Here is a 70,283-nt window from a genome sequence, read left to right on the forward strand (position 1 = left end):
AATTTCCTTTTACATCTTCTAGGCACTTCCCTTTCTCTGGAGGCGATAAGCACTATCAGGACAGGATTGTATTCCTAACAGCCCAATAGCACCTTCTTTCAATGTGACTAGTTTGGAATGTGAGGATGTGACCAGTCGCTTCCCAGCTTATGGCTGCCTCTGTCGCTTAGCCAAAGGCCTTAGCCTAAGAACAGGGCCTCAGACTGTCACAGTAAGAGAAGGACCTTACACTGGCAGACAGTGATTTTGATTCTTTCTTTTATACCTCTAACTAGCCAAGAATACACCTAAATTCTTAAAGTACAGGCCTTTACAGACAGGCCTGAATATCTATATCCTAACAGCATAGAAAAGGGAGCTGTTTGTCATGGCACTAGAGCCATAGAAGTAGTAGGGTAGTGGTTATTTCTGTTGATGCTATGTCACCCTCAGGAATTTGTGTGTTTCTGGATTTCATTTAATAAAAGTCATATTTAAATAAATAAAGTGAAGGGGCTTCCAGACATGGCTTTCCGTGCCAAACTCCCTGCCACCCTCAGCAAGATAGACTAGAAAATTTGTAATGCTAATTAAAGGGAAGGAATATTCTTTTCCCCTTGGGTTAATTATTCTGGGGAAACAGGGTCAATTGCTCTGAGTAAACTTGTTGTTTACCAGTGGGAGTCAGATTGAGATATTTTTTCCTTTCTCCACCTTCCCCTACTGGAGAGTTTTGTATATTTAGATATGTTCTGGGGCTCTTGCATCTTTCTTTGCGTAAGGCATTGGCCACAGATGGAGACAGGATCCTGACTAGAAGAATGATTGGTTTGTTCTGCTTTGTCAGCTCCTATGTGGCCTGAGGGTGAAGCAAGACTTTACAAAGGTACTTTTGGTTTTGGTCTAAACTGAAGTGCACTGGGGATGAATTTTAAGCATCCAGCAGTGGGAGTTCCACCTTCCAGAGAAAAACCTATGTGTAACAAGAAGGTGAAAGTGGCTATTTTCTCGTTTATTTTCAAAGGAAGATTTAGCACCAAGGGAGCTAAATATACTGGCAATTCCTGTGCTCGTCATAGCCAACAAGTGAATATATAAAAATGGCCCCATTTTGCTTCTCAGATCTGCTTCCCATAAATACCTTTGAGTAAGGTCTGCTGCTTGTATCATCACAAGAAATGTTTCCTCCTGTTAGCCCTGCAAGCCCAATACAGATGTAGTAGAGTGAACTGGAGTCTGTTCTGCATTCTAAGTCAGCAACAGAGTTATCTGGTCAGCTTCTAGTCTCTCCATTATCCATGATGATGTGTAAGGCAAAAAGACCCAGATAGTTTCTCACATCCTAGATGAAGGTTGTGTGCTGGCAGCCAGAAAAAGCACATTCTTTTGAGAACTGAGCCAGCTGGATTTGGAAGTCACACAAGAATGGGCATACTGTGTCAGACCAGTGGTCCATCTAGCCCAGTCTGTTGTCTTCTGACAGTGGCTGGTGCCAGGTGCTTCAGAGGGAATGAACAGAACAGGGCAATGTATCAAGTGATCCATCCCCTGTTGTCATGGAGAGGGGATAAATATGATGTTTTTTACAGCTCCACTTTTCTGCCTATATCTGCACTTTAAGGTGCAAATACCATCTGTGCTGGACGCTTGTGACATGAAGTTTAGGCGGTGATTCTGTCTGATAGTGAGTAGGAAAGAAAGCAAACTGAGTTGAAGCTCTGGCTCTGCAGCAACAGATACTAGCATCTGTGCCAGTTTGGAATGATGCGCCCCTTTCTGGTTGGTTAGCATGCCACATTCCTGTTAGCTTCTTTGTAAGTGATTGTGGAAGTATAACATTGTATAAGTATAACGTTGTATAAGGGGACATGCTGGATACATTGTATATGAGAGGGCATGCCAAAACATGTTACAAAGTATCTGAGGGAGCACACGTAGGGACATTTAGCTTTTGAATGGAGAAGCAATTAAGATAGAGCCAGCATGTCTAAGAAGCAGGCATCAGAATGGAAGGTGTGAAGGGCAATTAGTTAAGTTAACTGGAAGTTGTTAAAGGAGATTGTTAAGGGTGGCAGGTAATTGAAGATACGTGACTGGTCTCAGGGATCTCGAAGGGTGGTGACTAAAATCTTTTTCTTCTTTTGTCTGTAACTTCTCTGTAACTTGTTCTCCAAAAAACTGTATAAATTAAAAGACACAAGCCCCACTCGGGGGGCTCACTTCTAAATGTATTAGCAAGCAGCTTTGCTAATAAAACAGAGTGGTCTGATAAATTGTGAGTCTGAGTCAAACTTTGACATGATACACCCATTGATGTCTGTTACAAGTCAAAGGTTGTTCATAAACTCAAAGGCACCTAACTCCTTCCCACCACCCCATCCCACAAAATGCAAAAGATATAGGTAATTTCCGAGGTTGCATGTGTGCATGTTCATAACTGTTTTTAATGTAATATTAGCCTGAAGGGAAGCTGGGCAGCTTTAGAAGTTTCTCTTGTACACTGTAAATTCCACTCTGAGTGGGGAATCGGAACTGGTTCCCGTTAGTGGAGGGCAGGGAAGGATTTATGTCATCCTCTGCTTGCGTATTGCCATTAAACGCAGCTAATCAAATCTAGTACAGTAGTTCAGAGCAACCCCACTCCTAAACCTTCTCCTTCTCCACAATCTTCTTTTCAAGCTCTTCATAAAAGTTGGATTAGCATATAAAGAGGCTCTTGTCCATTAAGTCTTCACTATCATGTGTTATCTTTCCTTCAGTTGTACAAGGCTAGAGCATTAGTGCTCATTAGATCAGCATTGATGGGGTAAGCTGGCAAGTCTTGAATGATCAGTGAACTCCTTTCTTGCTGGATCATCCCCCTCAGGCTGATATGTTTGCCTTGAATTAAGGCAGCATCTACCAGAAGTACATATTATAAAGAAGCTCTGAAAATCAAACTTCTGTCCTTGAGTTCTGCTGCTCCATCGCGGCTAGTGGGAAAAAAAGGGATTCTAAGTTGCTTTGTGCTGTCAAATGGCTGCAGTGCTCCATTTCGGAGGTGATGCACTTCAGTGGTGCTTGTAGTAATCTCTGTATAGGTGTCCTAGATGTAAAATTCAAGGGGGACAAACTCTAAAAGAGCATAAATGGGCATAGCTCCATAAATCTTGTCCAAGGTATTGATTTAGATCTATAAAAGCCAATATTAGCCTGGGAGCATAACGCAGTAAAATCTCATTCCATGGGCAAGTTAGTGATAGAACGGTAAGGGAGGTGTCATTTGACTCGTAAAATTCTACAGAAGATAATTTAAATGGTGTCATCCTCTGTAGTGTGGCAGGGGAGATTCAGACCCCCACCTCCCAGCTTCAGGTCCTCCAGTTGGTGGAAATTTTAATAATATGATGTTGTCGGAAATGGGTCAAGTTGGGTATCATTCAAAAACCCTTTCTGCATGAACACAATGGTACCAAACCAGACAAACCTACTACAGTTATGTAGTTATGTATTTGAGAAAATGTATAAAAATCAACTTTTTAAAATTATACTTTAACACAGTGATGCAATGCTTATATAAAAAAGATGTTGATCTTTGGTAATCCAAGAATAGTTAGTCTTGACATGTAGGAGTGAAACCATTTATTTATCAAAGTCATTATACGTGTCCTCTCTGTCTAGGGCACCACTACTAGACCTGTCACACTGATCCTCATCTGCGCCACACTCTCACATCTCTGTACAAGGCAGGCTGCTGGCCAAACATTTGCAGGACAGTGAACATCCTGGTCTTTGCATACGAGCTTTTGATTACCTGAAGGATAGATTTGGGAGCACGTGATATTTCACACATAACTGGTTTGATCAGTGCATCCCGCAAGACTCATCCATGCCTGATAGTAGAGAGTTTCTGGATCCGCTCAATCATCCCGGAGCCATTCCATTGCTTGATAATTTGGCCTCTTGATAGCAGGTATGAATGCATCCCTTGTCAGTGGCAGTTTTTCTCCATTTGTCTATTTCTTGGAAAACATCCACAAGCCTAGCTCTGCAAGTGTCATAATGTTGGTCTTCAAATGGTAAACTCAGTATATGAACGCCTCCAGTGCGGTTATGACCTCATCAGAGAGACTCTCAGCTGTTCTGAGGATCCTGAGAGAGAGGAGAGTCTTTGGAAGCTGAATCAAATGCCTTTCAGTAAGATAATTTGTTCTTCCCTGCCAGCCTTCCAGTAGTGTCACATCCTGAAAGGGTGAAGAAACCTGGCAGTATGGTGGCTTTTAATGGTGTGGATGAAAGGAACACACCTTCTGAGAGAGAGACAACGATTCTATTTCCCAGCAGCAGGCACAAAACCAGAATCTTGCAAAAATCTTGGGTAGTGTCTCACAGAAACACTAGAACATCTGTGTCTTGTGCAAAGATCTGGAGTTTAGTAGCATTGATTTTTCTATGGCACTGATGACATGCAAGATAACTTTAGTGTCAGCTTCCTCATGAGAACTATGAAGAAACTCTACTGAACAGTGCAAGGCAGCAGCTTCATTATGCCATCCAGTGTCAAAATTCTTAGAGCAATTCTTCACATGCTGGAGTATTTTTCCTGTAAGGTATGTGGTTAACTCATCCTTTGTGTGAGTATGAGACAGTAACTTCTTCACTGTGACGTTGGAGATGTTCATGAAGTCAGTGATTTTTGTATTGGACAGGTGCAATATCATGGAGTCTCTTCTTTCTGGTAATATTTTTAATTAATTCCTCTGCATATGTATCAAACACCAGGTGGACTTCGCCATAGGGCCAATATTTTCTCTGTAGCCTCATAATGAAGTGTTCAGCCAAATCTCAGCAGGTATTAACAGTTTTTGGTTTGTCAAGAGCTTGTACCTCAACCATACCAACTATGATTCTATGCTGAAAGGCCTCTGGTTCATAAGATACTGGTCATGTTGTCAGTAGATGCTGGCTTAGGAAGCCATGCAGGATACGTATTAGTTTGCTTTTTGCCCGGCACATATAAATTGTTCTGTCGTACTGAAATGTCCATTGTGGTACCACGGAAAACTCATACTTCAAGTCTCACATAGATCAAGCTCATACTGAGATTTGGACACAACCAGGAAATGAGCAAACAACGACCTGTCTGTGGTTAGCCCTGTAATAGTCCTGCCACACCTTCACTTTGACTTTCTTCTTTGCATTCGAGCACAGCTTTAGTCTGTTTTTGATCAGAGCCCATAGATTGATGGAGCCTTGGATAATTCTTTGAATTTTGAAGGTTTCATACATGTGGTGACCTAAAGTATCCATTTGACTGACATCTTTAGCTATCATATCCCTGAAGACTGCTTTCATCATGATATTAATGAGCTCCTGTCTGTCATACTCGAATAGGTTGCCAGTATGAGTAAACTCATCCTGTAGCTTTAAAATTTCCCCTTCTTGGCATTTAACAATGCCTAATGAGTCTAGATGGTGCTTGCTTACTTCTGGGGACAACATCCCAGCTATACTTAACGTTTTGTTCTAAATTGGATGGACTTCTGCGGTTGACAGGAAACACCAGGAAAGAGTATTTGGATGCTGTGCTACCAACCCCATAATGACTTTCACTGCTCTGTTTTCCTGTTCTAGGTTTTCAGCTGAACCAAGTACGCAGAAGGGAACTGGCGACCTTTTTTAACAAGTCAATTTCCTTTTTGAAATTCCTCCCATGTGTCAGGGTCAGACTTTTCTCCACCTGCTACTTCAGTGAGGTATAGGGCAATCATTGCAGAAGAGTTGGTTAAATCTAAAGCAAAAAACTATTTCACAAACCGCAATGTTCCCTCTAATTTTTTCCATCGATTTGCGGAATGAATTTTGTTATGTGCAGCACCAATACTGAGGTAATGTGTGGATGTGCACTACCAGTAGAAACAAAAAACCTAAATATAATATATATATTTTTTAAAAGCCCGCTCTCCCTGTCGCAGCCCCGGGACTGGGGGAGAGGCCTCTTTCCCCGCCACAGCTCTGCATGCCCCAAGCTCTCCCATCACCGCCCCCCATCTCACCCCACTGCCCACACCTACCCCGATTCCGCACCTGACCCTACACATCCTCCAGGCCCACCTGTGCCTACGCCCCCTGTGCTGGGTGTGTGCTTGCACTAATCAGGTGTGTGCCCCTTGAAACCTCTTGTGTGGCTGCGCAGGCATGCACCTTAGAGTGAACACAGTCACAAAGTCTTCCAGAGCTGTGAGGTGCAAATTCCAATTAGCCGTCCTGACAGATCAAATAAAGAGCAGCAAACACCTGTCAACAGCTGGCATTTGTCCCGTCATCTTCATGTTTCTCCTGATCCTTGATGAATTTCCTCAACCTGCCTTGCCAAAGCCAATTTATGGGCACACTTCTCATAGCATGTAAGATGCCACTGAGTGCTGTGTTTAAGTAGGTCCTCCACTGTGGTATTCTCCAAAGATTCTGCTACTAGTTGGTACTCTTCATCTCCCCATTGATGCCTAAAAATGATTGAGACAAAAGTAAAAACAAGGATTTTGTAATAAGTTACTTTGAGATTGTAATTAGTTACTTAACATACATTACGTAATTTTGTGCATGCTGTTCGATTCTTGTAATTTTTGGCTTGATGCTGATGTCTTAACCAGTGCCTCATTACAACTCATTTGGCATAATAAACAAAGCTGACAATCAATACCGCTGGTCCCCTTTTTTTTGCTGATGATGGCAAATGAACTTGAAGCCCTCCTTCCATTTATATTAATCTGTCACATTAAAAAAATTAATTGGGTATCATGTTCTGAGCATTAATTGATAGCACAATATTGTTAGTGAAGGACCATAATTTAACTTTTTGTGAGGGCTGCATGTTTGACGTATCTGTGCTAAGATATAATTAAACATTCTTTCGAATATATATCTACACAATTGTTCTAGGTTTGTCATGGTTGGTACCATTGTGTTCCTGAGAGAAGGGATTTTTGAATGAAATCCAGCTCAACGCATTGCCAATGACATTGTGTTATCAACATTTACATCTACCAGAAGATGTGGTGCTGGGAGCTGGGGAGGAGGTGACGGAGTATCCCTGCAATGCTGCAGAGGGTGACACCATTGAAATTCTGTAGATGTTTGTGAATCAAATGACTGCTCCCTTACTTTCCTATCATTAACTGGCCCATGGAATAAGACATGCTCCCAGACTTTATTGTGTGTGGTTCTTGGCTACCTCCGAGACTCCCATTCCCCTCTTACTGTATATTTGCTCATAGTGCCTAGGTCTGAATGTCTGGTTGCTGGGCATTCTCAGTGGAGGGTTTGCTATTCTGGAATTCTTGCTAATCTGACAAAGCCCAAGCCAGTTGAGTTTCAGGGCACCCTCTTGGGACCATGTATCGTCTCAGGCTTTTGCATGAGCAGGTGATTGTGGGAAAGACATTCCAGGTAAATTCTTGAGGAGGAGGAAGTCTCCTTCTTTGTTTTGTGATTTTGGTGTTATAATGTTGTGTACATTTTCTTGGAGTGGCTTGATGGGTGCAGTGTAAGCAGATCGAAATAAATATAGGGTCTGATCCCGCAGTCCTCTCAAAGGCACATTATCCAGTGAGGCTTTTAATTGGCAGCCCACTGGAGGGACTATAGGATCTGGTGAATAATTTGTGAAATACTTTGAAATCTACCAGGATGAGATCAGCTAATATGAGATAGCAAGAGAAGCAAGACAGTAAGGTATGGTAACAATTCCATAGTGATGTAGGACTTCACTGTTGCCACTCTGATGCTCTCCATGGCCATTAAAAACTTCACAAAGACAATAGGGAGAAAATTCAGATTCCCGCCACCTTCCAAAAGCGCAAGCCCTTGCTGCTTGGGATAAAGGAGAATATCTGTTATATGTGAACAGCATGGGGGCTATCCTATGGAGTTGAGCAGTTCAGATGCCAACCAGTAGAGGGTAGTGGTAGATGTATAAAACAGCCAGTTTATTATAATATTACGATAATATACAGTTTGGAGATAATTACATGTTTTGGAAACAAGGTCTGAGATTTGACTTTGACATTGTGAGGTATTAGTGATCACCATAAAGGTAATAAAAGGCATGATTCTTTTGTAGGTTTGTTAGAATTAGATCAGTTTTCAAAGATGAAGTCCATAAGTAGAAGACATCCATTTCTAAAAATGTTGTACAGCTACTGAATTACACCTGTTCATCAGAGGGGGAGCTCCATTAATTTTTGTGATTGCTTTTACTCCAAGTTTAAGTTTGTGTGTTACTCCATTTTTTTGGCTACATCCCAGGGATGGGAATGAGGGAGGGTATCACATTCCGACCGGAGAGACATACTTTTCATATTTTGGTACTTGAGATACCAGTGAAGGAAAGGTTTCAGAGTGGTAGCCATGTTAGTCTGTATCAGCAAAAAGAACGAGGAGTCCTTGTGGCATCTTAGAGACTAACAAATTTATTAGAGCATAAGCTTATGTGGGCTAAAACCCACTTCATCGGATGCATGCAGTGGAAAATACAGTAGGAAGATAGATATGTATATACACAGAGAACATGAAAAAATGGGTGTTGCCATACCCACTATAATGAGAGTGATCTGTTAAGTTGAGCTATTATCAGCAGGAGAAAAAAAACCTTTTGTAGTGATAATCAGGATGGCCCATTTCCAACTGTTGACAAGAAGTTGTGAGTAACAGTAGGGGGAAAAATAAGCATGGGGAAATAGTTTTACTTTGTGTAATGACCCATCCACTCCCAGTCTTTATTCAAGCCTAATTTAGTGGTGTCCAGATTGCAAATTAATTCCAATTCAGCAGTTTCTCGTTGGAGTCTGTTTTTGAAGTTTTTTTGTTGTAGTATTGCCACTTTTAGGTCTGTAATCGAGTGACCAGAGAGATTGAAGTGTTCTCCGACTGGTTTTTTAATGTTATAATTCTTGACATCTGATTTGTGTCCATTTATTCTTTTACGTAGAGACTGTCCAGTTTGGCCAATGTACATGGCAGAGAGGCACTGCTGGCACATGATGGCATATATCACATTGGTAGATATGCAGGTGAACGAGCCTCAGGTAGTGTGGCTGATGTGATTAGGTCCTATGATGGTGTCCCCTGAATAGATATGTGGACAGAGTTGGCAACGGGCTTTGTTGCAAGGATCGGTTCCTGGGTTAGTGTTTTTGTTGTGTAGGGTGTGGTTGCTGGTGAGTATTTGCTTCAGGTTGGGGGCTGTCTGTAAGCAAGGAATGGCCTGTCTCCCAAGATCTGTGAGAGTGATGGGTCGTCCTTCAGGATAGGTTGTAGATCCTTGATGATGCGCTGGAGAGGTTTTAGTTGGGGGCTGAAGGTGACGGCTAGTGGCGTTCTGTTACTTTCTTTGTTGGGCCTGTCCTGTAGTAGGTGACTTCTGGGTACCCTTCTGTCAATCTATTTCTTCACTTCAGCAGGTGGGTATTGTAGTTGTAAGAACGCTTGATAGAGATCTTGTAGGTGTTTGTCTCTGTCTAGGGGTTGGAGCTCTGTCTAAGGGTCTAGGAATCTCAGAAAGCCCAGATTTGTGCTGTAACCACTGATCTCTACTTTATTATCAGTAAAGAGATTAAATGGGTTGGTTACTTGTGGCAGTAATTTTTTTTGATTGGGTAAGGAAACATAAGAATGACAAATGATTATGTGACAATGATATCTAAAAGTGTATGTGACACTTAGGAAAAGGTTATTCAGACAAGTTTCTAGGCAACAGTGTCCTGCCTTTGATTACCAATCAGCCAATGAGAGTTTGTTCTGATGTTGTAATCTTTGTACTCTAATCCTTGATAGAGCATGTGTGGGTCGAGTTTTGTGACAACTGGTCACTTTGTTTAGCGAACACCACAGCTCTCATCCTGCTAAATTAATTTTATTTTAAAGACACACTCTTAAGTCAAATTTGACCTCCAATTTAAATTTGGCAACTTAAAAAAGCTTTTATAAAACCTAAGAGCAATAGAAATGTTTCAGTTATTTTAAAATACCGTAATTCAAAAGTAAATTTTTATAAATACATAACCATTCCTTTCTGCAGTGTTTGCAATCCAAACATTTCAATGTTATGCTGGTGCCTGAGAGCACAAATGTGAAACAAATATGAAACTGACCGGTCTATTATTATTTTCATTGTTGAGCAGAGAAAAATTTAAAAAGTGAATAATATAAACAGCAAAAAAGTAATAAGAATTTAATAATTGAAGGCACTTAGTAATAATAGCACTTAGGAAAATATGTGTTTGTTTTTAAATGTTGATTTTAACTGGGCTACGTCCTGTGTATGAAAATAGTTGTAGTCAGAATTTTTTTTTTTTTTTACACTTAACTATTACTTGAAACACAGGAAAAGTCAGATTTTGCTCCTGGCAGCAAACTGCCAGGAAAATATTTGAAGACATTATAATTCTTCTGTGATACAGGCATCTCCCCAACATTTGTGACACGCAGGGTGGCAATGAGGCAGTTAAAAAGAAATGTTGTACTCTGAAGTGCTACTATTGTGATTCCCAACTCTTTGCCTCAAGTTTTCACTTGGGCTGCTGTACCTAGTAGCATTTAGGAAAAAGGATAACTCGTGCATAGCACCTACGATTGTTTGCTTTCATCATTTGCATCTAGAAGTTGTTGTCACTGTACAGACTTGGCTTGAAATGTACAGTAGAGCAATTGTTCTCTTTGGTAGGTGGGGAATGTGTGGTAGCAGTATACGGCAGATAACTTGCAGATTCGAATTCAGGGCTTTCATAGGGAAAACTCAGCTGTGAATATGAGCTCATGTTTTGCCTACTAGTCGAAGTTTACAAAAGTTCAGATTCCTGCTGATCGCTATACAAATTTCAAAAGGCATATGAAGAACTTTGGGTGTCTAATACACTGTGACACAGCGCTCTCAACCGTATTTTCATAAGAGACGGGGTTGAGTTTCTGAAAACAGGACTGGGAACCAGGAATTCCTGGTTTCTGTTTCCAGCTTTGTCAGTAACTCACAGAGAAACATTGGGCAAGTCACATAACCTCTCTGTGCCTACATTTCCTATTTGTAAAATGGCACTTAATACTCTATCATGGAATTGTTGTATGGACTGATTAGTTAATTAGTTTTGCAAAGCACTTTGAAGAAAAGTTCAAAGTAATAAATGAACCAAAATACAGAAAAATACGTGGAAGAAATACAGAAACTCCCACTTTCCAGTCAAGAATTGACTCCCCTTTTTTGTTTGGTTACTGCAGATACTCTTATTTGGTGAACAAAACAAGTGGTTAATCCTACAAATGTGCAATCTCCAGCCTTGTTTACATTGGGAACGTTAGTGCCCATATTACAACAACTGCCAGCAATGGCGCATCAGTGCGAGTGGTACAACAGTGTAAGTGCTAGTGATTCATTGGGTTCCTAATAGATGCCTGAGCCTGGCCTACGCTAGTGGATTTTATTTATTTCTGTCTAGGTATCTTGATGACCCCATCACCATTATCAAAAGATGCCTTCACAAGCATTTCACCTTTTAAGCATTGATATTGCAAACATGTCAGCTTCGTTACATATTGAACGCAAAAAAAATAAAATAATTTTGGACCCTTACAGTTGCATTACGTGCTCCAAGTATGAGGCTGAGCATGCATCCTTGTCCGTTCTGCTTTACTCATATGCTTTACGATATACTATTTCTCAAATAATATTTTTCATTCAAATGTAGATACACACATGTGCTTAAGGTAATACAGACTGTATTATAATGCAGCTGCATTATTTTAGTGAAAGGAGGTGTCTCTAGCATCATTGTGCCCCCTCATCCCATGGTAGGCCACTGGTTACAATTGAGTTGTAGGTAAAAGTGCTCCCTACTGAACCCGAAACACCGCTTCCTAGAGCATTGAGTTTTTCCGTGGCAGTGGAGGCTCTCATCTCAGCACTGTCCCAAGATGTCAAATTCCACAAACTTAACAAGGTCAAGATCACTGGTCTAGGTAATAGAACTGCAGGTTTTTTTTATTCCTGGTCTCTCATCCTGAAATATCTAGACCTATCTTTTTTTTTTTCTTCATTCTTAAATGGGGATGGATGGGGTTACAGACACCAAAAATGTCTGTGGAGATCCAAATATATAGAAGAGAGCTGCCTTCTGCTCCCCTCCCACTAACCTAGTTTTCAGAAGATAGACTTCTGACCATGAGTTCTGTCCTTGATTCTAGGGCAGCTCCCAATACCGTTTAAGTAAATAGCAACACTCTTATTGGCTTGAATGGAAGCAGTGACCGTGACAATATGGTGCAAAAATATAAAGAAGAAATTCATGCTATGGCCAAAACTTTCAAAAGTAGCCACTGAATTTGGGTGTCTAAATTGAGACACCTTGGACCTGATTTCAGAAGTGTTGAGCAATGCACAACTGCTGTTTAAGTCAGCTAAAAATCAGGCACAAGGCACCCAAAATAAGTGTCCACTTTTGAAAATGTTGGCCTAAATTTTTCATAAGTTTTGCCCCTGTTTCGTGCTTCAGAACTGGCAGTCAGGAGCTCTAGGCTATTTGTGTGCACAGGAACTGTTTCAACAGTTAAAAGCTATTTCACCTTTAAACGAGAGAGCAAAACTAAGGGAATGAATTGGAGTCATAGCCATTAGTTTAAGTACAGTAGTGCATTTTCCATATGAGAGTGAAAAGTACATTCCCAAACATAGAGGATGGATTTGCGCAGTGAAGGAGTTCTGAATAACTGCAAACCTTTCTGTTCGTATGTTCTTTCTCCTCATTTTTTTACAAAATTAATTATGGACTGATAGATTTGGCTATCTAAAAATGTTCACAATATTCTCATTGTTTTGGGGAGAACAGTTATATGCTTTCTCTGCATCTCAACCATACAAAGTTAAATACAAAACCCTACAGCCAACTGAGACAAGATATGTAAAATTAAATTAACATACAATTAAATTTTTTAAAAGCATTATAAAATATATAACAATATAAACCACAGTTAACCCAGTTACAATAGAAAGGCCTTTTCCATATCTGATCCACTAACACAATCTTACTATAATAGCAATGTTATTCTCAGAAAGAGAAGCCTAATTAGATTTAACTCTATCTAAGTAAATATGAAATGGGTGCCAACTCTGTGTCTCTAATTCCCATGGCACATTGATTTAATTAAATGTTTATACTCTTATTAATTATTGTGTAAATCTTGGTGGGAGGGTTTTTGGAGGGGGAGCTCAGTCATTTAATCTGCATTCATTTTATTGGAATACTTTTTTACATTATTACTGTATAAATTAAAGCTGAAGTTTTTGAAGGAACCTAAGGGGCTTAGGCACACAAATCCCATTCAATTTCAATCCTAAATCGATTAGGCTCCTTTGAAAATCCCAGCCTGTATGTAGTCTGATACGTAGGGCTTGTCTGTACATGTAATTGTTCCTGATTGAACTCCATGTGTGGACAATCTTTTTTCACAATAAGAGTGCCTTGTTCCTGTTTAGCTTAATGCACAAACAAGGCAGTCTTATTCTGGAATAAGTGGGTCCATACGTGGAGTTAATCATGAACATCTCCATGTGTAAACAGGCCCTTAGAAGATCAGGGACCATCCTGTAATGATATGTTTATACTGTGTCTAGCACAATGGGGCTTGGACTGCTAGGCACTACATCCGTACAACTGCTATTACTAGGTAACTTAGGACAACATCATTCTTCACATACTGGCTGTTGTCTCTGTTAGTCACCTTTTGGTTGGGTTTACATTCTTCTGGACAATAAAATAGGGGCAGCAGACAACTGTAGGGAAAACTTTGAGTTAGTATGGGAGAGTTTTGTGCTGATTCTAGCTGATTCTGATTGTTTGTTACTTGGTGTAGGGAGGCAGAATGGCCTCATCTAACCTCGCTCTGCCCCCTCTGGAGGAAGTGCAGGGACAGAGAAGGAAGTATAAGAACAGGGCCCTGCAGTAGGGTTGCCAGGCATCTGATTTTTGACCAGAACACCCAGTTTAAAAAGGACCCTCGCAGCTCCAGTCAGCACCGCTGACTGGACTGTTAAAAGTTCGGTGGTGGCGCAGCGAGGCTAAGGCAGGCTCCCTGCCTGCCTTGGTTCTGTGCAGCTCCTGGACCGGGAGCCTCCTGAGGTAAGGGCCACCAGGCTGGAGCCTGCACCCTGAACATCCTCCTGAACCTCAACCCCCTCCCACACCCTAACTTCCTCCCAGACCCCGCATCCCGACCTGCACTCTAACCCCCTGCCCCAGTCCTGAGCCCCTTCCCGCACCCAACTCCCTCCCAGAGCCTGCACCCTGAATCCCCTTCCGCACCCCTCATTCCCAGCCCCAGCCCTGAGCCTGCTCCCACACTCCAAACCCCTTGGCCCCAGCCTGGAGCCCCCTCCTGCACCTCAAGCCCCTCATCCCCAGCCCCATCTCAGAGCCCACAGGCCCAGCTGGAGCCCCCCCTGCCCCCCCAACGCCTTGCCCTAGCCCAGATCTCCCTCCCCCACGCTGAACACCTCATTTCTGGCCCTACCCCAGAGCTCGCACCCCCAGCTGGAGCCCTCACCCCCTCCCACACTCCAACCCTCTGTCCTAGCTCAGTGAAAGTGAGTGAGAGTGGGGGAAAGCAAGCGACTGAGGGAGGTGGGCTGGAGTGAGTGGGGACGGGGCCTCAGAGAAGGGGCAGGACCTCAGGGCAGGGACGGGGCAAGGGGTGGGGCAAGGATGTTCAGTTTTGTGCAGTTAGAAAGTTGGCAACCCTACCCTGCGGTGCAGCCCAGATAGGGCCGGACAAGGGAAGGAGATGGATGTCCTTCCAAGGGAGCTGATCCCTCAGCCGAGGCCGTGACTGGGAGCAGAAAAGAAAGGCAAACCTCTGCCTCAGGAGACGGAAGGCCCCGGGGGGAGACTAGAGGAAGGACCACCTGATCGTGACACTGAGGGCCAGGTCCCAGTGGTGATGGAGTACTGCCAGCAGGATCCAGTAGAAATTAGCCCAGGGAAAAGAGATTTTGTTCAGGGTGTGCTGCCAGGCAGCGAGGCAGCTATCACATATTTCCCTGCTGATCCCGGCTGGGATTGCCTGCCATGTCTAGGGCCCTGGGCTGGGACCTGGTGAAACAGGGTGGGCCCGGATCCTCCTCCCCCCAGCCTCTTACAGGGTCTGGTTGCACTCTAATCTTTAGGCCAGAAGGCCGGCAATATATCCTGTTTAATTGTTAACCCCTCATTCAGAGGGCCTGAGCCATAGAGTATTGTTGTTCACCCCACACCAGGAGGCCTGAACTACCAGCCAGCTGGTGGTTTGCTTAATCCTCCTTCAGAGGTTTGAACTGCTATTTGGGCAATTGTGCAGCTGCAGTCCAGGCTGCCTGACAAAACTGCTGGTGGTTGTACTGACTCCTCACCATTGCCGGAGGAGGCACCCTGGCCCTGAGAGATAGGAAGGCTACACTTGGGCTACAAGAACATTGAAAGGCTCCAAACAAGATTGGGACCCCTTTGTGCTAGGTGCTGTACAAACAGTTAGTAAGCTTTCCTGGTCCAAGGAGCTTACTGTGAAGGACGTGGGGCTGCTCTGCAATAATTTATGAATTATTGACTTTCTTGGCTGCAGCCAAGTTACACAGATTACTTACCAAGGCTGGGACCCAAAAGATCAAAGGACAATAAAAATTTAAGACTCTCTGCCCAGAGACGAAGTGAGGGAAAAAGGCCTAAGACCTGTGGGCAGCACTCAGAGAGACCAGAGAAGGGGTCTGAGGTGCAGGTGGCTTGGCAACTGTGGCACTTAGAATCTAAATAGATGATATAACAGACAAAGGATTGGAGGGGAAACAGAGGCACAGAGTTGAAGTTACTTGCTTAAGGTCACAGTGCAGGTCAATGGCAGAGCATGGAACAGGATTCAGGTCTCCTGAATTCCAGTCCCATGCCTATCCCACTGGACCATGCTGCCTCTGATTTTCTTTCTTTCCTTTTAGATCACATTGTTCTGGTCACTCATAATTAGTTGCTTAAACAACTGTGATGTTACTGTCTCTTTAATGCAGCATAAACAGGTGCACTCAGGGCCAATAAAAATAAGCACAGAAAACAGCAGCTAGGGACTAAAGGAAAACAGCAGGTAAAGAGTAGAAGATCTTGTGGCTAAAGCACAGGGGTGTGTCAGAAGATCTGGATTCTATTCTTGGCTCAGCAAAAAAGTTGATGTATGATTTCAGGGCCTGACTCACCATTGTGTTACTCCAGTTTGACACTAGTATAAATCCACTGGGCTCAATTCACCATTGCTCTGTGCCTTATGTAGTCATTTATACTAGTTGCAGAGTGGGCGTAAAATGCTACCGAATCAGAATGGTTGACGGACACAGTCGACTTTACGTACTTGATCCAGGCAGCTGTGGTTGGCATTGCAGGGTAAATGTAACAATCCACAGACTCCGCAGTGCTCGCAGAGAGTGCTTGGTGGGGCTGCAGTGTGTTTTGTGCACCTAAAACAGGAGGCTTAGTATGGATGATCTGATCGTTACAGCCTGCAGCAGTTCAAGCACACGGTTATTAGCTGCACCAGTGCAATTCTATAGTGTGGACCAATTTTCATTAATAGCTCCCAGTACTTGCAGTACTTCCTGGTCGTCTTTATCTTACCTTATAACTCTGTTTATAACAAGGCAATCCCCCTAATATCTCGGTGTGGAATATGTGCAACTCACATGGACCCAACTCTCCATTCCTCCTTTGATTTATCCTCTGTCCCAATGGGGCTCATTCTTAGTGGCTCTCTTCAGGAGATCCTTGGCTGTGGCATTCTTCACTTCTACTACTGGGGGAAATCCTGCCCAAAGAGAGACTGTGATATCCCTTAACCTCCCAACCAACCTCTCCCGTACCCCACAGATACTTCTCCTTTAGTTAACAATTGTTGTTTTACATAGCACATCTGAACTACATTGTCCAGCTGAATTTGCAGTTGGGAACCAGGTGATTCTCACGCATCCCCATCAGCTGGGGAGGGAAAGAGATGAGGTTGATTGCAGAAATGCTGACATGGGTAAGCAATATGAGCCTAGGGCTCCAAATGTGATCTTGCTGCCCTTTACTCAGCTGAAAACAGTGCTTCAGTTGGTAGAAAACTGTCATCCACTGAACTGTAAAGTTCAGGTCAGCACTGTGACAAGGTTACAATAAACCAGGTGTCAGCAGGGTTCCTCAGAAAGCTGCTGGTGGACTGAGCTCTTGGAATGAATCCAAGGGTTGTGTCCGTGATGAAGCTGTGAGCATGGTTATTAAAAAAGCTGGTAGGAGTAGCGCAAGTGCTGCTTCTCGCTTGCCCTCAAGAGCCATTAAAGGAAGCACAGACATCTCCCATTACTGTTAAAACAAAAATCAAGCACCCGGGTGGGCATAAAACCCCCCAGAGATGTTGGCAGCTGAACAAGGCTATGAATAATTCATCCCTCAGATGCCTCCTGTGTGTTCCATCCATTTAGGCTGCTCAGAGTTCTAGCCACTGAATATGCAGACAGATCTACTTCCAAAGCTACAGGGACGAAACCCTACAGACTGTGATTGCCGCTTCTGTGAGCTTGTCCTCCAGGAAGCTGTTGCAATGTTGCAGTGACGTTTCCCAGGCCAAGAAAGTGATTCTGTGACCTTTGCTCATCCTGCAAGCCGTGCTGTTTTTTGAAGCAGTGTCACTCAGCAAAATTGGGACTAGCCGTTTTCTGGGTGAGTAAATGAGCTGGGGCTGAGCTGGGAAGTAGTAGTCTGATGTTTTCTACAAGAAGGCGTGTGATGGGCTAGTTGGGCAGTGGCTCTTTGCTTTGGGAATTTGCACCTTGAACACTAGTTTATGTGCCAAGCAGTCTCTTGTGAGTCCATGTTTGAAAACAGTCTAGGTGTCCCCTGCTGAAAGTTCCCGAGACACGAGTAAGGATTTTTCCCAGCCCAAACTGTCTCAATGGAAGAGAAGATGTTAAATGGCTGTGCCACAGCCTATGTGAAGTGAGATAGTTGTTTCAGCTCATTTGCTAGTGAGCGGTTGTAAGCATCATGGTTGGCCACCTTGTTGGCAGCCTAAGCAGGGAGGCTGAAGATTCACTCGACTACAGAGTCTGATTTCCCCTCCCACTCCCACAGAAGTTCCTCTTCGATCAGGAGTGAGTTTTTTTGCCAGGGCAGAATGAGGGAAGGCTGCACTGAAGAGAAAAAAGGGCTTTGCTTTCCAGGGCTGTCAACCTGGTACCTGTTCCTCAGCACAGAATTCACATATTAGGCTGCAGAAACCTTTCTTATAATTTACCCCTTCCCTGCTGCTGGTTTATGTTAAAAACCTCTCCAATCTTTCTATTCATCGTCGTCATCATCATCATCCTGTTCCCATTTATGGCTTTGACATTTAGGGCAGCGACGAAAGCACTCTTTTAGCTCTGGTCAAAGGATGCTGCCAGTTAGGCTCATCAGCATTCCCCCATCTCTCCTCCACATCCCCCGGAATGCCTGTTGACCCAGAAGGCTTTTTCCCAGCTTGCAGACTCTCAGCTGGCTTTCCCTCACTGTAATCACAGCAGCTACAGAGATGACTGTCTGCTTAGGGCAAGAATTTAACCCTTTGCATGTCATGCTTTTTGAGATATCTATCATCTCAAGGACATTTCAACTGACCTGCCTTCCAGAGCTGCTTTCCCCCAAGAAAAGCTTGGGGAGGGGGAAAGGTGGGATGACAAACTGGTAAAGAGAAGACCACCTCTTAGCTGAAAAATATTTCATGATTTCGATTTGAGCCAGCTGATAGGACGTGTATTCTGGACTTGCCTTGCTCCTCAAGCTAATGAAGGTAATATTCTGGCTTTCTGGGTGGAAGGACTGCAAGTGTTTTCTGGTTTTTCTGTGTAGGCAAGGACAGGAGCCTCCAAAATGGGCATCTGATGGCACGGGAAAAGAGGGATTATTGATGGTACAGCGGGAGAGAGGGCTGGAAGGATTCATAAAAAGGGCTGGGGGGGACCGGGCGCCAAATTGAAATGGCAGGTGCTTGTGGGTGTCAGGTAGTCTGGAAAGAGGTGAGAAGGAGTGCCATGGAAGAATACATAAACAACGAGGCGTCCTTGTGGCACCTTAGAGACTAACAAATTTATTTGGGCATAAGTTTTCGTGGGCTAGAACCCACTTCATCAGATGCATGGAGTAAAAAATACAGTAAGCAGGTATAAATATACAGCACATGAAAGGATGGGCGGGTCAGTGCTAACTAGGCCAATTCAGTTAGGGTGGATGTGGCTTATTCCCAAGAGTTGACAAGAACGCCACCAGCCATCACCTACAGCCCTCAACTAAAACCTTTCCAGTGCATCATCAAGGATCTACAGCCTATCCTGAAGGACAATCCCTCACTCTCAGAGACCTTGGGAGGCAGGCCAGTCCTCACTTACAGACAGCGCCCCCCAACCTGAAGCAAATACTCACCAGCAACTACACACCACACAACAGAAACACTAACCCAGGAACCAATCCCTGCAACAAACCCTGCTGCCAACTCTGTCCGCATATCTATTCAAGGGACACCATCATAGGACCTAACCACATCAGGCACACCATCAGGGGCTTGTTCATCTGCATATCTACCAATGTGATGTATACCATCATGTGCCTGCAATGTCCCTCTGCCATATACATTGGCCAAACAGGACAGCCTCAACGCAAAAGAATAAATGGACACAAATCAGACATCAAGAATTGTAACATTCAAAAACCAGTAGGAGAGCACTTCAGTCTCCCTGGACACTGAATAATAGACTTAAAGTGGCCATTCTTCAACAAAAAAACCTTCAAAAACGACTTCAACGAGAAACTGCAGAACTGGAATTAATTTGCAAAGTTGACACCATCAAATTAGGCCTAAATAAAGACTGGGAGTGGATGGGTCACTACAAAAAATAATTTTCCCTCTGTTAATACCCCTTCTTGTTAACTGTTGGGAATGGACCACATCCACCCTGACTGAATTGGCTTCGTTAGCACTGACTACCCACTTGGTAAGACAACTCCCATCTTTTCATGTGTTGTATATTTATATCTACTTACTGTATTTTTCACTCCATGCATCTGATGAAGTGGGTTCTAGCCCATGAAAGCTTATGCCCAGATAAATCTGTTAGTCTCTAAGGTGCCACAAGGACTCCTCATTGTTTTTGCTGATACAGACTAACACAACTACCCCTCTGATACATGGAAGAATACATTACTTATTAGGAGAAGAAATACACAGACAAAGCAAGCCGGGTTTTTCATTTGTGTCTGGGTGGTTTCTATAGCAATGTAGCTGTGGAGCCCTTTGTGCTGCTGGTCTTGAGCCTCACGGCAGTTCCACTTAATGGTTTATAAGTGCTCAACTCTCATACCAAGGGAAATGTATCCAACTCAGAAGTGGGATGGAAATCCCAAGACAGGCAACTGTGGATACTTATGTTTATTGTGTTTGCTGTGTCCCGTGAACAAACTTTAACACCAGAATGTTGGAAACCATCGCTCCGTTGCTTCCAAGTGTGAGGCACTGAAACTTCACATGGATTTTGGGATAATACAGTAGCTTCGGCAGCAGCAATGATATTATAAGCACAAGGTTCTGATGACCCATATCCCTTGCTCTCACACACACTACAAACCATTAGTACTCACACCTAACACATTCAGAACACATACACCAATCTCAAACATACACTAATCACAGGCACATACCTAACGCATTCAATACACATTAATTGATCACAGGCATAACCTTTGGACACACATGCTTCTGTCACACACACACACCTATCACCTCACTTGCATATGTGAGTCGTAAGGGCAAGAGTATGATTATGGCTGCAGGTAGGTCATGAAATTGTGGATTCTAGTATTTTCATGGGGGGGTGGGGTTGTTTTTTAATAGCCGTGACTTCTGACATTTGAGGATTTTTGTACAGAGTAGGGTGGATCTGACTGTTAATAATTGAAGGTGAGAACATTTTAAAAATGGCTTTCAGGAGAGGCTGAGAGAGCATCATCTTTCTTTGTTTCAGCTAGTGGTTTGTCAATTGGTCATAGGGATGGAAGGGCACAGAATGTGTGGTTTCTCTGTTTTTCTTTGGGTGTGGGGAAAGTCCTAGAGCTAACATAGCTGGTTTAAGAGGTGACTGTACAATGCTGCTTTTTTCAAAGGCCGAGTTCAGGACGGGGATAGAATCATAGACTTTAAGGTCAGAAGGGACCATTATGATCATCTAGTCTGACCTCCTGCACAACACAGGCCACAGAATCTCACCCACCAACTCCTGTAACAAACCCCTAACGTATGTCTGAGCTACTGAAGTCCTCAAATCGTGGTTTAAAGACTTCAAGATGCAGAAAATCCTCCAGCAAGCGACCTGTGCCCCATGCTGCAGAGGAAGGCGAAAAACCCCCAGGGCCGCTGCCAATCTGCCCTGGGGGAAGATTCCTTCCCGACCCCAAATATGGTGATCAGCTAAACCCTGAGCATGTGGGCAAGACTCACCAGCTAGACACCAGGAAAGAATTCTCTGTAGTAACTCAGATCCCACCCATCTAACATCCCATCCCATCACAGGCCATTGGGCATATCTATCACTAATAGTTGAAGATCAATTAATTGCCAAAATTAGGCTATCCTATGTTGAAGAGTGACATTCCTCTGCCTTTCTCACCGGTGCACACCCCACCCCCATTATACACCAGTCACAAACATGCATACACCAGTGGCACCCAGTCATGCACTTCCCTGTGACTGCCACATGAACTAACACAAACAGCACACCCACTTATCACACTGACTTGCACACTACCAGAAGTATCAATCTTGTGCACACAAATCACACACAGAGACACCAGTCAGACATGTCCTGACTATACTCCTATGACTAATGCAGCCATGCCACACAGAGCCTTACGTATGCGCTATGCACCTGCCACCTACTTGTACAACACTTACCCGCACACCAACACCTGACATACATCAACTAATCATATGCCCAGATGTTTACAACAACCAATCACACATGTACCACTCCTCCATATCCACCTGCATGCACTGATCTCTCTGAGCCCCAACATCACTGCACAGGTTGCATTCAGTTTGGATGGCAGCCTCCCATCCTGAGGCCTGTCCATTGTTTTCCTAGGTATGAAACATCGGCATTGTTGTTGGACGCTTGTTCTTCCATTTTCCTGAATGGAAGACCCTCTTCTAGGGCCTTTGTTTTGCTTGTTTAGAGCTGATGTAATGAATGTAATGGGTGCGCTGTTCTCTTTGTAGAAACGAATGTTAATTATTTTCAGCAGACGAATTACACTGCTAATGAGAAGCTGTACTGCAGTGATAGTCCCTTTAATTACTTGTTCTTAAGTGCTGTACCGAGCCGCTTTTGATAATGCTATTAAATGCAAATGCCTGTGTGTCAGGGTTCCCTCCCTACTCTGAACTCTGGGGTACAGATGTGGGGACCTGCATGAAAGACACCCCGTAAGCTTATTTCTATCAGCTTAGGTTAAAAACTTCCCCAAGGCACAAATCTTTCCTTGTTCTTGGATGGGTACTGCTGCCACCACCAAGTGAGTTAGACAAAGATTCAGGAAAAGGACCACTTGGAGTTCCTGTTTCCCTAAAACATCCCCCCAAGCCCCTTCACTCCCTTTCCTGGGGAGGCTTGAGAATAATATACCCACCAAATAGCTTAACAAGGTGAGCACAGAACAAATCCCTAGGTTTTTAGGACATTAAAACCAAGCAGATTCTTAAAAAAACCAGAACTTTATTATAAAGAAAAAAAAGTAAAAGAAGCACCTCTGTAAAATCAGGATGGAAGGTAATTTTACAGGGTAATCAGATTCAAAACACAGAGGATTCCCCTCTAGGCAAAACTTTAAAGTTACAAAAAACAGGGATAAACCTCCCTCTAAGTATAGGGAAAATTCACAAGCTAAACCAAAAGATACTCTAACGCATTTCCTTGCTACTACTTACCATTTCTGTAATTTTAGATGTATCATTCAGTAGAAGCTGGATTACTTGCTTGGTCTCTCTCTTTGTCTCCCGAGAGGACAACAACAAAAACCTTCCCCCACAGATTTGAAAGTATCTTCTCCCCTTATTGGTCCTTTTGGTCAGGTGCCAACCAGGTTATCTGAGCTTCTTAACCCTTTACAGGTAAAAAAGGGATTTTATGCTACCCATAGCTGTATGTTTATGACACGCCTCCCAAATCATAAATGGTGCTGGAGAGCCTGCTCAACACTGAATCAGAAAAGATGGCCACATCATCAAGGTAGGCAACTGCAGAGTCTCCCAATCATGCTAGGAGACTATCTACAAGTTTCTGGAAGGTGGCAGGTGCATTTCGCAGCCCGAAAGGGAGCACGTTAAATTCATACAGCCCTACATGGGTGATAAAGGCTGACCTTTCTTTGGCGGATTCATCCAGAGGTACTTGCCAGTGCCCCTTGGTTAAGGTAGAGATGAACTGGGCACACCCAAGTTTCTCCGATAGCTCATCTGTGCGTGGCATTGGATAGTTGTCTGGGTGAGTTAGAGCATTTAGCTTATGGTAGTCCACGCAAAAGCGTATCTCCCCATCTGGTTTGGGGACTAGAACCACTGGAGACGCCCAGGCACTGTTAGAGGGGTGGATTACACTCATCTGTAGCATGTTTTAGCTTGAGGAGACACCCGGTATGGTTGGGCTCTAATTGGGCGAGCATTACCTGTGTCAATGGAGTGGTATGCCCGTTTGGTCCATCCTGGGGTGGCTGAGAATGTCGGCGTGAAGCTAGTGCACAGCTCCTTGATCTGCTGTTGCTGCATACGTCCAAGGGTCATGGAGAGGTTCACCTCTTCCACGCCACCGTCACTTCTTTCTTTGTAGTACACACCTTCAGACCACTCAGCGTCATCTCCTCCCTGGGCTGTAAACTGACAAACCTTTAATTCTCTGGAATAAAAGGGCTTTAGAGAATTAACATGGTACACCTTAGGCTTTAGGTTTGAGGTGTGGGATGCTATGAGATAGTTAACAGCTCCCAGGCGCTCTTGGACTGTGAATGGCCCTTCCCATGACATTTCCATCTTATAGGCCTGGAGCATCTTCAAGACCATGACCTGGTCCCCTACTTTGAAGGAACACTCTCCGGCATGTTTATCATACCAGGCTTTTTGCTCTTCCTGAGCATCTTTTAGGTTTTCTCTAGCAAGAGCTAAAGAGGTTCAGAGGGTGTTTTGTAGGTTGGTTACAAAGTCCAGAATGTTAGTTCCTGGAGAAGGTGTAAATCCCTCCCGTTGCTGTTTCACCAACTGTAGTGGCCCCTTAACCTCATGGCCATACACAAGTTCAAATGGGGAAAACCCTAAACTGGGATGTGGTACAGCTCTGTAGGCAAAGAGCAACTGCTGTAACACTAGGTCCCAATCATTGGAGTGCTCATTTACGAATTTACGTATCATGGTCCCCAAAGTTCCATTAAACTTCTTCACCAGGCCATTTGTTTGATGGTGGTAAGGGGTGGCAACCAAGTGTTTCATCCCATGAGCTTCCCAAAGGCTTTTCGTGGTCCCTGCCAGGAATTTAGTTCCTGAATCCATAAGGATGTTGGAGGGCCAACCTACCCTGGCAAAAATGTGTGTTAATGCCCGGCACACACTTTTAGCCCTGGTGTTGCTTTGAGCTACTGATTCTGGCCATCGGGTGGCAAAATCCATGAAAGTCAGTATGTACTGCTTTTTTCTGGGTGTCTTTTTTGGAAAAAGACCCAGAATATCCACAGCTACTCGCTGAAATGGAACCTCAATTACGGGGAGTGGATGGAGAGGGGTTTTAACCCAGTCTTGGGGTTTTCCCACTCTTTGGCACACCTCACAAGATTGCACATAGGTAGAAATGTCCTTGCCCATTCCCTCCCAGTGGAGTGACCCCCCCCAAATAGTCTTTGGTCCTGTTCACCCCAGCATGGCCACTAGGATAATCGTGGGCTAAGCTCAAAAGCTTTACTCGGTACTTAGTTGGAACTACCAACTGTCTTTGAGGATGCCAGTCCTCCTGGTGCCCACCAGAAAGAGTTTCCTTGTATAAAAGTCCTCTTTCTAGCACAAACTGGGATCGATTAGAAGAGCTGAGAGACGGTGGGTTGCTCCGTGCCACCGTCTAAGCTCCCTGGAGGCTTTCATCTGCTTCCTGCTTGGCCTGGAACCGTTCCCTTGATGCTGGAGACATGGACTCACTGGATTGTGGACTTGGGCTTGGTCCCTCTGGAAGTGATGTAGGTGATGGGGCTGTTTCTGTTTACCGTGAACCGCTCTCCGCTGGTGCACTATGTTGTGTTTCAGGCTCCAGTTGAGCCTCTTGCACAGGTTTAGCTGCTGCTGTTAGTGCGGGCTTGGGGGTGCCCTCTGGTGTTGGAGTTGCCGATGGATTTGCAAGCTCTAGATTCAGTGCTGGCAATGGTTCTGGTGCTGGTTGATCCACCAGTCCCGGTTCTGGGAGTGGCTCTGGCTGGGTCTCTGCGACTGGATTCACTACTGCTGTCGCAGACGTTGGCATGGGGTCTGGTTCCATGCCCTCACTCTGAGTCTCTGGTAACACAGACTGAGCCCTTGTAGCAATCTCAGGAACAGAGCTAGGTGCGACAGCTTGTTTAGCCTGGCTGCGGGTGACGATTCCCACCCTCTTGGCTAGCTTCACATGGTTGGCCAAGTCTTCCCCCAGCAGCATGGGAATGGGATAATCATCATAGATTGCAAAAGTCCACATTCCTGACCAGCCCTTTTACTGGACAGGCAACTTGGCTATAGGCAAGTCAAAAGAGTTTGACTTGAAGGGTTGAATCGTCACTTGGACCTCTGGGTTGATTAAGATAGGGTCCAGTAAGGATTGGTGGTCCACTTGTGCTCCAGTGTCCCTCCTGCTGTAATCTTCTTCTCGTCCACACTCACAGTTTCCCTTCGCTCTGAGGGTATCTGGGAGACATCTGGACCTGAGGACCTTTGGTGTGACCCCAGTACAATGAACTGTAATCTATTGGGGTTCTTGGGAAAGTTGGCCTTTACATGCCTCAGCTCGTTACATTTAAAACATCGCCCAGCTGACTGATCACTGGGGCGAGGTGGGTTGCTGGAGAATGGTATGGTGGGACGATAAGGTGTCTAGGGTTTTCCTTGGGGTGTAGTTGGGGCCTTGGGCTGGTATGGTGTGGTCTCGGGGTGTCCCTTCTGATATCCATCCAAACTGCGACCAGGGTTGTTCCTCTCTGCTACCTCCACCCATTTTGTTCCGATTTTTTCTGCCTCTCTGGCAGTCTGGGACTGCTCGTATTGATCAGCATAAGAAGCAAGACTTTCTGCTGAGTCCATTTTCTTATCCCATAACCACTGTTTTACATCATCATTGGTCATAGTCAGGAACTGCTCCTGTACAACCAAATCACACATTCCTTCAAAGCTAATTACAGCCCTTCCTTTGACCCATTTATCTAAGAGATCCTTCATCTGGTTTACATAAGCCACATTACTTAGTCCAGCCCCTCTCTTAAGGGCTCTAAATTTTACTCTGTAAGTTTCAGGTGTAATTTGAAATAGTTTCAAAACCAAATTCTTAATTTTACCATAGTCAGAAGCATCCTCAATAGGCATCTTGTTGAATATGTCCAGAGCTCTTCCAGTCAATTTTGCTACAAGTGTGGTCATCTTGTGATTGTCAGGAATTGCATGGAGGGTGCACAGTCTCTCAAAGGTGAGGAAATATTCAGCAATATCACTGGATTCATCATACTGTGGACACAGTCGCTCCCATTTGTGGATTTTTGGGGAAGTGGAGCCAGCTGCTGAAGGGTTCCATTGTTTCCACTCCATCACCTCCAGTTCATGCTTCCTCTCTTTTTCCCTCTCCTTCTCAGCATGCTGCCTCTCTCTTTCCCTCTCCCTTTCCCTCTCCTCCCTAGCAGCCTTTCTCTGGCCACTTGTGCATCAATCTCCATCTGTCTGAGTTCTAGCTGTCTTTCATGTTCCTTCTTTCTTTCCTCAGCTTCAAATCTGGCTAATTCCAGTTTTTTCTGGACGTCACTTTCTGTCATCCTAGCTTTTCTGCGCTTATCTTAGCTTAACCCAAGAGCTAGAAAGGGGGGGAAAAACAGCTTGTGAATTCCCTTGCAGGACTTAACTACTCTGCCCTGAGGCAGAGAAAAAAAAACCTCCAGCTGCTCTCAGCTAATAGGAAAAAAAAAGTGTCCTTTTTTTAAAAAAAAAAACAACTCCCTCCTTTCCAAGCAGCCAAAAGGAAGAAAAAAAAAATCCTTTTAATATCCTGAGGTTTGTGCTTCTGGTTCAAAATGATCCCACTGCTACCACCATGTCAGGGTTCCCTCCCCACTCTGAACTCTGGGATACAGATGTGGAGACCCGCATGAAAGACACCCTGTAAGCTTATTTCTACCATCTTAGGTTAAAAACTTCCCCAAGGCACAAATCCTTCCTTGTCCTTGGATGGGTACTGGTGCCACCACCAAGTGAGTTAGACAAAGATTCAGGAAAAGGACCACTTGGAGTTCCTGTTTCCCTAAAACATCCCCCCAAGCCCCTTCACTCCCTTTCCTGGGGAGGCTTGAGAATAATATACCCACCAAATAGCTTAACAAGGTGAGTACAGACCAAATCCCTGGGTTTTTAGGACACTAAAACCAAGCAGATTCTTAAAAAAACCAGAACTTTATTATAAAGAAAAAAAAGTAAAAGAAGCACCTCTGTAAAATCAGGATGGAAGGTAATTTTACAGGGTAATCAGATTCAAAACACAGAGGATTCTCCTTGAGGCAAAACTTTAAAGTTACAAAAAACAGGGATAAACCTCCCTCTAAGTATAGGGAAAATTCACAAGCTAAACCAAAAGATACTCTAACGCATTTCCTTGCTATTACTTACCATTTCTGTAATTTTAGATGTATCATTCAGTAGAAGCTGGATTACTTGCTTGGTCTCTCTCTTTGTCTTCCGAGAGAACAACAACAAAAGCCCAAAACAAAAACCTTCCCCCACAGATTTGAAAGTATCTTCTCCCCTCATTGGTCCTTTTGGTCAGGTGCCAACCAGGTTATCTGAGCTTCTTAACCCTTTACAGGTAAAAAAGGGATTTTATGCTACCTGTAGCTGTATGTTTATGACACTGTTTCTGGCTTGGAGATGTGTCTTTGGACTCCCTGGAAGAAATGCTTTGCTAAGTTTTGAGTCCATGTGATACAGGCAATTGAACAAATGGGCATAGTGCTCGGAGCCACCTAGGCAGGAACCCTCCAGAACAACCATTTGCTTTATTTTCTGTATGAATTCTGTGCTGGTGAAAATGAAGGATTGTTATTTCTATTCCAGTAGTGCCTGGAGGCCTCAACCAAGATCAGGGCTCCACTGTGCTAGGTGCTGTAGTACTATATAACTAGACATGGTCCCTTCACCAAAGAGCTCACAGTCTAATGAAGCAAGACAGGCAAAGGGTGGGTTGGGAAATTGAGGCACAGAGAGAGATGAAATGACTTGCCCACGGTAGTGACAGAGCTGGGAATAGAATCTAGGTCTCATTAGTCTTAGGGTGATCTATCCACTGAACCACATTGCCTCTAACGTTATGCTTATAGCCAGTACGACTAATAGTTTGACTAGAGCCAGCAGACATATTGCACGCTCGTAGTGCAGGTCACCTTCAGCCAACTCCACAAGTACACTTTAGCCCTGATCCCTACGTGTTCCTATGCTTCTCTCCCTGAATCCTGCAGGTCTTCTCCTTATGTCCCCCAAAGTCTTTTCTACCTAAACTGCTGACAAAATGGCATAGTTTATGTCTGTCCTGAGAGAGTCACTGTACTGTAGCTGGTATTCAAGTCCTGGTGCCCTCCCAGCAGCGCTGGTCAGTCTGCATCTGCAGCACCTCCTTTTATCCGAATGCTGGACCACCTCTGCAAAGGTACCTCTTGTTTTTCTGCAGCACCTTCACCTGTTCCAGTCCTGGCCCCTCTCACCATTCTCCCAATGCACCTCAACCCTGACCTATCGATGCCCATAACTTGAATTGTGAGACTCCGAACACACAGTAAGCTCTGCCAATGCACCTTAGTGTGGTTATTCCAGTCACAGGGGAGACGTGGGAGGGGGTGGTACTGTATTACTGTCACTTGCCAGGGAGGAGGAAATGCTTGTACAATGACCATGTTAGGAGCCAGTGAAAGATGGAGTGTTGATAGGATTCCAGAAGTCCAGTGCATCTCAGAGTTACAGCAGGCAACTTCATGTGTAGTTAAAGCAACTAAAAGTCAGGGGATTTTTGGACCTTCAAAAGGAGCAAAGTGGACCCCAGGAGACAGAAAACCCTACCCAGGAGGGCACTTTCAGCATGATGTGCTGAGAGTTGTCCCCAGAACTCTAAATGGCCCAGCGTGTCTTCTGGAATAAATGTGGATACCGGGTATAAAGAGCACCCTCAGAATGGTTGCTCTCCCGAGTGTGGGGCATCCTAGCAAACTGGGCTGATCTCCTTCATGGGGCAGTTCCCACCTTTGTTTGGGTTTTCTGAGAGGCATGTGTCGAAAGCTCAGTTCAGTTTTGTCAGTTTGGCAGGAGAATGCCTTTTCTCTCTCCTGGCAGGCACTGCACCTGCCCCTCATGTTCTCTTTGGAGCAAAGAGGTTGCCGAGCTCTGGGAGGCTGAGTGGGTGGGTAATGAGTTTGAGTCTGCATCGCTGGTATCAGACTTCTGAGGGGACGATAATCCCTGGGGGGGAAATTCTTGAATACAAGTAGGTCATTTGTTTCTGCTTCTTGCACTTCCTTTACTTTTTCTTGTCTTCCCCTCCCCCTCCCCCACTGGCTGTTGCTTGGCTGCTCAAAATGCTCTGAAGCAGTTTCACAGTGTTACTTTAAAGCTTGCTGTTGAGATAAAAATTATGGTCCAGGCCCTCCAATGCAGCGCAGTCACTTTGTACCACACTGCTGGCATAAACTGCCCCGACAGCTGGTGGAACAGGCCCAGGCAGGGTCACCCCAGCGCAAGGGTGATCCTCCAGTGGTGAAGAGATGACACAGGAGTTTATGCATCACTTCCTGCTGCTGTGGTCGGAGGGGAAGGAGGTGTGGCCGGAGGAAATGGGCATGGCTAGGACACCCCGTTGCTGATCCAATCCTTTGTTATGTTTTTGCTCTCTTGATGCTATTTACAAACAGCTGATTAAAGCCGATTGCAAATGGCTCCAATATGTTGAAGGTGGGGAGCTAGGTTGGTCAGAGGTAGTAACAGGATGAGGACAGTGCACAGATGGTCATTTAAGCCACCTTTGGACACAAACCTCTGATGTGGACTCCACAGATCATCTGCTTCCCATATTGAGGTCCACATATATACCATGTAAAGTTCCCTTACCTGCCTGACTAATAACACAATAATATTTTTGATCATTACAGTGGAAAGAATTTTGAAAATCTTTGCCCCACTGAAGCCATTTGTCTATTCTTTGGACTTTACTCATCTCTGACAGTGAAACTAGACAGCTCAGTTTCATCTTGTAGGTTGCAAGCCAGCGCTAGGCTAAGTTTAAAGGGAGTATAAAAACCTACTAAATCTGAATGATAGCCTTTTACATTGACTTTGCACAGGTGTAAATGACTGCACAAGCTCCAATGCAGTGGAGAATCAGGCACTGTGAGGTGTCTGTATGATATGAGGATTGATTGCATATATTTCAAAATTAATGATTTGGGGATCCATAGGTAGCCTGGTACTTGTGGATTTTATCAGCATCACTTCCTTTTAGTGTGGATGGAGCCGAACAGTTGAATTCTTGCTTGCCACTGATAATGCACCTCTTAGAATAGGCGACATAACACAATATATTCATCTAGTGTGTTATACCTACTTGGTTTCATGTAAGCTCCTCCGCACTGTGCACATGCCTACCTGAAGAGAAGAAAGGGCAAAATGCCCAATGCCAGCTACTTCAGGGCTGTCAGGGTGCAGTTTGAGAGCCAGGACCTCCAGGACTCAAGGATTCAGGCACTGAAGCTGCAAATCTTTTGTCCTTTGTAAAGAGTGGGACAACACTGGCTCAGTGGCTGGTTCCATTTGTTCTAGGTTAACAGATGTCATGCTTGCTTAACAAGTTTTAAACATGGGCTAAAACTAATTGAGGCTAATTTAGTTTAAACACAATTTGGTTGGCCAGGCTGGACAGGACCAAACTGTGTTTCACTGATGTTTAGAAACTGTATTCTGGTTTAGATAGCTATCAGGAGCCCATCACCATAGCATGTAGGTGCCAGTGTCCCCATGTTCACTCAGTCCCCTGCCCAGAAAGACATTGTGCAAGTTGGTGTGCACCAGGAAAAGAAGAAAAAAGAACAGTCTCATTGTACAGTGAGTGAGTGTTGAAATAAAAGGTTTGCTTAGACTTCGTAAGTCAGTTATGACCTGTCAGGTGAATAAGTGATCAATCAGAATGGTACCAAGGCGTAATATTGATATGTTAGAGACTGAACCTCAGTAAATCTGTCCCTTGGAGACGCAGTTATCAGCATTCCTAAGAGCTATGTGCCTGCATTAAGGAAGGAGCACGGGTCCTTAGTGTTTAGCTACCAACTAAATGTATCTTTTTTAAAATAATGAAGGAAGTGGTTATTTAGATGTTGAAGGTATTAATTATGTCCATTGCTAAGTAAAACTCAGGGGCTGAAGACTGAAACCAGCAGTTGAGCTCACCATAACTGCTGTAGGCATATGGATGGCAAGATCAAGGACAGGAAATACACCTATCTCTGAGACTCCTACTACAGAACAGTGCAGTAATTAACAATACAGGATACCTGTGCCATAGCTGGCTGAGACTATTCTTTCTCTGTATAACAGCTGTTAGTTATATGCCACCTGGCTAAGATTTATGTTACAGTTCAACAGGTCAGCTGATCTGGTAGTTCAGTTAAAGGGCCAGGTGTCCTTATATGATTCAAGAGCTTCTCGGTGCTGCAAGCTCAGCACTGTGGTGCGTCCCTTCCTTCCAGTGCAGAGTGTGGCACAGCCATAGCTGCTGCCTTCTCAGGCAGTGAAGGTCTGATTCTGGGAAGAGCTGAGTGCCAGGTGAGGAGGAGACCCCCAGCCTCTCTCAGAGGGCGTCTGCTGAAACTAATAGGAGTTAAAGTTGCTCAATGCTTTTTTTCCTTCTCTTAACAAAACTAATTTTTTTGGGAGGGTGGTAAATTTCCTGAGTGGCCAACTAAATAAAAATGACTTCAGCTGCAGGCAGGAAGTGGCCTTCACACCACTTCCTCTTGGGAGTTACTGTGCAGAGTGAGCTGCTATGTAGTACGAGCACTGGCAGAACGGGGTTCTTTCTACCTTCCAGCCAACTGGGAGCAGCCTTTGCAGTGGGATTTAGCCTCCAAGATGCTGTGGGGTGCCTGGAAACTTAGCCTCTCAAGAGAAGTGAGCAAGGTACATTATGTCTCAGTGTGCTGGTGGGTTTTCTGAATGAGAAGATGTTCAGTTTGATACTCTCCCTGAGACGTGACACAGCCTGATACCAAGATGATCAGATTAAAGTAATTGAGCAAACAGTGTAGTTCTCTGGTAGACCTTGGACTTCTTCTCTTTTGCCCCTTATGTCCATGTGTCCAGAGGGCCCCTGGGTGACTATTGTTAATGTTTTTGTAAAGTTACTTCAGTGTTTGTAAATGGTGTTGGTTTGACAGTCCGGAAGATTCATGTGCTCCGTTTATACAAAAGAAAGCAAAGCACCAGCAATGACTGAGTCTGTTTTCCCTATAGCAGTCTGTCGCAAGGCTGCCCTGGAGAGACCTGCCTTTAGGGGCAGGAGGGGGAACTCAGAACTCCAGTCAACTATGGAGACTGGCTTCTCTGCTGAGGATAACAGTGAGAGCCAAATAGTGTTAACTGTGGCGATGTTTTGATTATAGAAATATGGGGGTGTCAGTCATTGGGACTGAAACATATACAAGAAAACCAGAGAGAGGGAGTCAGATGTGCTTTGGGATAGGGAGAGGGGCTGACAAGACAAGACACTCTCTCAACAGCCTCACTCAGAAAGCAAACAGGATTCTAATTTTCAAATTCCCCTTTTCTAAAAGGAATCCAACACTGACTAAGAAACGCTATTAGTACAGAAAGCTCTCTGGGACAGGGACAGTCACTTTATGCCTGCACAGTGCTTAGCACAATGGGGCTCCCAAACTGGTTGAGATGTCCAGATGTACTGCAGTATAAATGCTGTAGTAATAATAAGGAGCTTTATGCTTTGCTCTGGAGTATCTGGCACTAGACACAAGCGGAAAGGATAGAAGACACAAGGGAATATTGTTCATTCCTGTGTTTGTTAGGTTTTAGCACACTTTTATTTTGAAAAGGTTTTCTTTTTGGTTGATCTATAATGTTTGTATTCTATCCATCCATTTTAGGAAACAATGGCAATAGCTGTGTTTTTGTGAGCCTCTGCTGGGTGATGGGGCTAAGACTTAAGATCCCAGTTACACTACAGAAGTCTGAGCTAGAAAATCACTTTTTAAAACTAGCTAGTCTTGAGAGTGGTTTCCAAAAGATGTTTGAATCAAATTATGCCACATCTATTCAGGTAGCAATGCCAGATTACTGGAAACCATTTTAAAATTGATATTTAAGAACAATTTCCTAGCATAGTCAATTTTGTAGGGTAGAATACAATCCTACCTCAGCCATTTTATCTTTTATCTGCACACAGCGGCTGTTGCGCTGTGGACAGAAGGAAGGGTTGCAATAGTCCAGCACAGAAACACTTACCTGAGAAGCTGTAACAAACTTCCTTTCAATAAAGCTGAAACAGTGGCTTGTACCAGGAGAAATTACTGTCTCCTTAACCTCCCTGAGCAGGTCTATTGTCTGTACAGTACTCTTCTCAACCGTGACTTGCCTGAACACCTTTTAAATTGGACTTTTCTGGCTGTCCAATAGTTTATCCAATCAAGGGAAAATGTTCTCCAGTCACAGTGAGATACCCAGTCATCTTCCCACCAGCCTCTGCCTCGCTTCCTGTGTTTTCTTCCTACATCCTACAGAGCAGAGTGGTGCTGGTCTGCCAAGGAGGAGCCTCAATGGGTAGCTGCCCAGTGGTCCAGTTTGGAATTATACTTCCCATGTTAGCTGTGCAATTGAACAAAATACTCAGATTAAGGTAGTCCTAAACAGGCTTCTAAACACAGCTGTATTCTAATTTAAGGGACTAAATTGCTCAAATGTATCACTTTAAAAATATTTCTTTACTCTCTGTGTTCACCTGTTTGGACATGCAGCAGCTTTGTATCTCTCCTGCTCTCTTCCTTTCAATAGATGCCTGGTTGATACTTGAGCGCAGCTTGCTCTCAGTGATCCATCAGCAGCCCAGGAATGAGAGGAAAATGGCCTTTGCTTTCCAGACCAGTTAAGGTTCTCAGGCAGGTTTGTTTGAAGGATCCTGATAAGAAGAGAGTGGAGTCATGAAACAAGTTGAAATATTCTGGTATTCCCATATTTACCTGGGCCATGTAATAGCCACAGAAGAGCAATGCATCTTCACTAGCTCCTTCTCACAGAAGGGATCTCCAAAGGTGACTAACTACCTAAGTATAGCAAGGGTGGGGGAGGATTCACTAGCTTGTCTCCCAGATAGCCCACCCCAGGAAGACCTCTACAATAGTAGAGGTTCCATTTTTAACAGTGAGGGTAGTTACCCACTGGAACAGCTTACTACGGTTTGTAGCGGCACAGATAATTTTTAAATCAAGGCTGGTTGTTTTTCTAAAAGGCATGCTCTAGTTCAAACAGGAACTAATTCAGGGAAGTTCTATGGCCTGTGTTATGCAGGAGGTCAGATTAGATGATCACAATGGTCCTTTCCACTTTATAACCTATGAAACACACCTTCTGTCTCACTCCCTCCAGTGTGTTTCTTCTTGCTCCTCCATTACACAATCACTGCACTTCTCCATCCCACCTCCATTAATCCACTGCCTCAGATCACTCATCTGTTTTGTTCTGCAGCCTTCCCAAAATGGAGGGGGCTTCAGCTCCCCACACTCAGCCTCTCATTTCCTTCTGTGCCTTCTTCTCTGTGGTCATTGAGAAGCTAATAGAATTCTGGGCCTGTAGTTAGCAGGTTGGAGGAATCTAAAGCAGCAGTAAGGAAAGTCTCCCCACCTTCTAGCAAGGATCAGTCCTATGTAACAGGGCTCAAACCCCAGTCTCCATTTCCCACTGCATCCCTGCCTTCATCAGGACTGCGCTAGTCTCCTCCATCGGAGCATGGGTATTGGCTCCTATTTGGAGTGCTAGCTAGTGGGAAGGGAGTGAGAGTTCAGCATGACAGCGTTCCCTGCCCCTCTGGAAAAGAAGGCTTCCATTCAGTGACACCCGTGCTAGCCCACCTTGCAAAAGGCTGAGAGTCGGATTAGAACTAGCAGCCTTGGAAACTTTTGCCCTCTGAGGCACAGTTGTTGTCAGTACTTCAAGGAGAATGTATTGCAGATATTTTGTCATGATTGGTGAAATTGCATCAGCCCTGAAGTTATTTCAGGACTTTCGATGCCCCAGGAAACTGCAGGATAGTGTCACACAAGGCTGGACGTTCCCATCAAAAGATGAATTGCCAGCTAAGCTTCAATTTTAGAATCTTTATTTCTGGAAAGAATATGAAAGGCAGAAAGGCACACCTGGATTCTGCAATACTAGGAGGAGTTCATGGCACCAGAAGCTAGAAAATGATCTTTAGATGCATAGGCAGAGCATGCTGGCTCTAGAAATCACAAAGAGAATCAACATGGGATTCAGTCTAGAGCCAGACTGTTGGCCCAAGCCAAAGTGCAGAGGGTGCAAGTAGGGATGGCAGCATCTGTGCAAAGGTGGCTTAAATCTCACCTTGTGCTCTTCTTCATGCAGGGGCCAGTCCCTTTGCACTTGGAGTAGCATGGAAGGTGCCCTAAGTTACACCAGGCTGCAGTGGCCCCAGTGGATAAAAATGCAGCTAAAGATCAATAGAGGTCAAGTGCAGGGGCATCCCGGGCAGGCCATCTTTCTCCTGCTACACTGGCAGCAGGGAGGAAGGGTGGTGTGAGAGCCCCTGCAGTGGCTCTATGCCACTAGAGCAGGGGTCGGCAACCTTTCAGAAGTGGTGTGCCGAGTCTTCATTTATTCACTCTAATTTAAGGTTTCACATGCCAGTAATACATTTTGACCTTTTTAGAAGGTCTCTTTCTAGAAGTCTTTAATATATAACTAAACTATTGTTGTATGTAAAGTAAATAAGGTTTTTAAAATGTTTAAGAAGCTTCATTTAAAATTTAAATTAAAATGCAGAGCCCCCCCGGACCGGTGGCCAGGACCCGGGCAGTGTGAGAGCCACTGAAAATCAGCTTGCGTGCCACCTTTGGCACATGTGCCATAGGTTGCCTTGCCTACCCCTGCACTAGAGTATCCCCCTTGCACTGGGAGGATCTTCCCCTGGCTAGTTAAGCCAGCTTTAGAGCCACTTTTCACTGACAATGTAGAGCCAAGCAGCTGTCCTTTACTGGGGAATCTGTCCCGTCATTTATACAATGTCTTTTCTGATTTTAGCTGCCCCTTCTGGCCCTGTTCTCCACTGTCCTGGTCCTTGTGTACTTGCTTGCATCACGGCACAGTGAATGTGATGTTGGGTAAAATGCAACTACTCTGATTTGGTAGCATTTTATGCCGTCTTTGCAAATGACAGCACAAGGCAGTGGAGAATCCAACTCACTGTGTGGGACTACTCTCCTGGATCTCAAGTTCCCTGCAAGAAGGTCTTAAGTTCCTTGCCCTCCTTATCCTTTGGACAAATGAGCATTGACTGTGTGGTGGGGCCAGCTGTATCTAAGCCATAATAACTGGGGATTCGCGGGTTGCTCATTGTTCTCTATTTTCAAGTGTCTGCATTGAAGAGTGCCTGGATAATAGAGAATAAAACTCCCCACTAATTCCTCTGACTGTACAATATGTTTCCACTGCTAATGATACACTTTGAAAACCACGGAGGCAGTGAACTAATCCTTGTGGTAAGCTAATTGCTGGAAGCCAGCAGGAGAGTGGTTTATTCCCACAGAAACTGCTTAGGGGACCTACGTTTCCCAGTTGTAAACACAGTGGCTCTTTTCAGAAATGTATCCTTACAGTCATGCCCACCAATGGCAAAACTTCAGAGTCAGTTTTTATGTTGCGCATTTGTTTGTTTTAAAGTAGAGGTCCTGTGCTCAGTGGTTGTGATGTTTTGTTTTGTTTTGTTTTTGTTGTTTTTATTAGGGAGAAGGAACCTTTACTGGAATTGGCCAAGTAGCTCCCAATCAGAAAAGGAAGAAGGAATTGTAAGGTCTTTGGGGACAAATTGCAGTAGCAAGGAAAGGACGTATTTTAATGAATAGTCAATAGGTTTTTGAAGTGTATCCTCTCCTCATCCCCATCCCCATCCAGGAACTATATGATATTTGTATCACCTAGAACCTGTGAACTAGGACCTAAGAACATGGCAGAACTACGTTACTGGAGACTCTCAAGGGACTGTCTGGTCAGAAAGAAACACGCAATACTTCGAGGATTATTATGAGGAATTTCAGGAATCCCAGATTGGTAAATGGCAGCGAATACAAAGGTTCCTGCCCTGGTATTCGGAGGAACTGATTCCGTGGCATCTCAACCTTCATGTGATAGAAGGAAGATGTGCTTTTTGGGGCGTGGGGGAGGGTGGAGGAGCTACCCTTGAAGGGTAATTATACTGTATGAGAGAGCTCTGGAATAAGATAAATATATTTCACAGTGGAAAGGATTTAAAAAAAATTTTTTTTATAATGTCTTTGCCTTGGATGTTCAGAAAGGTTTATAAGAGAGAAAGTTCTGGAGAGAAGAAAATTTGTTTCCCTCAGTTGTACCTTTACTTGGAAAGCGGTTTGGAAGCTGTCATTTTGTTCTCCACTAAATAACAGGTACAATTGTAGAAGCCTAATTTGCCTGAGACAAGCTAATAGAGTTTGTCAGTTCAACATTTCTAAAATCAATCTTTTACTCTCTGCTTCTAGCTCCCCAGAAGCTTAACATCCTACCTATTTTACCCTTTTCTATAGCACTTTCTGTCTGAGAATCTCCAGGCATTGTACAAATGTCAATGAAAGGTTTCAGAGTAGCAGCCGTGTTAGTCTGTATTCTCAAAAAGAAAAGAAGGACTTGTGGCACCTTAGAGACTAACAAATTTATTTGAGCATAAGCTTGCGTGACGCAAGCTTATGCTCAAATAAATTTGTTAGTCTCTAAGGTGCCACAAGTACTCCTTTTCTTTTTGAAATGTCAATGAAGTAAGCCTCACAGGACTCCTGAGAGGGAGGGAAGTTATGTTATCCCCATTCGTCAGCAAACAGGCAGAGACAATTTAAGTGACTTGCATGAGGTCACACTAGCAGAGGTAGCAATTTAGATGCTCCTAATTTTGTGCCTTAGCCATAAGACCCTATTTCCTCTAGAGCACCCTTCCTAAAGCTGGTATGTGTTTTCATTGCCAAATGTGGCTTTCCTCCATTGCACACTGATACTGGTTTTGATTATCACAGTTTGCTCAGAAGAGCTGGGCTGAACATGTTGATTTATTATTGTAGGGTTACTTCTGAGCGCTGGCTTGCTCACGTTGATCAGTTATTGTAGGGTTGCTCATGAAGGGTGGGCTGGTGGAACTGATTTTCTTTTTGGAAAGAAGATTTGTATCTTTTCTGAACAAATTTCCCACATTTAAAAAGAACTTTGTGGATTTCCAAATGGCTTTAGGAAATCACATAAGATAGGTGACAGTGCCCTGAACTTGATGGTGTCCTCCCTTGAGGTCTGCTAGCTGCAGTGACAGTGCAGAAGGTGATGGGGACTGCAGTGCTTCCTAGGTGGCTGGATGCTGTCAGCTCCAGGATTCACGCATCATTTTGCAAAAACAAACCAATGAGCCGTGATGCACGTAGTACTCAGCTGATTGCTACGCTTGCTGCCATCCACTAATACAATATTTAGGCTCAAACTTTCAGAAGTTGCTACTGATTCTGATTGCACCAATATTTGGGTGCCCTTCTTAACAGACTAGGGGCTTGATTTTTCAGAAGTACTGAGCACCCACTTCTCCAATTAGGAGGTCTGAATGCTCGGCTCCAATGACACAAAACAGCCCTAAAGCTGGCTTGGAAAGCTACTGGAGGATTCCCCTGATGTCAGGGGATCCCTGGGTGCTGTTAAGCCACTATAGCAGCTCCTGGGCCCAACCACCTGCGCCTGACCGCTCGAGCAGGAAGAATAGCATCTGATATTAATTAGAACAGCCCTGGCCCTGAGGGACCTTTCTGGCAGCCGGAGACTACTAGGCTTTCTTCGTACTCCTCCAATGCTCCCTTCCGCTGCCAGTCATACTGGTTTATTGTATGATAGGGGTCAGTCCAGAGGCCGCTGAGCCCCAGTATCGGAGGGGGGCAAATGCCTTTGTACACCCCCCTTTCAGCTCTGCGGAGTGCTGCTCAGCTGCAGCTGAGGCTTTGGCCTAGGGAGAGCAGAAGTAGGTCCTCAGCTAACATTATCCTTCTTAGGCTTTTTCTACATTTACAGCAGAGTGCAGCGTATATACGCTGTATGCCCCCCAGCATGAGTATAAGTAGCAGTGTAGGTGGGGAGGCACTGCTCAGGCGAACACACCAGAATCTTAGGGTATGTGCCCTACGCAGCTCTCTACGTGCCCCTGCCCACACTGCTATTTTTAGCAGGGCAGTGTCTCACTGCCAGAGCCTTTCACTGCTGCGTGTAGCTACACACTGCAGTGTGGACACAGCCTGCTTCTCACTGTGGCATGTAGCTTCAGGTACCCTCCACGCCTCCACCAGTGTAGGCCAGGCCTTAGACTCTTTGTTCATTGCTGTGCTGTGAATTTTCTCTCCTGGGAATTACACTGGGCCTGTCCCCTGTGAGCACCTGGAGGTAGCCAAGCAGGCAAGCTTTGAATGGCCAACCAGTGATATAAACAGAATCTGCTTGTTGAGAAATAGACAGGTGCCACAGCATAACCTATTAAACACAAGAAGTTATCTAAAGCAATGAAAACAGTGACATACATACCTTCTGAAATCCAGTTCACAGCAGAGACTACCACAGACTTTGGGGCGAATGCTTCTTCGTAAAGTTACATCTGTTGTTAGGGAGAGCCAGGGATTATATTTTTATGGGTCTGTAATTCCGATTTTGTGTACATTAGGATCCCAAGGTGGATGGGATTTCAGTTTTTTATGGGTCTTTCATGTGAGTCTGGCACTTGCAGGACTATAAGAAGGTCCTGAAATTTGTAGGCATCCTCCTTGCATAGAGCTACACGCTATGGTCTTTAAGTGTCCCCACTCTTCTTACAGAGACCATGCAATAGTATGCAGGAGTGCCGATAAGAGAGTGAACTTTATTTCCTCTCCCCAGTCACCTGACCAGGGTGAGAGATACAAAGGTTAATACACTTGTGACATAACATGGATCAGTATCCACTGACTCCTGTGGGGGGGCTGTCCCCCACCCTACTGCCAGTGAGTGACCGTCATGAACCCTTGAAAATATTCCAACTTGGCCAGGCCATTCATTAGTGATTAAGAAGCCTTTGGGGACCAGAGTGGAGTGCTGGTAGGAGCCAACCCCTCACTCAGCAGCACTTTGCTTTAAGTAGCACAGAGTTTCTCCTGATAACCCCCGCACATGTGGCCAAAGGATTTAAAACCTTCCTGCTAATACTATGCCTGCAATTCGTCTCCAGAGTAGCCTGGCTGGCTGTGAATGAAATGCCAGTCTCAGCCAAGGAGTCAGTCTGTCCCAACAATTCTTCATAAGCTGCTGGATTGCGTGGACAGGCACACATGCATTATTTAATATGATAGTAGCAATCAGGAGATTAGAATCAACCCCCCATTCTATTAGGCTCTGTACAGATACAAAACCTTGGTCTAAGAATGTATGCGGGCTGTGCATGTGTATGACGGATTACATGTGAGCGTGCATAGACCAGGGATGAGCACATGGGTGCAAGTATTCAGAGGTGAAGACATAAAAAATTACATATATTTGTGGTTATATTCATGCCTGTCAGTACATGTTGGTGCACATGTCAATGTGGGTGCATGCCTGCTGGTGCATTTATGAACGTAGGGTGCAGGTGTGAGTGTTCATATATGTACTTGAGTGACTGCAGACATGTGCATGGGATGTGAGTGTGTGCATGCCTACCGTACATATGCCAGACAGTGGAGTTATCTGTACAGTAGCAAGCATCCCTCATCCTATTGTAAACATAGAGCCTCTGTCTTCATGGCTCCCAGGTTAGTGTTGCCATCTGCCAGGCTTAGTTGCAGTTTTCATTCTCTGCCTTACATTTCGTGGCCCCTGCATGAGGGTAATGGGAAAGTGCAAGCTTTATATTCTTCTACTGCCATTCTCCATCGTTAAAGTCAGTAAAATCACTATATTAATGATGATGCCTTCATGTTCTCCCTTTACTCTGGGGGCAGTCACCTAGCGAAATGGACTGGGGCTGCCTTACTGCTCCCTTGCAATGAATCGTGCCTTCTGGGCAGCATGAATGGAGGAGTATTACTGTTAAAACCCACAAGGACTCAACTCCTTTGACTTAGCTGGTAATTGGATTCATGTAATCTTCTTTGGTCGTCATTCTTTTTTATTGTATTCATATTCTCTCTGGGAGAGATTTGAGAGATTGGCAGAGATCAGCTGCTGCCACCAGCTACAGGATGTATTGGACAAGACACCAGAAGTGATTGGGAAGGTGTGGGCCCTGGAATGGGAAAGAGGCAGACATTAAGAGGCAATTACACAATGTAGGTTTGGGGTCTTGTTTGTATCTTTAAAAAGTGTATTCTTAAAAACATGAACATATATTATAAAATTTATTCTCACTTATTTTGGTGAACTTCCTTAAAAATCTAAACTTAGTGATGATTGATTTAAAAAGAAATCTTTGAATAAGGAACTGGGAACCGTGAATAAGGAACCAACTTCAGCCTTGTTAAAATTCACCTGAGCCTACATACATACATACATCCCAGCTGGGGGAACTCTCAGCCTCCAGTCCCCCATAAATTTGAAGAAATGTCCCATGAAAAACTTAAATAAATAAATATTGGCAACTCAGAGGTAGGTAAGTTACCCTGAAAAGCATCCAAGGTAAGCTTGCCAGCCCCTGTGGGGGTGCAGGATGGATACGTAAGATCCAGGAGAACCTTTGGAAGACTGGGCACAGATCAGCTGATTTGGCCTTGCTCTCCTGCTGTGGTGGACCTTCTAGGTAGGAGAACTTTGACAAGTAAGCAGACCATCTTCTCCATTTTTGATCACACATGCACATGACACACATTAGCATGTTCCACAAAGTGCTTCTGTGTGGCAAATCTGCCCTGCTCTGTGGGTCCCACATCACCACACTTTCTGATCACTTCTCTACTGCTAGCCTGGATGCAGCTTGGGCAATGGATAGTGTCCAGCATCAGAACAGAATGTCAGCATCATAGTTGTGCTCGCTCTCAGATGTGCACACATGCAGAGTGGGCTTCAAAAGGGAAAGTGACTATGACTGCATGATCTCTGCATATAGCTTGCTCTGTGTAAAGGACCACATCTCAGGTTGTTAGACTGCATCGGGGTATTGGCTTGTGTGGTGCAAATATTGGTTGGGAGGGGGCAAGATAACCTTTTCTTTTTCCCAGTGTATTTCTTACGATGGGAGGAAAAGGGAAGAATTAGCTCGCTCCTACTTTTAACTTCCGGAAGCATTTCTCTAGTCGTATGTGAGGCAGAAAGATGCTATCTTCCCCCTGGAATTTGGGCATATTCCTCTAGCAAAGTCAAACAAGCTTGAGTAGAGATTTGGTTCCTGAGAAGAGGATTTGGAGAGAGTGGGTTGTTGATTCAGTGTGATTATTCTTTCCCCCGCTCATTTTATCTGCCTAGCCCACAGCATCAGCCTCTCTCTCCATATATCCTCCCCAGGTCACAGTAATGGCTGACAGCCAAATCCCAATTGGCAAACTGAAAAGGAGTACTTGTGGCACCTTAGAGACTAACCAATTTAGTTGAGCATAAGCTTTCGTGAGCTACAGCTCACTTCATCGGATGCATACTGTGGAAAGTGTAGAAGATCTTTTTATATACACACAAAACATGAAAAAATACTCCTCCCACCCCACTCTCCTGCTGGTAATAGCTTATCTAAAGTGATCACTCTCCTTACAATGTGTATGATAATCAAGGTGGGCCATTTCCAGCACAAATCCAGGGTTTAACAAGAAGGTCGGGGGGGGAGGAAAAAACAAGGGGAAATAGGTTACCTTGCATAATGACTTAGCCACTCCCAGTCTCTATTCAAGCCTAAGTTAATTGTATCCAATTTGCAAATGAATTCCAATTCAACAGTTTCTCGCTGGAGTCTGGATTTGAAGTTTTTTTGTTGTAATATAGCAACTTTCATGTCTGTAATCGCGTGACCAGAGAGATTGAAGTGTTCTCCGACTGGTTTATGAATGTTATAATTCTTGACATCTGATTCGTGTCCATTTATTCTTTTACGTAGAGACTGTCCAGTTTGACCAATGTACATGGCAGAGGGGCATTGCTGGCACGTGATGGCATATATCACATTGGTAGATGTGCAGGTGAACGAGCCTCTGATAGTGTGGCTGATGTTATTAGGCCCTGTGATGGTGTCCCCTGAATAGATATGTGGGCACAGTTGGCAACGGGCTTTGTTGCAAGGATAGGTTCCTGGGTTAGTGGTACTGTTGTGTGGTATCTGGTTGTTGGTGAGTATTTGCTTCAGGTTGGGGGGCTGTCTGTAGGCAAGGACTGTCCTGTCTCCCAAGATTTGTGAGAGTGTTGGGTCATCCTTCAGGATAGGTTGTAGATCCTTAATAATGCGTTGGAGGGGTTTTAGTTGGGGGCTGAAGGTGACGGCTAGTGGCGTTCTGTTATTTTCTTTGTTAGGCCTGTCCTGTAGTAGGTGACTTCTGGGAACTCTTCTGGCTCTATCAATCTGTTTCTTCACTTCCGCAGGTGGGTATTGTAGTTGTAAGAATGCTTGATAGAGATCTTGTAGGTGTTTGTCTCTGTCTGAGGGGTTGGAGCAAATGCGGTTGTATCGCAGAGCTTGGCTGTAGATGATGGATCGTGTGGTGTGGCCAGCATGAAAGCTGGAGGCATGTAGGTAGGAATAGCGGTCAGTAGGTTTCCGGTATAGGGTGATGTTTATGTGACCATCGTTTATTAGCACTGTAGTGTCCAGGAAGTGGATCTCTTGTGTGGACTGCTTCAGCCCAGCAGAAGCAGCTGTCCTATCTTGGGGCCTCTCCTTCTGCCCGTCCCCCCCACGAACATGATACAGTTCTGTGGTGACCTAGAATCCTATTTTTGACGTCTCTGACTCAAGGAATATTTCCAACATACCTCTGAACAACATACTAATCCACAGAGACCTCCCTACCAACACTACAAAAAGAAAGATTCTAGGTGGACTCCTCCTGAAGGTCGAAACAGCAGACTGGACTTCTACATAGAGTGCTTCCGCCGACATGCATGGGCTGAAATTGTGGAAAAGCAGCATCACTTGCCCCATAACCTCAGCCGTGCGGAACACAATGCCATCCACAGCCTCAGAAACAACTCTGACATCATAATCAAGAAGGCTGACAAAGGAGGTGCTGTTGTCATCATGAATAGGTCGGAATACAAACAAGAGGCTGCTCGGCAGCTCTCCATTACCCTCTGATCCCACTGAGAGTTACCAAAAGAAACTACAGCATTTGCTCAAGAAACTCCCTGAAAAAGCACAAGATCAAATCCGCACAGACACACCCCTGGTACTCCGACCTGGGATATTCTATCTACTACCCAAGATCCATAAACCTGGAAACCCTGGGTGCCCTATCATCTCAGGCATTGGCACCCTGACAGCAGGATTGTCTGGCTATGTAGACTCCCTCCTCAGGCCCTATGCTACCAGGACTCCCAGATACCTTTGAGACACCACTGACTTCCTGAGGAAACTACAGTCCATCGGTGATCTACCTGATAACACCATCCTGGCCACTATGGATGTAGAAGCCCTCTACACCAACATTCCACACAAAGATGGACTACAAGCCGTCAAGAACACTATCCCCGATAATGTCACAGCTAACCTGGTGGCTGAACTTTGTGACTTTGTCCTTACCCATAACTATTTTACATTTGGGGACAATGTATACCTTCAGATCAGCAGCACTGCTATGGGTACCCACATGGCCCCACAATATGCCAACATTTTTATGGCTGACTTAGAACAACGCTTCCTCAGCTCTCGTCCCCTAACGCCCCTACTCTACTTGCGCTATATTGATGACATCTTCATCATCTGGACCCATGGAAAAGAAGCCCTTGAGGAATTCCACCATGATTTCAACAATTTCCATCCCACCATCAACCTCAGCCTGGTCCAGTCCACACAAGAGATCCACTTCCTGGACACTACAGTGCTAATAAATGATGGTCACATAAACATCATCCTATACCGGAAACCTACTGACCGCTATTCCTACCTACATGCCTCCAGCTTTCATGCTGGCCACACCACACGATCCATCATCTACAGCCAAGCTCTGCGATACAACCGCATTTGCTCCAACCCCTCAGACAGAGACAAACACCTACAAGATCTCTATCAAGCATTCTTACAACTACAATACCCACCTGCGGAAGTGAAGAAACAGATTGATAGAGCCAGAAGAGTTCCCAGAAGTCACCTACTACAGGACAGGCCTAACAAAGAAAATAACAGAACGCCACTAGCCGTCACCTTCAGCCCCCAACTAAAACCCCTCCAACGCATTATTAAGGATCTACAACCTATCCTGAAGGATGACCCAACACTCTCACAAATCTTGGGAGACAGGACAGTCCTTGCCTACAGACAGCCCCCCAACCTGAAGCAAATACTCACCAGCAACCACATACCACACAACAGTACCACTAACCCAGGAACCTATCCTTGCAACAAAGCCTGTTGCCAACTGTGCCCACATATCTATTCAGGGGACACCATCACAGGGCCTAATAACATCAGCCACACTATCAGAGGCTCGTTCACCTGCACATCTACCAATGTGATATATGCCATCATGTGCCAGCAATGCCCCTCTGCCATGTACATTGGTCAAACTGGACAGTCTCTACGTAAAAGAATAAATGGACACGAATCAGATGTCAAGAATTATAACATTCATAAACCAGTCGGAGAACACTTCAATCTCTCTGGTCACGCGATTACAGACATGAAAGTTGCTATATTACAACAAAAAAACTTCAAATCCAGACTCCAGCGAGAAACTGTTGAATTGGAATTCATTTGCAAATTGGATACAATTAACTTAGGCTTGAATAGAGACTGGGAGTGGCTAAGTCATTATGCAAGGTAACCTATTTCCCCTTGTTCCCCCCCCCCCCCCCGACGTTCTTGTTAAACCCTGGATTTGTGCTGGAAATGGCCCACCTTGATTATCATACACATTGTAAGGAGAGTGATCACTTTAGATAAGCTATTACCAGCAGGAGAGTGGGGTGGGAGGAGGTATTTTTTCATGCTTTGTGTGTATATAAAAAGATCTTCTACACTTTCCACAGTATGCATCCGATGAAGTGAGCTGTAGCTCACGAAAGCTTATGCTCAAATAAATTGGTTAGTCACAAGTACTCCTTTTCTTTTTGCGAATACGGACTAACACGGCTGTTACTCTGAAATTGGCAAACTGACATTTGAAGCCTCCATCTCAGTGCCATCTTGCAGTCCTGAGCCAGAAAATCTAGCTCTGATCCTAAAACCAGGTTTCTGTACGGTAACACAGCCCTTTAAACGTAGACTGCCAGGCATTTTGCTTTGAAAGTGTCCTTGTCAACTGCAGACAGAGGTTCTTGGCTTCTGTCCTGTCAACAAATTCTATGATTAACCACAGAGGCCTTGCCAGGCAAGAAAGGGAGTTCGGTACGGTCTGTTCCCAGGTACACAGTGGGGGAGGATGATGTGTAATTTCAATACTTAGACCTTTTCTCTCTCTAATTCTATCAGCAGATTGGGAAGGTAGCTCCTAAAAGGAAAATGGTAGCAAATGCTGCGCTAGGTTAGCCCTGTTCAGACAAAACATAGAAATGTAGGCCTGGAAGGGTTCTCCATGGGTCATCTAGTCCAGTCCCCTGCAATGAGGCAAGACTAAGTATTATCGAGACCATCAATGACAGGTGTTTGTCAAACTTGTTCTTAAAAACCTCCAATAATGGAGATTGCACAACCTCCCTAGGTAACTTGTCCTACTGCTTAACTACCCAGACAATTAGGAAGATTTTCCCAATGTCTAACCTGAATCTCCCTTGAGGCAATTTAAGCCCATTACTTCTTGTCCTGTCATTAGTGGTTAAGGAGAACAATTCATCACCCTCTTTATAACAACCTTTTTCATACTTGAAGACAATTATGTTCCCCTCAGTCTTCTCTTTTCCAGACTACCCAATTTTTCAATCTTTTCTCATAGATCATGTTTTCTAGACCTTTAATCATTTTTGTTGCTCTTCTCTGAACTTTCTCCAATTTGTCCACATCTTTCCCAAAGTGTGGTGCTCAGAACTGGACACAGTACTCCTGCTGTGGTCTTATCAGTGCTGCGTAGAGCGGAAGAATTACTTCTCCTGTCTTGCTTACAACACCCCTGCTAATACATCCCAGAATGATATTAACTGTTTTTGCAACAGTGTTACAGTCTCATATTTAGTTTATGATCCACTGTAATGCCCAGGTCCTTTTCTGCAGTGCTCCTTCCTAGGCAGTCATTTCCCATTTTGTATTTGTGCAATTGATCGTTCCTTCCTAAGGCCAGGTCTACACTATATAAACATCCATCGATATAACTACGTCGCTTAAGGGTGTGGAAACTCCCTCCCCCCGCCCCTGAACAACGCAGTTATACCAACCTAAGCCCTGGTGTAGACCGTGCTATGCTGATGGTAGAGGTTCTCCTGTCAACATAGCTACTGCCTCTCATAGAGGTGGATTAACTTCGCTGACACAAGAAGCTCCCGTCGGCACAGTAGCATCTTCACTAAAGTGCTACAGTTGGAGCTGCGCCAAGGTAGCGTTTTAAGTGCAGACCTGCCCTAAGTGGAGTACTTTGCATTTGGCCATATTGAATTTCATCCTATTTATTTCAGACCATTTCTCCAGTTGATCAAGATCATTTTGAATTCTAATCCTGTCTTCCAAAGCCCTTGCAAACCTTCTCAACTTGGTGTCATCTGCAAAATGTATAGGTGTACCTACTGTACCGTAATGCAGTCATTTATGAAGCTATTGAATAGAACCAGACCCAGGACAGTGAATCATTGATAACTACTATCTGAATATGGTTTTTCAACCAGTTGTGCACCCACCTTATTGTAGGTTTGTCTAGGCCAGGGGTTCTCAAACTGGGGGTTGGGACACCTCAGGGGGTTGAAAGGTTATTACATGGGGGGTTGCGAGCTGTCAACCTCCACCCCAAATTCCACTTTGCCTCCAGCATTTATAATGGTGTTAAATATATTAAAAAGTGTTTTTAATTTATAAGGGGGGTTGCACTCAGAGGCTTGCTATGTGAAAGGGGTCACCAGTAAAAAAAAAAGTTTGAGAGCCACTGGTCTAGGTTATATTTCCCAGGTTTTCTTATGAGGTCAGGTGAGACAGTATCAAAAACCTTACTAAAGTTGATATATATCACAGCTACTGGTTCCTCCCCACCCCGGGACCACATGGCTTGTAAGGCTTATTATCCTGTCAAAGGAGGTTAGGTTGATTTGACAAGAACAAATCCATGTTGACTATTACTTATTACTTTATTATCTTCTAGCCGTTTACAAATTGATTGTTAGATTATTTGCCCCATTATCTTTCTGGGTAGCAAAATTAAGCTGTCTGGTCTATAATTCCCTCGGCTGTCCTTATTCCCCTTTTTATAGATAGAGTACCTATCTGCCCTTTTCCAGTCCTCTGAGATCTCTCCCATCCTCCATGAGTTCTCAAAGATAATCACTAATGGCTCGGAGAGCTCTTCAGCCAGTTCCTTAAGTATTCTAGGATGTATTTTGTCAGGCCCTGCCAACTTGACATCGAACTCGTCCAGCTTGGTCTATGCTGAAGTGCTACAGTGGCCTAGTTGCAGGGGTGCAGCTGAGCTGCTGTAGCATTTTAAGGGTAGACGTATCCTAAGTAATTCTTAACTTTTTCTTTCTCTATTTTAGCCCGAGATCCTACACCATTTACACTGATGTTTCCTGTGTTAGTTGTCCGATGACTGCTAACCTTTTTGGTGAAAACTGAAGCAAAAGAACCTAAAGAAGAGCTCTGTGTAGCTTGAAAGCTTGTCTCTCGCCAAAAGAAGTTGGTTCAATAAAAGATATTACTTCACCTGCCTTGTCTCTCTTATATCCTGGGACCAACAGGGCTTTAACACTGCATGAAACAAAAAAAGGCACTTAACACTTCGGCCATTGCTGCATTTTCATGCTAAGTTTGAAGGTACCTCTTTCACTTTAAACATCTGAAATGTAAAGTGAATCTAGTGCTGGAGAAAGGTGCCAGTTTCACAGCCTTGAATAATTGAAGTCCTCCATTTTTCCACTCAACTTTCTAGAAAACATCTCATACTGAGAGCTAACTTTAATAGCAGTGGTGGCATCTGGTCAATTAGGAAACAAAAAAATTATGATCTTATTATAACAATCCATAGCCCACTAACAACCCCCATCCCAACTTCTTATGCTAAACAGACTGTTCCACCTTGTATTTAGCTGTGACACTCTGTGTATATCTACACTGCAATTAAAAACCCAGGACTGGCCTGTGCTAGCTGACTCTGGATCACACGAAGTGGGTATTTAATTGCTGTGTACATGCATGGGCTGGAGCCCAGGCTCTAGGACCCTGTGAGGTGGCAGGGTGCCGGAGCTCAGGATGCAGCCCAAGCCGGAATGTCTACACTCCAGTTAAACAGCCCCTTAGCCCAAGCACTGTGAGCACGAGTCAGCTGGCATGGACCCGCCATGGGTTTTTAATTGCCCTGTAGATGTACATTTCCCAGACCTCGGGAAGAGCTCTGTGTAACCTTGAAAGCTTGTTTCTCTCACCAACTGAAGTTGGTCCAATAAAATATATTAACTCACCCACCTTGTCTCTAGAACTAATTTATATCAATCTTTGCAGGCAGCTTTCCTAACAAAAAAGTGTCCATATGTGACATCCTGGGAACAGGATGTGGCTAGACAAATTACTCCAGAGGAATGGGGTTTCATCTGGAAGAGGACCAGCAACATCAGTAGGTAGCACAATAAAAGAAAATGTCTTTAAGATACTGTCAATGGCACCTTGCACTAGTCAGGTTAAAATAGAGAGAGAGATTGAATGGGGATAAATGGTGAAGAAATTGTGGTGAAAAAGAAGATTTTAATGCTTATATGGTGGATATGTCCAGTCCTTAAAGAGTATTGGGTTGCAGTCTGTAACAAAATACCACAAATTGTTAGATGTTTATTACCAAATGATCCGCTGGCAATGCACCTTGGGCTTCTTATTGGAAATGGTCAGACACAAAGAGGAAAAAGAATTAATCTCTCATCTTCTAGCAAATGCTCAGCTATTGGTAGCCTTTCACAGGAAAAATAGTCCAACTATAGAGGAATGGCTTAAATAAAAAGGGGGGGGGTTTGTGGTTATGGAAAAATGAACACACCAATTACATACCCAGCAAAATGGACAGAGGACAAATAGATACGTAGATATTTGGTTACCTTTTATTCAATACTCAAAGTGCATTCACTTTCAAAAACAAAACTACACCTGTCCAGTTTTTTAAATGTTAATATTTGATATTCAACAGACCTAGTATGTCTATGTGTAATCAGAGAGTTCACTCCATTTCATAAAATCACTAGAAACAACTTTGGGGTTTTAATGATGCTAACTCTAATTTGGCAACACCCTGTTAAATGGGAAGCTCTGATGATGACTGTAGTCCTGTATAATATCTCTTTAAACAAAAGTTCACTGCCATATAAATATCAGAAACAATCATTATAACAAAGATTTCTAAACATGTGAGAACTTCCTAAATAAATAAAGGGTTGGGTTTTTTTTTTTTCTTTTCAGTGCAGCATGAGCAGTAGCAGAACAAGCTTTGCCCATGCTGCCCACTGCCAGGGGGACCTGAAAGGGTGACCGCCAGGGGTTGGAGAGGAGTGCAGTCTGTGCCCCATTTACTTTCAGCTGTAAACAATCAGCAATGTGCCATCTGTGGGGCTGGCTTTGGGGAAGTGGACACCTGTCTTGCTGGGAATTGCACTGATATACCCCAACTCATTACCCACCAGTCACAGAACAGCTATCAACTCTTAAAAGCTTTTTGATCACTACTGCTGTCATTTCATTAGGAATCCTGTCATCACCTTCAAGCTTCTCTTTGCCTTTAAGACTGTTCACAAATCTGCTCCTTTGTTCTCATCTCTTATCACATCTAGCTTCCATTTCATAGATTCTAGGGCCAGAAAGAATCACTGTGATCATTTAGTCTGCTTCTTGCACAAATGGCTCCATGCTTTCTTTCAGGATGCCCCTTGTGCATAAAATGCTGTCTTTGAATGAATCTATAAGGCCACTAATCTCTCCTCCTTCCTGTCCCTCCTCCAGAGCCACTTCTGCTGTGATATTTACAAGAAATCAGCAGGGCTAGGGGTGTAGTGCTTGGGGATTAGCTGGTTTTTATAAACACTTAGATGATTTAGAACCACTGTGTTGTGCAATTGCTAATCTGTGTAATTATGTGATTTTATTGTTTCTTACATCTCCCCCTCACATTTCCCTTCTGTTTGTTACTCACATGTCGCATCTTGTATAGAATAGAATGTAAGTACCTCAAGGTAAGTGCTGTGTCTTCCTATACATTTGCACAGTGCCTAGCAGGAGGGGGCCTGATTTCATTTGGGAACATTGGGCATTACCAAAATCCAGGAAAAGAGAAATGCAGGCCTTGTTTTGGAATGTTTTAATCAGCAAGGAATCTCAGGGGTCAGCTGTAGAGCTTGTCGAAAATTTTTCAATGGGCTATTGTCCCATGGGAAAATGCTGATTTACTGCTGTTGAAATGTTCCCTGGGAAGATGTGAATTGTCTCAGATCTTCCTCAGAACATAGGCAGGTTTCAAAACCAGCATGGATTTTTGCCATCCTTAGTAGCCTCAGTGGTGGACTGCCCTGGAGTTGAGACTCTTGGGCATCCAGGCCCGATGGCTGCACAGCAAGGCGTCTGGGAGCCAGGGCCGAGCCGAGAGCTTCAGAGCTTTGGCTTCTAAGAAGATTTTGATTAGAAATTTTCTAAATGAAATGTTCAGGTTATTTCGAAATGTTTTTTTCATAATTACCCTTCTGCAGGAAATTTCAAAGTTGCTACTTTTCATTTTGAAACAGTGACTCTCTCCAAAAATGTTGGAATTTCTCACAGAAAGGGGCATTCTGACTTTCAAACAACTCTGGTTAGGAATTGATGGGGTTGTCACTTGAGGCATATGCATAGGGATAATGTCTCCACAGAATTCGCTGGGAGTTATGTACATAGGTGTGGCTGACACTGCTGTCAGTTGATAAGTGCATGGTTACCTGATTCATTCCCAGCACAGCTGATAATTGTGGGCAGTTGAGTTTTCATTCGTGATTGTCACAAGGCTCAAAAAAGACCAGTTATGGTCTGTCTGGTGAACTAGTTGCCAGTGCAAAGTATGGCCTGCAGGAGGCCTGTGTTCAGTTTCTGGCCTCAGTCTCCCATTGTGTGGACTAGATGCCTATTTGGAAAAATGAGAGAGAAGAGAAGAGAGAATGTTGACTTGGCCTTGGGTTAGTCCCCTGGATGGATAATTATCTAATAAGTATGGAGTGTATATTATCAGTAAAGAATGACTTTCCTCTGAGAGCACCACAACACAGCTCTGGGAATGCTGGCTGTGCACTGGAAGGGGTGAAGTTTTAGTCTGGACTGCAGTTACAAACCAGATGCACCTGCACAGCAAAGCTGGCCACCAGAAGGGGGCACTGCTAGGTGGACACATCTCCCCAAGTGTTTGATCACCAGTGGGCAGGCATAAGGCAACTGGACTTGAACAGAAGCATTTGTGACTTTGAGAGAAGGTGCTTACTGCATCTTTCAATGCTTCTCTTTCTGAGTTTTATTTCGTAAGGCCCCAGAACATTTTGAAAAGACATTTCGGAACTTACTGGAAAGAAAGACCTGAGTATGCAGACATCACTGGGGGTGTGGGAGTTCTCAACCAACAGAATGCAAACACAGCTCCTACAAAGTGGGGGGAAAGTTAGAAAGGCCTGTGGAAATGACTTTAGAAAAACCTCAGCCCTGGACTGTGTCCTCCCTTCTACTAGGTGGTGAGGACTCCCCGACTCTTCTCCTCTCCAGACAGTGGTAGCTCCCTGTGGCTTGTCTTCCCTGGATAGGAGTAGTTCCTCTAATCCTTCTCATAGCTCCTGTCGTCCCTCAGACACTGTCCTGGCCTCCCCGCACTCCATCTCCGACTCCTACCTCTAACTAGTGGGTGTATATATATCTATCTATAATCTCTCTCTCTCTCTCTCTATATATATATATATCAGTTTGCTCTTCAAATCATGTGAAAATGGAGGAATGATATGAAAACTTATTGGCCCAGGTGTCTCAGCTGTGCTGAGAAGGAACCAAGTAACAGCACATTGAATAACTGCTGGCAGTTCCCCTGATCACCCTCAGGAACATTAGTGACATGCACTGCATTGAAGCTCTCATGGATGTTACACCTACACATGTCTCAGGCTACAACCCTATTGCCCTCTGATCCTCAGAGTTTCTTGGCTGATTAAATCATTCTTAGGTTGGGGTCTGAATGGCTCAGAGAATTTTCGAATGACTTTGTAGTCTTTCACTTGTAGGTCAACCAGTTTGATATTGACCCAATGTCTGTAGCACCTGAAGGCTGGTCAGTGGCCTTATGTAAAATGAGTTAGTGGGAGGCATGGTGTGCCTTTGCAGGTATCCTGCCCGCAGCTCCCTCTGGCTTCTTGGAATAATTTGTTCCCATGCCAGAATACTTAAAGTAAGATCCCCCTAGTTGGTATCATTTATTAAATCTTATTGGCACTTTGTTCACCCAGTTCCAAACCTTGTTCCCTGTAAATCAGGAGTCCTACAGCCATCCTTCTTTGGCTTGTGCTGTGATTAAAGCAGGGGTTTTTCTCCATGACTGAGGAATCCCACGGCCTTCCTGCTGGGGGCCTATACTGTGATTAGAGCCAGTTTCCAGCTCTACTTCACAAAGCACCTCTTCTCTCCTTTGGTTCCGGGGCCTCACAGCCCTCCTGGGGCTCTGCTTAGCAGACAGGCTGTCTCCTTTCCGAGCTGTCTGTCTTTTCTGCTCCTTTTAGCTTTCTGGGAGCCTCTCTCTTTTCTCTAGGTCTGGACTGAGTTTTAAGCACATGACCTACCTGTTATGTCGCTACACTAATTTTTCCCACCTGAGGAGGAGGGTTGAATGAGTCATAGGTGAGGCTGGATCCATTACCTCATAAAAGGGCCAGTCACCCTGTGACAGTGAGTCTCAGTTCATTGCCTAGTGGGACAGGTGCGCACTTCACAAAAAACATCATGACAGTAGGCGCTGGTTGGTCATCTTAATGGCTCTCATATAAGAGTGAGTGGGCCATGGGCACTCATCTGTCTTCCATATGTTCAGTACTGCCCTGATCCTTCTCCTTTCTCAGAAACAAATAGCAGAATAACCTCCTCTCCCCACAATAATTTTCCTTCCCTTTATGCCATTTTTAGGTAAATCTCCTCCCTCTGCCATCTTCCCTCTGTCCATTATTTGGCTGCCTTTTCTCCTTTGGAAGTCTTCCTTCTCTCCCAAACAAATCCTTCTCTCACTCACCTCCTGTGCAATTTCATACTGTATAGAGAGAGGCATCATGTTACAGAGCAGGGCGGTTTTACGCTCTCTCTCTCTATGGCATTGGTAAGACCACGGTATGCATCCGATGAAGTGAGCTGTAGCTCACGAAAGCTCATGCTCAAATAAATTGGTTAGTCTCTAAGGTGCCACAAGTACTCCTTTTCTTTTTGCGAATACAGACTAACACGGCTGTTACTCTGAAACCAGCTTATATTCTGCAGTCAGTTCTGGGCATCTTGTACCATAAAGCTGTCCAGTTCAGAGGGCGCCTGAGGAAGGAAGTTAGAAAGCAGCATCTGAACAAGGGACTGGAGAAACTGATTTGTAAGGATTAGATTTTTAAAAACTGAACTGGTAAGATTCATTTCTGGTATAACTCTACTCAAGTCAATGGAGTTACACCAGGATGAACTTAGGACAATGTGTATAGCTTGGCTAAGTAGTGATTAAGACATGATAAATCTCCACAGATATTTGAAGGATGTAATAGTAATTGTTGGGGGGAGGGGTGTTGAACTTGTTTAGGGTGATGAAGAAGTTATTCCCTTTTAAAACCTTTTTCTCCACCCTCATGTCTATTCCTGTAACTTACACTCCAGTATACAGACACAGAGTCCTTGTTCCAAACCCTCACTCAGCATGACTAACTATATCTCTACTCTCAACTTTCCTTTTTATTCTCACCCTTTATGCTTCCTGTCCAGAAGCCAAATCTGAATGTATTTCAATAGATCTCTTGTGCCTTTTGACTGTAAATCAGGCAATTCTGTATTATATCAAATGCTTCCCTGAATCCCAGATATCTTATGTCTGCCAGTTCCTTAATGTACAGCAACGGTTCAGTTGAACGGGGCAGGTGTAACAGCTGAGAACACTCCTCTTTATTCCTCTCACTAGCCAGTTTACAGAGCACCCTCAAATCCCTGTTTGCTAAACTGAGATTTCTGGGGGCATGAACGATGGAGGGCACCATAAGGGTCTAAGATTATTTCAATACCTTACTTTCCTCATCTGTCCCACATTGCCTGGGATTCAGCAAGGGGGGAGAGGGGTCAGTGCTACTTCTTTCAGAACTAAAGGACTTTTTCCTCCTGTATTTTTCATAGTAATACTTATTTCCAGTAAGCTGATTTGTAGTCACGCTACCCTTCATCTCCCTCATTACCACTGAGCACCAGCTCGATCCAAGTCCTCCTGGTAGGGCAGTGTCCAGGAAACCTGCGGCGCTGCTGCCTGATTGCCAGCCTCTTAGTCACCAATCTGTCAGCTTTCACCAGCTCTGGTTTTGCATCTCTGGTTAATCCTGTCCTCAAAAGGGATATGTCTCATTTCTTGACTTCCCTCTTGTCGATGTTAATTTACTCGTATTCCTCCAAATGAGATGAGACCCAGTGATGTCCTTATTGATTTCGGCCTGTCTTTATTCCTTTCAGAGTTCCGGCTGGGGATTGTGTGGAATGATGGCTGCTGCGGAACCCCTGACTGCCTTCTCACGGTGGTACCTCTATGCCATTCATGGCTATTTCTGTGAGGTGATGTTTACGGCTGCCTGGGAGTTTGTGGTCAACTTTAACTGGAAGTTCCCAGGTGTCACCAGTGTCTGGGCGCTCTTCATCTATGGCACCTCCATCCTCATCGTGGAGAAGATGTACCTGTATCTGAAAGACAAGTGTAACATTTTAGTGCGATGCCTCATTTACACCCTCTGGACATACCTTTGGGAGTTCACCACTGGCTTCATCCTGCGCCAGTTTAATGCCTGCCCTTGGGACTATTCACAGTTTGATTTTGACTTCATGGGCCTGATCACCCTAGAGTATGCCATCCCATGGTTCTGTGCTGCATTCATCATGGAGCAGCTGGTTATCAGGAACACCTTGCGCTTGCGATTTGATGAAAATGCTGAGCCAGGGGACCCCAGCACCACAATCGCCTTGGCCAATGGCCATGTCAAAACCAATTGAACAATAACCCAACGCCACACTTAAAGTGAGAGAGCCCGCCCACATCCCAGACTGGTCTCAAAGACTGATACGTCCTGTATGATACACAATCCCCTTTATGATGGGGTCATGCATGGGATATAGCAGAATTAAAATGGAACCAATAGATTTTCTATGGATTTTACATTTTTGGCCACAAGAAGCAGTGTCAGCTACTTCTTGGTTAGGTAGTTTCTGACTTTTAACTTATTATGGAAAAAAAAGGCCTGTAAGCTGCATTTTACTGTATGTGGAGAAATGAGAGAAAATGCTACAGTTGAAATGTATACAAAAAACAAACTAGTGGATGGGCATAGACGCTCCGGCTAAATTAGTGATTTGGCTTACTCCATTAGGCAATATTCAGGTGCTTGCTTGCAACCAATACCTCCCATGGGACCTGAGATGCTGCAGGATCAAGGAAAATCCATCTGCTGTTGAGAACGACCCAACAGTGGTGCTCTACTGGGGAGGTAGACAGCGCCCCCTCTTTTGGTTTCCCTGACCTTCCCCTGAGGTTCTTTATTGCACCATGGTATGTTATGGTGCTGGACATCTTGCTGGATTTATATGAAACTTGTACTTTTTGAATTCTCAGTCCTGATACTCACTCGAGAGTTTTCCCCACTCCTTTTTATAAATAAAAGGCCTTTTCTGCCGGGTGAATTCCACCATACTCTGTGCAATCTGAATCACGGCAAAGTGGCCAAAGAGAGAAAAAGCTGAAGTCTTCCTCTCACAGTGGAACTCATCACAAGGGCTGCTCCAAGCTCCAGCTCCATTTCCAACCAGGCAAACCCAATGGAGATGCCACCTGGGGTCTTCTGCCTTCCTTCCCAGGGATTTCTCTGTCACTAAGGATGCTGATGACTTAATTCTGACTGCAGCCCCTTGCACTGCCTGATGTCAGAGTCCTCATTTGACTAAGGCAGCAACCAGGAATCAGTCGGAGTCCTCTGGAACAGACTATATCGCCTGTGTCTATTTCCTCCTGCACCAGTTGATCTTGTCTCAGCTTGGTCCAGTGTTCTCCTCCGAGTACTGACTTTATTTTTCCTTCCCAAATGCTATTTTAAACTAAGTACAGCAAACCCTCTCCATAAAGCTGATTTGGGGCAGCACAGGATGTGCCTCAGTGCCCAATATCAGGGAGTATGCTAAAAAAGAAAGTTTCTAAGGAGCACAGTAGGACTATTCCTCAATTTCCTCCAGTTGAGGATGGGGTTGGGTTGCGAGAGGGGCAGCAGGGAGATGGAAGGGCTGCAAGGTACTGTTGCTCTATTTTAGAGCTATCTCAGCTAGAGAGAGTTTCAAATTTAGCCACTTGGGAACAATCCTGAGGCTGTGGGGGCGGTGGTGGCATGAAAGATGCATAGCTCTGGCAACCACAGATTAATTGTCCTGAAGACTCTTCTTGGCTGCTGGCATAAGCAACAAGGATGCACTGTACCACATGTTAGTCTTCTCTCACTCAGAGCTTTATGAGGAGGGTGTGCTGTAAATAGGTATATGAGGCCTGATTAATTCCAGGTGTCATTCCACTGAAGTCAGTGGCATTGTACCAGCAATGAATTTGGTTCAAGATGTGAATGTGTGTGTGATTGTGGAATCTAGCTTTTCTGTTGTGTTGGGAATGGCTGAATTATTACCATGTTGGTCCATGACTGTTCTCTTTAGCCAGTACTCAGCTCATAAATCTGCCCATTGGTCTGTGGAATTCCATTCCAGAGGGAAAAGAAACTCTGTTGCTATCAATGGAATTGTTTGTTGGTAACGCTGCTGCTTCTGAACAAGAATCAACACACACAGTGTTAATTTTTTCTGTACTGCACAGAGTGCAATTGTTTTATTCCTCCCTATGTCCCATTTCACATGACATCCTTTGCCGGCAACGGACATGTGAAAGCAGTGGAAACAAGGAGTTAATCAGCTCTGTCCTGTGGTATGCAATGCCTCCGGAAATACCCAGAACATAGAGAGAGGTATTAGTATTCCCTTTTTGTAGTTCATTAAATTAAACCAACAAACAAAAAACAGAGAACAGAAACGTGTTTTCCATGCTCTGATGCCACTACCATGAAATCAAAGAAATAATAGGTTCACTTTATCAGCCAGGTAAATGATGGTTTCAAATATTTAGATCTCGGCAAAATAATCACTTTGGGTATACAAATAGCATATGGGGGCAATTCATAGGCAGTAGAGTCAGATATTAGGGGGTGGGGTGAGGGAGAGGAGGTACAGACAGGAACTGAGACATGCCTATCCATTGTGACTGTTGCATTCATGAAGAGAATGTGTGAGGGTGACTAACGTCAGTGTCCAAGGACCCTTCTAGCTGCCCAGTTGAACTCTGGTGTAGCACTGCCTTCCATGCAGCATGCAATGTCTGCGTCAGGCCACGCCCTCACTTTGGAGCAGGTTGCACTGGGACTGTGCCGTTACAGAAACATTAAGAAGGTTTAAGCGGCTTAGTGAATTGGCAGCACAACCAGTGACCGCACAGTTATGACTCCGTGGTGGGGGCAGCTATCCACGGTGGTGACCAGCACCTCAATCATGTGTTCTTTGGCTTTAGAAACTCCCCAAGTGCAACTGTTCTTGCACAGCCGCATAACAATCAGTGGTTCACTTAAGGAACGGTCCCTGAGTGGCCTTTTACATGTGGTTATATCATGCAAATCAGACCCAGTTGCCCCCAAGTTACCACTGTGGCACCTATTCAAGCTTATTTTTCACCAATGACTGACAAATACCGCTCAGCTCTTGCATCCTCATGGGGCTCTAATTTACCCACAGAAGTGCACTTTACTTGCAGTTTGCACAGCAGGAACTGAATTGGACCCAGTACATTATTAAATCACTGTGTAGCATCCACTGGATCACTCTCCTGCTATTACTGGGTACCCTTGCACCTTCCAACAAAGACACCATTGGCCACATTTCCAAAAGTGCTGAGTGCTCTACAGTTCCTGTTTTCAATGGCACCTGCTAGGTGCTGAGCACTTCTGAAAAGCTGGCTATGTATCTGCTGCTACACCATGCAGGTCTCATTTCTCTTTCTGAAGAGCAATACGGCTGCAGTCAGAGATTTAATCTCCCCTTTAATACAAGTGAATACTACTGATAACATTTTACAACAAGGGCGCCCAAACTGCATGACAGCGAGGCCCACATTAGCAGCTCCTCAGGAACCTGGGAGCTATACCTAATTTGCAGAGACATTTACCAACACCCTCCCCCTCCCCTCCCACAAAGGCCTAATATTTGCTTGTACATGTATCTTCTTCAATAGATTAAAATTGCCTGTTTGAGTTCACCAGCAATAAAAACTTGTGATTTATCAGCTTTGTCCTCACTCTGCAGCTATTGGGAGAGGGTGGCCCAGAGCTGCATTTTTGGATACGATGGGCCACATTTAGCCCTTGGGCTTCACTCTGGGCACCTCTATCTTATCTTTCAAAGCACCTTTCATCCCAAAGAATCCCCAAGCACGTCACAAAATATAGACACTGGTGCCTTGTGCACGAGAGCTGGCTCTAGCGCCAGCGTGGTGATCGTTCCTGCTTCCAAGAACTTGCCAGTGCAGAACGGCTGATATTAAAACCAAGTTAGCTAAACTGTTTAATTTCAGCATTATGATCTAGATGCAGGGATACCAATGTACCAGGTTCTGGTAAGTCTTCCCACTGCTTCTGGTCTAAGTCTGTTTTGTAATTGAAATCCTCCTTGCATAGAGATAATCCTGTCAAGGCTTTGCTTGAACTACAAATAGTTGTTTAAAAATAAAAGTAGGCGAAGAAAGACTGAAAGCTTGAACAGGTTTGGAATTAGCAAACAGGTAACCTGAGACCTGCTGGGTGCAGCAGCACTGGTCGTCAGTAACCAATTTACCAAAACCTGCACTGAGGGAAAAGGGATCTCATATTTAATTTGAACTTCTGCCCTTTCTGCATTATGAATATAGTACACAAGTCACTAGTAAGATGAGACTTTCAGATGAGTTTAAACAAAATGTCCTTTTGTTTCAGCGTGTCCTGGCTTTTCTGAATTGATGCAACATACCATGCAAGAGGTAAGTTTACAGACCACTGCTCTCTGCTTCCCATTCCTCCTGGCTTTTAACCAGGATCTTCTATTAACAAACAAAATGCGTTGTTTTCCGCTTTCCCCCTCACCTGTACAATAGAAGGATACCATTACAATCCCTGCTTTTGCTTCACATCTGATATATGAAAACAGAAAGTGTCACTGCTTTCTTGGACTCCCTTCCAAGTCAACTGCTGGTCCTACAATGCCACACCTCCATCCAATGGCTTTAGCATTCACCCTACAGGGGAAGGTCACGGAGCTGAGGAGAACTCTAAGAGCGTAGTTCAATTTTTAGCAAATATCTAATTACATTTCTGTCTCTTACTACCCCAAAATGGGCTTTTCATGATCTGGAGCCATTGAGAAGGGGCTTTCCACGATCTTTATGTAACCCACACTTGCAGATTGTGGCATTCTATCACTGTCTGGAGCAGGGGTGGCCAACCTGAGCCTGAGAAGGAGCCAGAATTTACCAACGTACATTGCCAAACAGCCCCAATAATACATCAGCAGCCCCCCCATCAGCTCTCCGCCCCCCACGCCTCCTGATCAGCTGGTTCGTGGTGTGCAGGAGGCTTGCGGGGCGGGGGGGGAGGTTGAGGAGTGAGGGCATAGCAGGCTCAGGGCAGGGCCTCTGGCAGAGTCAGGGGTTGAGCCGTGAGCACCCCCCGGCACATTGGGAAGTTGGCGCCTGTAGCTCCAGCCCCGGAGTCGGTGCCTAGACAAGGAGCCGCCTATTAACTTCTGAAGAGCCGCACGCGGCTCCGGAGCCACAGGTTGGCCACCCCTGTGCTAGAGGGTGGGCCAGGCACAGAGGTGGATAATTCTGTTTTAGCTCAGCCAGTAAAGATTCATGCTTTTTGATCCAGTGCTCTCTGCTTCAACCCCCACTGTCAACAACCCACGCAGGAGCATCATGTTATGTGCACATCAGTGGGATTAGCTTCCCTTTTCTCTAAGTTGCCTAGGGCTCAATTCACCCAGAGTCTGCCCTCCTGGCACTGAGTCTTACGGCTATCCAGTTGGAGAGGGATTACAGTGGCACAAGATGCCCTCGGTCCCTGCTCTACCAGGAGCCCACAGGCAGCTAGCACAGCCCCCAAAGTAGGCAATGCTGCCTTGGAAGGGCCAAAGCTAGGGTAGCTGGGGATGCATTGATTAGTGACTGACCTGTGGAGCCCCTGCTGCAAATGGAAAGTGGTCCTTCTCTGGTGGAGTGCCCAATGAATATGGCAATGCAAAGGCTACCTGTCCTTCCGCAAGGGCAAAGCCCTCCTAAAATGCCAATACTTGCTTTGTCTCAGAGAAGGAGAGGAATCTCACATCTGTTAAGTCTCCTGTTTCCCTGGGAGACTCCTAGTTCTAATAGTTCCCCAGTGAGTGTCTGAATCACCTGGGGAAACAAGGAGGCTTAAATAGGAAGTGGGGGTGAAATGCTCCATCCTCAAACCCTCATCTTTATGGTTTTAGCTAGGTTGCTCTGGTTTATGGATGGAGCAACTTAGCTGAGACCTTAAGGACCAGAGGTGGATGGGGTAGCGTTCACCCTGACCTCATGTCAGACCTCGGAGCTGTTCATTTCCTGTGTGAAGCAGGGAAGGGCTTTCACAGGGTTAGCTGGGGCTGTAGCGAGATGAACAGCAGGAATAGAGCCAGCAGTGATTGCAGAGCAGGGGCTGGAGATAGAGTGACCAGATGTCCCGATTTTATAGGGACAGTCCCGATTTTTGGGTCTTTTCCTTATATAGACTCCTATTACCCCCCACGCCCTATCCCAAATTTTCACACATGCTGTCTGGTCACTCTAGCTGGAGATGGCATCTATGATTCCAGCTGTCAGAGGAGATGGACAAGTGCGTCTGAAACAGCCCAGTAGTGATGGAGTCTCCCACTGAAGGAACTTGGCTCCTCCTGCTTGGGGCTTGTTTGGAGTCTAACATTATTAATGGCATTAATGTGGCATTTTTCTTGGTTTAGCTGAAGGAATACAGTTCTCATCCCCTCACCCTGGTGTCTGGGCTCCTCGCTCCCCCTCCATTAGTGGCTGTTGGCATTTCTGATATGAGATACTCCATCAGACTGCCAGCCAATACTATTTTTAAACAATAAATCCAAATGTTTGACTTCAGTTTTTATTTATGCTTCAGTTTCATTAGGACTTAAAAGACACCTAACTAGTAAAGTTATTTATTTTTACAGATGTTATAACATGCCTATCATGGTTGGGGTGGTGAGCAACTGTTACTGCATGAGGGAGCAGGAGTGGAAAATAAAAACAACTTGTTCATTAAAAAGACTACTTATGCAGATGAGTCCTATGCATATTGAATATGCAAACTGCAACATTGCATTATTTGCATAAAACCTGCAGATAGCTGGGTCATCAGATTTACCAGACACAGGGGATATACTTTACACCCACTTCTCCAATGAGGGAAGTGGAACTAATCCCTGGAACAGAATGTTCCCCTCCTACCGTTACCACCTGGGGTGGACTCTCTTTTCCATAATGGCTACCCCATTCCCAGCATAGCCACCATAATCTGGAACAGGCTTTCCCTGGTGTTTTGTTTAGAGTAATAATACTACTTAGTCTTTTTGTGGCATCTTCCATTTCAAGGGATCTCACAGTGCTTTTCACACATTAAACCTCATGTCAGCCCTGTGATATAGGTCAGTATTATCCCCATTTAACAGGGAGTGAAACTCAGGCATAGAGAGTATTGCTCACATGTGGGAGCAGGGGCCCTCCAAGCCTCCCAAAGATCTTTTCAGCATTGGAAAAGTGGGCTTATCTCTGCCCATCTCCAAAAGATTCTAGATTTGGAGAACAGACAAATTCCATCCCATGAAAGTCCTGGGATGAGGGAGAAAGGCCACCTGACTTTGGACACATGGAGCTGAGTTGGGAGCAATTTGCTACTCATCTCTCAGCTTTTCCATCTGAAGACTCAGGTAAGGCTGGGTGAGGGCTATTCAAGATACTGCCAATGGTTTTTCATTTATCCAGTACTGCTTATTGGGTAAAATTCTGAAGTACTCACTCAGGGCCAGATTGACTTCAATTAAACTATGCTGATTTACACCAGCTGGGCATCTGGGCCTCAGACTTCAGTGGGGACTTAGCTTGAATAAGGGCTGGGTGAGAACTTCATGTGGTCAACCATTATAATTAAATGTTTCTAAAGAGCCCACCATTGTAATCCCTTGGGCCCCTGCTGAATGTTGATTAACTCTTAACCAGTATACATTTAAACTTCTTAATCCAGTCCAATCTTGCCCATAGAAAGACATTTGTCTCTTGATACAACAATGGTACAATTAGTAGCTGTTCTTGACAGTTCACTTTTACTGGCATTTCCCTAGTATTCCTATCCGCTGTGTGGTATAGTTTGTTTTCTGAACCACAATACTGCATTGTAGCTTACATATTCTGAATTAGCTTTTGTTATATTTTCCCAGTAATGTTTAATTGCTGTCCTATTAACTATTTCCATTTATTTGTATTTAATCTTTATATTATGGTAGTGCCCAAAGACACCAGTTACGATCAGGGTCACATTGTATTAGGCACATGAGCACTGGAAGCTCCCTAGAAGTGAGGGGCGACTGGCGCCTGAAGTCCCATCCCCCCTGTTCCCCCAAAGCCCCGCCTTTGCTCCGCCTTTTCCCATGAGGCCCTGCCTTCTGCTTTCTCCTCTCTGACTCTTCCACCTCATTGCTTGCCTTTAAGGCAGGTAATAAGTTGGAGGGCATAGCCTTCCCACTTTTAAAAGTGATGGGACAATGGCCCTCTGCCTGCCACCCCCAGCTAGGTTCTGTACAGACACATAGGAAGACACAGTTGTTGCCCCAAAGATCTTACAGTCTAGTGTTTATGCCACTTCATTACCAAGTAGAGTTGTACATACTATGTGGCTAGCTTCAATCCAGGGGTAGGCCAATGTAATCCCAGGAAGAAAGGCTGCTGCAGGGAGATTGTGGCAGTGTAAAGACAGCTAGGATACAAAAAGCACAAAACAGCTGGGATTTAGTGTACTATGTAGGGCAGATAGCACTTATAAAACCTGGGGCTCAGAACATTTTGATGTCTGCTTGTTGAGTTACTGCATGACAAGCCAGGGTGTAAATCTACAACACACCAGTTTGCCGCATACCAAGTCACCAAGTGGACATTGCTACTGTGCAGTGAAAGTCCCCGAGTGTAGCTAGTTGCTGTGCTGTAAATTTGCTGTGTAGACAAGAGACACGTTCTTGCTGCGAGAGTGGAAGGAAGAGCTTTGTCTTCTATACTAGGTGTCTCTATGAGGTTTTTGTTTTATGAAGGAGCTCTGTATATCCACCTTCACAGTGACCTTCCCTGCATTTAAATGGGTGCTTTCCACTTTTGGACATGGTAACTGCTGCATATAACTTCCTTGTTTCTCTGCAAAGCCTCCTTACTCTAATTCCTGGGCCTGCTTTAGAGGTTGTCTGTACATTTCTGGTTCTGATACTGTGTTAGACACACTAGGCTCCCGGAACAGGATCAGCTATAGGAGGTTGCCCAAGGCCCTGCATAGTTATCAAAGTTTACAACTGAAAACATAGATATCCAGATTCTGCATCAGAAAAGGGCTACACTTGCAGCAAGCTCAACATAATTTGTTGGTCGGCAAAACTCGCAAACAAAGGGGACAGCGAATTTATAGCAGGGCTGTGTCTGATTCAAAACAAGATAGCTGTGCCCATTGTGTCTGCCAGCCCACCTCATCTTCCTCAATGGAGTATTCTCAGGTGAAGATTTTGAGTTGGGGCAACCAGCCAGGTTAGTGGATATACTGTGGTGACCATCTGCTCTATCAATTCATGTTGTTGCTGTTACTGAGCCCACTATATGTCACAGCTTCTGTTGCTGGATCACTCACCATCTGCAAGCAGGAGCTGTTGGTCTGTTTCTCTACCAACCATACTGGCAGTCTGTCCATTTCCAGACCCTCATTAACCTGGTTTTCAATCATAGGCACTGTGATGGGACATGCTCCCATCCCTAGCAAACTTAACCAGTGTCCCTTCACTCAGGCGGTGCCAATTAGGTGCACCTGCCGAGCATGCGCTGCCCAGAAAAGGGGAGCTTACAAAGGTGAAGCTGGCCAAAGAAAAAGTGGGGAGTTTACACAAGAGGAGAGGCTGGTAGAGCTAGCTCTAGGCAGCAACTGGCCTTCCCGCCACCCGCCATTTAGGGTAGACAGACACTCTAGCCCTGAGAGGGGCTCTCCATCAATGCCCTACAGCTGGACTTGAGGAGCAGCACCAGGGACTGGAGGTAACTGGAGTCAGAAAGGACCCTAGGAGTGAGCTTGCCCAAGAGTGGGGTTCTGGAGAGGATGCAGGGGCAAGAGATGATGGCTGAGCCCTGGCTGACTACAGGCATTTAAAGTTGGATATATAAATCCTTATTTAGGCAGCTAAATAAAAGTGGGCTGCTTGCTGATCAGCTGCAGGTTCCACAGACTTCAGTGGGATTTGGAAGTGCTCATACTTCTGAAAATCAGGGCACAAGACACCCCTATTTAAGAGCCTAAGTTTAGGCACCTGAGTTTGAAATTGTCATCCTGTGTTTGCGTTAGAGTGTCTGAAAAACTGAATGTAAGCAGTTTCCTCTATCCTCTGTGAATCTGTTTGTCCTCCATAATTAGTTTCAGCTGAGTCTGCCTATATGCCTACAGGGTAAGGGTGCTCTGCAGTCTCTGCAATGAAGGAAGACATCTGCTGTATGGTAGTTCTTCCCTCAAAAAAGGAGTTTAACAGTGGGCAGGGCTCATATATGCAGGCCCATTTTTGTATGTGCAAACTGGAGAGAACCTGAATCAAAGCCCAGCATGTAGATCTAGATTAAGATGACAGTTCATAGTTTAAGAGGGTCTGTAACTAGCTGAATCTGAACACATTAGCATTGGGGAAAGCTCCTATTCATATCTGCGTTTGAAATCTCCACATTTGGGGTGTTTGGTTCCTAGTATGCAGTTAGGCCCTTGGAAAAGAGATGTGGTTTGGACACACGGATGGAGTCTGCATCAGGGGCTTTGGTTCAGGCTCCTCTCGGGGGTAAATGTATAATTCTTTTCTGCTTCATCTCTAAAGGAGGAGGAATCTATGCTGCTGGCTTAGGGGCATCTTCCAGTGTCTTTGCTATGGGCTTCATTCCCCTCTTCATGAGCTTAGGGGATGTATACTATCGTTAATGAGAACTATGTGCACTCGCCTAAGGGAGAACAGACCAATCTGAATTCCCAGATTCATTCCTCTTGTTGGACTGTTCTTGGGAGCTTGAATATGGATAGAGTCTTTATACTGAATATCCCATTAGGGATACAACAGTGTATTTTCCACAAAGTCCTATTGCTACTCAACTTCAGCTGGTGTCTTAAATGTGCTAGATGGGGAGATCCTCCAAGGGAATTACTATGAGCACAGGGAACTCAGTTTAACAGGGTAGATAAGACTCTAGCAGGAATATGGTAGGGATACTGCTGCAAAATGTATGGGGCATCAGATTGGATGATCCAAGTGGTCTTTTCTGACCCAATCTGTCTGACTTTAGGAATCCCCATTACAGAAACAGACATGCTAATCAATGAAGCAGGGGTATTATGCTAGTAACATGCAAAACAAGCTTCCTTGAGCTGTAGGGAAACAGCCTTACTACAGAACATGGACCAATGACCTAGCTGCAAAACCAGTTTTTCCTCAGCCTCATTGGCTAGAATAAAGTTTTCCCAGTTATCCTGTCTGTCCTTAAATTCTATGACTCTAAAATGTCTCTCAAAGCCCTTGGTGCCAGAACTAAAAATCCAAACTCAGTTCCATTAACAAAAGAATTTGTCCAGCATTTTCCTGCACGGTAATGAGACATCTCTATCACTTTCCATCTAGCCTCTTCTACCAATGTCACAGCGTAAGGAGAATCTTCTCTGCTAATTTAATCAACTCAGCATGAAAGCAGAGAAGAGAATTCAGCAACAAATACTGTAAACAGACAACAAAACTCATCTACATCTGACAGATGGGTACATGGATTAGCAGATAGCAAGATATTTTAGATGCAGAGATATTTAACAGCGGGATATTGGTCTGGTTCTTCAGCTAAGGGAGACTGGAACTAGCATGGTAGTCATAATGATGTAGCGTGACACAATGTTGTTCTTAAGCTCACAGGGAAGGCAGCACTGCCCTGGCATTGCACTTTTGATAAAGACAGTGGTGCTTTTGAAGCTTCATGAATGGTGAAGACAGCACTGTCCCTGGCAGCATGCTCTGAGCAATGGCTGTGATTATCCTATCACGGCATTCTCAGCAAAAGCAGTGGTTACTCCTGGTGCCAAAGGCAGTGTGGCTCATGGCGCTACCATGAAGGTAAAATTGCTCCAGCACTGTGTTTTTGGCAAAGGCTGCATGTGAGCTTCTGGCTTCCCACCTCGACCATAAAGCAGTTTTAAATCTTAATTTTGGCTTATGCTGTGTACAGCCAATTAGCCCCCCATTTCCTTTAACCTTCAAACTCGCTGAACAAGCAGTTTACTTTCATAGCTTCAATTCCATTCTTGATCTTCTCTTCACTCAACCAAAATTCCTCTCGACAAGGCTTCTGACCAATTTGTGGCTGGCCTCTGCAACATTCTCATCCTCTGTTTGCCTGTTTTGCTATTAGCTGCCCTTTACAAATAGAATGTCCTTCCTGAGGTGACCCACCAGGAGCTACCCACTCCATATTCAGGTGCTTCAACAAACCAGCTGATTAACTGATCTATTTCACTTATTTATCCTATGAGTGATCTGTTTATTGTGAAGGAGTCAATTGTCACAGGGGAGGGAAATAAGAATACTGGAACTGAAGTGGGGTATGAGTGTGAAGGTATATAAGAACACTGTGTGGGGGTGAATTTTCTGTGTTTAAATTAAATACAAATAACCAAAACAACACAGACAAACATGTAGCAGAGAAGTCGTGTTCCTATCCTGCCCTGGCTCACTCTGCTTGTATGTTGTACCTTTTTCCTCCTTGGTACATTGTGTTCTTTTCCTCTTCGTTATGTCTGTCCCCGTCTTCGGGGCAGGGACTTTGTCTTCCTCTGTGTTTGGAAAGTGCATACCACATTTTGGGCACTGAGGCAATAGAAGGACATACATAACAGACACCCCCTTCTTCGGTGACCTCAAAGTTAACGGACATTTTTTTGTCAGACTGATTAATTTGCTATGCTCCATTTGACCTCTTTGCAGCTATGTGACTTCCCCAGTACAGCAGAGAGGCCATGTCTACACTACGAAATGAGGTCAAATTTATAGAAAGTGGTTTTGTAGAAAGCATTTTTATACAGTCGATTGTGTGTGTCCCCACACTAATGCTCTAAGTGCATTTAGTCGGCGGAGTGTGTCCACAGTACCGAGGCAACTGTCGACTTCCAGAGTGTTGCACTGTGGGTAGCTATCCCACAGTTCCCGCAGTCTCCGCCGCCCATTTGAATTCTGGGTAGAAATCCCAATGCCTGATGGGGCAAAAACATTGTCGTGGGTGGTTCTGGGTACATATTGTCAGGCCCCTCCCTCCCTCCCTCCATGAAAGCAACGGCAGACAATTGTTTTGTGCCTTTTTTCCTGGGTTACAAGTGCAGATGCCATACCACAGCAAGCATGGAGCCCGCTCAGCTAACCGTCACCATATGTCTCCTGGGTGCTGGCAGATGCAGTACTGCATTGCTACACAGCAGCAGCTCATTGCCTTTTGGCAGCAGACAGTGCAGTATGACTGGGAGCCATCCTCGTCGTCCTCCAGGGTGCTCTTTTAGCCGACCTTGGTAAGGTCGGTCAGGGGCACCTGGGCAAACATGGGAATGACTCAGCCAGGTCATTTCCCTTTTAAGTTTTGTCTCATGGCGATTCAATCCTGCCAGCAGTCCTACTGCACCGTCTTCCACCGAGCACCCAGGAGATGATGATGGCCAGCAGTCGTACTGCACAGTCTGCTGCCAGCAAGATGTATAAAGATAGATGAAGTGAATCAAAACAAGAAATAGACCAGATTTGTTTTGTATTCATTTTCTCCTCCCTCCCTCCGTGAAAT

General features: G+C 44.6%; 1 protein-coding gene across 1 annotated transcript; it reads left to right on the top strand.

Annotated features, from left to right (window-relative positions):
- Nucleotides 1-37,918: 37,918 nt before the first annotated feature.
- On the top strand, nt 37,919-59,371 carry TMEM229B (transmembrane protein 229B). The gene is made up of 2 exons (XM_077820240.1): nt 37,919-38,003; nt 56,540-59,371. The coding sequence occupies exon 2, from the start codon at nt 56,564-56,566 to the stop codon at nt 57,068-57,070; it is 507 nt and encodes a 168-aa protein (XP_077676366.1). The 5' UTR covers nt 37,919-38,003; nt 56,540-56,563; the 3' UTR covers nt 57,071-59,371.
- The last annotated feature ends 10,912 nt before the right edge of the window (nt 59,372-70,283 follow it).

This window comes from Eretmochelys imbricata, chromosome 6, assembly GCF_965152235.1.
Source record: "Eretmochelys imbricata isolate rEreImb1 chromosome 6, rEreImb1.hap1, whole genome shotgun sequence".
NCBI classification, from domain to species: domain Eukaryota; kingdom Metazoa; phylum Chordata; order Testudines; family Cheloniidae; genus Eretmochelys; species Eretmochelys imbricata.

Coding starts and splice junctions, on each gene's coding strand:
- TMEM229B (XM_077820240.1), top strand. CDS start 56,564: ATGATGGCTGCTGCGGAACCCCTGACTGCCTTCTCACGGTGGTACCTC.